At 43.7% G+C, this 72,089-nt stretch overlaps 2 protein-coding genes and 3 long non-coding RNA genes across 5 annotated transcripts; 2 read left to right on the top strand and 3 right to left on the bottom strand.

Moving 5' to 3' along the window:
* Positions 1–2,113: 2,113 nt before the first annotated feature.
* LOC120930610 (extracellular calcium-sensing receptor-like) lies at positions 2,114–14,920 on the bottom strand. Its single transcript, XM_040341785.1, has 5 exons — positions 14,907–14,920; positions 12,640–12,852; positions 10,115–10,406; positions 7,446–8,267; positions 2,114–2,368 (listed from the first exon to the last, which is right to left on the bottom strand). The coding sequence occupies exons 1-5, from the start codon at positions 14,918–14,920 to the stop codon at positions 2,114–2,116; spliced, it is 1,596 nt and encodes a 531-aa protein (XP_040197719.1).
* Positions 14,921–30,889: 15,969 nt separating this feature from the next.
* LOC120933555 lies at positions 30,890–31,640 on the bottom strand. Its single transcript, XR_005748110.1, has 3 exons — positions 31,367–31,640; positions 31,069–31,267; positions 30,890–30,930 (listed from the first exon to the last, which is right to left on the bottom strand). It is a non-coding gene; the product is annotated as an uncharacterized LOC120933555 (long non-coding RNA).
* Positions 31,641–36,875: 5,235 nt separating this feature from the next.
* LOC120933556 lies at positions 36,876–37,575 on the bottom strand. Its single transcript, XR_005748111.1, has 3 exons — positions 37,353–37,575; positions 37,055–37,253; positions 36,876–36,916 (listed from the first exon to the last, which is right to left on the bottom strand). It is a non-coding gene; the product is annotated as an uncharacterized LOC120933556 (long non-coding RNA).
* Positions 37,576–42,125: 4,550 nt separating this feature from the next.
* Positions 42,126–42,873, top strand: LOC120933557. The gene is made up of 3 exons (XR_005748112.1): positions 42,126–42,396; positions 42,496–42,694; positions 42,833–42,873. It is a non-coding gene; the product is annotated as an uncharacterized LOC120933557 (long non-coding RNA).
* A 2,995-nt stretch (positions 42,874–45,868) lies between these two features.
* On the top strand, positions 45,869–70,766 carry LOC120930609 (extracellular calcium-sensing receptor-like). The gene is made up of 7 exons (XM_040341784.1): positions 45,869–45,879; positions 46,246–46,479; positions 56,361–56,652; positions 60,999–61,829; positions 65,802–66,029; positions 66,852–66,921; positions 69,671–70,766. Exons 1-7 carry the CDS (start codon positions 45,869–45,871, stop codon positions 70,573–70,575), a joined length of 2,571 nt encoding a protein of 856 aa, XP_040197718.1. The 3' UTR covers positions 70,576–70,766.
* The last annotated feature ends 1,323 nt before the right edge of the window (positions 70,767–72,089 follow it).

The following is a 72,089-nucleotide window of genomic DNA, read 5'->3' as shown; positions in this document are numbered from 1 at the left end:
ATTTTCTGCCTTCCATTTCCTTCCACATAAAGGACATCGTGTTTGTACTACCACAGTTTGGGTTCCTTTGTTTGTGTGCTGCTGCTTCATATTTTTGTGTTTGGCTACTGAGGCTTGGAAGTTTATCCTTCACCATGTTGGAAATGCAAGTTTGCATATAGTTTGCTATCTATTCTAGTGCTGCCGTTCTTTTTATTTTTTTGTGATGACATTTGCCTGAATAAAAGGCCTTTTGCTTTCATTTGAAAACATGTCTATTGTTTGATATACTGTGGGGATTATTAGGCAGCAAACCTTTAATAAATATACAATGGGTAATTTACAAAGGACACACTCCTTGGGGGGGGGGGGGGACATTTGGTGTGCCAACATGGTTTAATATTCTCTAATGAAACACCAAAAAAAAAAAAAAATTTTCAAAAAACATGTAAAAAAAAAATAGTTTAAATGGTGACATAACTAGAAACAAAAAAAAAAATTAAAACAAAATGAACATTCCTTTACAAAAATGACTACTCTAAATTATGGAGGACCACCAACCAAAACACACGTCTGGCATAGAAAACATTATTAAAGGATTACATCACAAGCAAGAAATGTGACATTTCAGTATGGGACAACTCTATTGAAATTGCATCAGCAAGAGAACGGGGTTATTCTAGCAAGAGAAGAATTAATAAAACGAGGCTTTAAAATGTGGTTTAGTGCGCCTTTTTAAGACATTGTTCTCTTGCTAGAATAAAAGGTTTCTAATGACGAATGTGCCATATCCCAAAGAAACGCGAGTTTTACCTGAACGAGCGCTCCCGTCTCCTCATTTGGACTGAGCATGCGCGGGGTTTTTGTACGCTGCTTTTGTGTACAGACGACCGAACATGTCTGACGGACACGATTCCAGCAGACTGTTTTAAAGCAAGACCAGGAAACAGTTGTTCGTTGGAAAACGGTCTGGCCGACGATTGTTTGCTGGAATTCTGTACGTTACTGCCTACACACGAACGAACATGTCCGCTGAAACTGGTCCGCGGACCAGTTTCAGCAGACATGTTTGGTCGTGAGTACGAGGCCTAACTCTGACCCTTCCAAATCTACAGGACCTTTTCTAAACCATGATTCATGCCTCTTTGTGTAAGCAGTGTGAATCAACTTAAAATGTATGAAACATTAACCTTGAGCTTCTCTTATTTGCATCCTTTTGGTCTTGTTACATATGTTCGATAAAAAAACAAAAAAACAAACAATTAATGATTCTGCCAGAAATCTTGTGGGAGCTTCCTGTGCTCTCCGACCCTGCAGACTGTTATATGTAAGCACTGTTCTCGTTGCTCTCTGAACTAAGTAAAACTTGCTTCTTATGTTATGGAGATGAGGAGTGAGGAAAATATTATATACTCCTTATTCACTTGTAGGAAGGTGCAGTCTACTTTCTCTAATGCAGGTGTCATCTCCCGCAGTGGCACTGCAGTTGGAGAGGAAGTCAGGAGGAAAAGTGTTCCTCTATGGTTTGCTGGATCACTGGGGAAGCTATCCCATGGGATGCTACTGCCCCACGTCACTCTGGTGGCCATGTTGGGTCAGGCAGAGCTTTTTAAGGCACTGGCTCCCAGGTTTGACATGCATTTGCTAGTTGGTAGAGTAGAGACAGATACCCCACCTGGTTGGGACAGAACTAGCCTCAGGGAAAGGTTCATAATGAGAAGGGAAAGCTTAGGGATCGCAACTTCTCTGGACACTTGCCCACATGACGGCCAGGCCGCATTCTTCTCCTTTCTACAGGCAAAGTCAGTTCAGCTGCATCGGTTAGGCTGCCTTCCCCTGCCTTATTTGTGAATGGTCTCTGCTTTATTTTAATACAAGTCCTTTCACTTCACTGGAACTGAGTTTGTTATTCCCACTGCACAGCTCTACACCCCATCTGCACACTTCTCATTGAGTCCCAGTGCACTCAACAAAATGAGCCTTTTCAAATATTTTAACTTACTAAAAATTAAAAATGTATGCAGATATTTTGAAGAAGGATTCAATGCACCTGTATTCACTCCTACTGCTGCCTATGTGTATTAGACCTGTTTGAACACCATTGTAATTTGTGCCATTATAGTTACAAACATATTTAACAGCAGATGTTATATGAATTTACCTCCTGTCTGCCATTTGGCCACCACACAGAACTTGAATTTATGGAAAAACTTTTTCCAGATGAGGCCACACTGTCGTAGTTTCCAACCTTCACCTGGACCATGGAACCCTCTTGGTTCTTTTGCCAATTCACAACATCATACGCAGCTGGTGGATCCCCATTCTCATCAAAGAACACTTCTCTCTTGTCACTTAGTTCAACCCGTACTTTCTTCAAGTAGTGCATAAGCTGTACAGATAGCAACAACCCAGCAACAGATTTAGCTTAAATTGTAATCATTAAATAATGAAAAGAAAATGTGTGTATAGTGTAGCTTATAACAATTAATTAGCTTTAGGGAGCTTACAGTATTCAAACCAAAGGAAGACCAAGAAGAGTTAATTTGGGATTAATTGCTACCAAGGATGAACAAACATCCAGGTACTTGCAAAATACAAATGCATTATATTATGAATAAGCAAATGGTGGAAGTTCAAGTTTACTACAGCTTTTGATATTTGCCATACTGTTTGTTACCTCATAAAATAAAAACATTAATTTCTGTTGTAATCTGTAAACCAAAGGATCCCGTGGGTAATGTGGTCCCCTTTTTGGGAAATAGTGATTTTTTTATTTCTACTGAAAGATTGTGAAAGAAAATCTCTAAGGCCTCATACACACGACCGAGTTTCTCGGCAAAAACCAGCAAGAACCTTGCTGGGAGATATTTTTTGCCGAGGAAACCGGTCATGTGTACATTTTCGCCGAGGAAACTGTCGAGAACCTCGACGAGCCAAAAAGAGAGCAAGTTCTCTATTTTCTCGACGGAAGTCTGAATTTGGCTCATAGAGTTTCTGGTCGGGCTGGTTTTCAACGAGAAACTCGGACGTCTGTATGTTAAGAAACCCACGCTTGCTCAGATTAAAGTATGAGACGGGAGTAAAAGTAGCATTTGTAATGGAGATAACACATTTTTAAAGCTGTAACAGACTGAAAAGTGCAAATGTCTCTTACCAAACTTTTATTGAACACGCAAACACATGAAATTAGAAAAAGCAGCCCCAAGAGTTTAGCCAGTGGACTCGAACTTCCCATGCTGTTGTATGTGTTGTATGTCACCGCGTTTGAGAACTAGGAGATTTTGGCTTGACAGTGTGTACGCAAAGCAAGCTTGTCGAGTTCCTCGACAAGCCTAGCAAGGAACTCGACAAGGAACTCGATGTGTTTCGCCCGTCGAGTTTCTCGGTCGTGTGTATGAGGCCTAAGGTCGTGTACACACGATCGGTCCAAACCAATGAAAACGAACTGAAGTTCAGTTTCATCGGTCCAAACCGCCCATGTGTACCCCCCATCAGTCTGTTGTCCTTCGGTCCAAAAAAAGAGAACTTGCTTTAAAATCGAACCGATGGACGGCTGAACGATAGGTCAAAACCGATGGTTAGTACACAAAAGCATCGGTTCAAAACCTGTGCATGCTCAGAATCAAGTCGACACATGCTTGGAAGCATTGAACTTTGTTTTTTTCAGCACGTCGTGTGTTTTACGTCACCGCGTTCTGACCCGATCGGTTTTGAAAACGATGGTGTGTACGCACATCAGCCCATCAGTCTGCTTCAGTGGTGAACCAATGAAAACGGTCCATCGGACCATTCTCATCGGATGGACTGATCGTGTGTACGCGGCCTTATAATAATAATAATACAGTGGCCATCATTGACCTCCTTCTAAAACAGATAATTATCTGGTCATTATGGTGATCAGACTTTCTATGTCACTATATCACTACAAAATAGGGACATGAGAACTACTGTACATGTTCATATCATTGGCATAACACTAAGGTCAGCACTGGCAGCCTGTGTAATTTCCCTACAGTATTTGTAGAAATAAATATCCCTGAATGAATTAAAAAAGATTGAGTTTCAAAAAGTGAAATTAATGGTGTAAATGAAATGTGTCCCCATTCTGTAGAACCTGCCATAGGCTCTCCAAGGATTGGAGCTGGAGTTCATGCCTCAAGTTGTATACATTTGCAAATAGGGGTAGTGGTTTTGTTTTGCAGACTTAAAAATGCCACCACCAATCAGTTATTTGCTGGGTCACTGGTTTCCAAGATCTTGGTGCTCATAGATCATGACAGGCTTTAGGGCTTGTATGTATTGTGTTTGATATATTTATTTGCACCCTTAGGAGCTAGGTTAGTGTTAGGGATTTAATTAAGGGTTATATTAATGTCAAGGGATAAGGGTTAAAGTCTTCCCACTCATCAATCTGTAAATTCAAATTTGAAAGAAGTGAAAGATGCCCATCACTGGGATCCATCAGTTAACACTTTATTTGGGTAGTGACTTTTAATCCCAGCTGTCAATGGCAGCTCTGGTCCCCACTAATGACTGGAAACCAATCAGAGTGCTTCCTGATCATGTGATCACTATGTGTCAGGAATGGTGTCATTACTGGGCTCACCTGCTGGTGGCACTGTTGCATTCGGCACCAGTGGGTGTAGTTCTGGTGGCCACCAGCAGGTCTCCCCACCAATACTTTCAACCAGCCATCAAACACACCTGATCTGGGTCTGGTGGACTATATAAGCCTGCCCTTAACCAAGGCTCAATGCTCCAGAATTCCTTCTGTTAGGCCTCGTACACACGACCGTTTTCCTCGACAGAATCCATCAAGAAACTTGGTGGGAGAGCTTTTTTGCAGAGGAAAATGGTCGTGTGTATGTTTTTCATCAAGGAAACTGTCGAGGAACTCGACGAGAAAAAAAGAGAACAAGTTCTCTTTTTCCTTGACGGGAGTCTCAATTTCCTTGTCGTGTTCCTCGTCGGGCTGGTTTTCGACGAGAAACGCGTTCGTGTGTATGCTAAGAAACCCGCGCATGCTCAGAATAAAGTATGAGACGGGAGCGCACCTTCAGTAAAAGTAGCGTTTGTAATGGAGATAGCACATTTGTCACGCTGTAACAGTTTGAAAAGTGCAAATCGTCTCTTACCAAACTTTTACTTAACACGCAGTAACATGAGATTAGCAAAAGCAGCCCCAAGGGTTGTGCCAGTGGAATCAAACTTCCCCTGCCGTTGTATGTGTTGTACGTCACCGAGTTTGAGAACGAGGAGATTTGGTTTTGACAGTGTGTACGCAAAGAAAGCTTGTCAAGTTTCTCCACAAGCCTGACAAGGAACTCGTCGAGGAAAATGATGTGTCTTTTCCGACGAGTTCCTCGGTCGTGTGTACGAGGCCTAAGCCCTGTCCCTGCCTGAACCTGATCCGTTTGCCTAAACCTGATCCGTTTGCTTGAACCCAGATCCTGATCCATTTCCTGCCTTGTCCTGGACTCTTGTATCCTGTCCCTGAGACCTGTCCCTTGATACCTGCTTCCAGCTCCCCCTTGCTGACTGCTCCCTGTACCTGGCCTTCTGCTCCCCTTGCCTCTCGTCCCTGCCTTGTTTATGTATGTGTGCTCCCTTTACTTGTATATATTAGTTAGATTAGGTGTTTTGGGGTTTGTTGCGTTCTCTTTGTATGGTTTGCTGTTGTTTGATTACATGTGTGTCTTTATCTTCAATAAATACTGGTATATATATTTTCACTTACCATGTTCCTTATTCCTTAAAGCGGTTGTATAGTCCCATAATTTTTTAATTTTTTTTGTCACCTGTAAGGCAAAAGGCATAATGAGCTAGTATGCACTGCATACTAGCTCATTATGAAACACTTACCTTAAAGGTAACTTACCTGGTCCACGCCGAGGTAGCTGACATGTTGCCTCGGCATGTCTTCCGGGTATCGCGACTCTAGTGAGTGGCTGGAGTCACAATGTCGTCACTCCCACGTATTCGCGCGGGAGACCTCTTTCCGGCAAAGGTCCGGCGTTTGCCGGGCCTTCAGCCGAGAATCCCCTGTGCGCATGCACCGCTGCAGTCAGCGGCTCATTGCAAGGGGAGTATCTCCTAAACCGTAAAGGTTCAGGAGATGTTTTTTTACCTACAGGTAAGCCTTAGGTAAAAGGTAGGTAAAAGTTCCAAAAATGACTATACAACCGCTTTAAGTGCAGCCCAACGATCTGATTACCTATATTGGATGTCTGTGTATGGTTTCCCCCTGACACTATGTCAGCTATGACATAATGACTGATGACATGCAAGCTGGAGGTTTTATTGATAAGATAAATATTTAGCCTGCACTGCCCTTTAGTCTGAAGTTGTCAGTGTTCTTCTGTTTAATACTGTAATTGTTCGCAATTTGACCTGGGCATTTAGGTATCAATGACCTCTGATCAAAAAAGGGTTAATGTTAGGACTGTGGTGTATAAGGTATTTTAATGTTTAACTGAATATATCTGTAAGGGTTAGTTTAACGGTCAAGATTATGGTAAGCCTGGGGGTTAGTGTCAAAGGTTAGATAAAGGATTTTGCTATCCAAATTTTACTTATGTAACAAGCAAAAAAAAACTATACAAATAATGGCCCGGATTCACATACATCGGCACATATTTATGTGGGCGTAGCGTATCTAATATACGCTACACCGACGCAGCGCACAGAGGCAAGCACAGTATTCAGAAAGCCAGTGCTCCCACTCGCTCTCAAATCTATGCTGGGGTTCCTCGGCGTAAGCCAGCGCAGGTGGAAGTGGGCGTGAGCCATGCTAATGAGGCGTGACCCCATGCAAATGATGGGCCAAGCGCCATAAAAGTACTTAAAACTAACGGCGCATGCGCCGTTCTGTGGACGCATCCCAGTGTGCATGCTCAGAATCGCGTCGGAACTACTCCCTAAGATACGCCGGATCACTGCCTACGACGTGAACATAACCTATGCCCAGCCCTATTCACGTACTACGTAAACAACGTAAAATACGACGGCTGTGTTCCCTGGTCCATACCTTAGCATGAGTTGCGCCTCCTATATGGGGAATAACTTTACGTCGGACGTACGACTTACGCAAACTGTGTATATTATGCGCCGGGCACAAGTACGTTCGTGAATCGGCGTATCTCCCTCATTTGCATATGTGCATAGAAAATCATAGGGAGCGGCAATTGCGCCCAGCGGAAATAAGCGCCCACGATACGACGGTGTAGGCAAGTTACGTCGGTCGTAGGAAGCTTATTTTTAGGCGTATCTCAGATTGTGGGCACGGCGCACAGATACGACGGCGCATAGTTACACTTACGCGGCGTATCTCGAGATACGTTGGCGTAAGTGCTTTGTGAATTCGGGCCATAATGTTTAAATGCAGTATAACGACAATGAATACTTATCTTCTGAATTTTCATGGATGGCATATGTATTATCAAACTCATATTTGGACAGTGTTTTACCTGCCATGTTTTAAATTTTCCAATGTCTGCACATGTTCCCCTTGAAAAGGATCCTTCCTCATCATTGCAAAACATAAGGTCATCAAGAGCTTGAGCTATAACATAGACAGCAGTGTAAATATTGTAAGATGCTCTCAGGCTTGACACATCGTTATAAAGATTATGGATGCTATTAAGGTCTTCGTCTCCAGTACATACATTTAATGCATTCCTTGATCCATTAACCATCTTTTGGTCAGATAACGTGCACCCAAAAGCTTCTTCCCAGAAAATGTTGACCCAAGAAGCACCTGGAGTATTGTACGGGTCAATGTTGTTAAGATAGGTTTGGAAGCTTGGGATCTTTGAGCTGCGAAATGCAAAACCAATTGTTCCCAACAAGATGGAAGAATACTTCTCTATTGAGAGTACGTTTGAAATAGACCAAGCTTCGCTAGCTACAAAGACTTTCCCAGTTGTGTTAAGTATCAAAAGTTCAACAAGTAAAGGAATAAGATAGATGTCCGTAGAGAAAACCACCACAACATTAGCTGTTGAGGTCTTAATAACCTTGGCAATATTATGGATGTTTCTATAATATGTCTGTATATACTCTGTGAATGCCACACAAGCTCCAGATTTTGCTATTTCTTGCTTAAGTATCTTAATGCCCTCTTGGCCATAATCATTGTCAGCAGCAACAAGACCTATCCACGTCCATCCAAAATGTGTGACCATCCGTGCCAGTCCCTGAGACTGGAAAGAATCGCTTGGAACGGTCCTGAAGAAGGAAGGGAACTTTGCCCTGTTGCTTAGAAGAGAACTGGTTGAAAAATAGCTTATCTGTTGGGTGAAAATGTGCAAGCCAATTATCATAGTTAATAAAATATTTGATAGTGAGTTTTTATAATGTTGTTATCGAGGAAAAGGGTAAATGTGTGGTCAATGATGAGGATACAGGAGAGACCACTTATGGTATAGTAATTATATGTTCAATTTTTTTTCCAAAAGAATTATGATTGAGAAAAAAGTTGTGCTTAACTGGCAATCTGTCACTACTTTTTCAATATCGGGTGGCTCTTTAGGCCATGTGGGTTCTTTGACTTTCCTAGGTGCCCCAATTAAATGGTCATGATCTTGTACTGGTTTGTGTGTGCTAAAAAAAGGTCTACTATAAAGGGCACACATTACGCCGCCGTAGCGCAAACGCCGTACGCCACGCCGGCGTAGCGTGGAGAGGCAAGCATTGAATTCAGCAAGCCAGTGCTCCCAACGCTGCGCCAGCGGGGCGTGGGATTCAAAGGCATACGCCGGCGTAGGTGGAAGTAGGCGTGACCCATGCAAATGAGGCGTGACCCCATGCAACTTATGGTCCGAGCGCCAGACAGATACGTATCACGAACTGCGCATGCGCCGTGACATGGACGCATCCCCGTGTGCCTGCTTACAACCACGTCGGAACAACTGCCTAAACTATGCCGGATCGTGTACAGCGTGAACGTAACCTACGCCCAGCCAGACACACGTCCAATGTAAAATACACCGGCTTGTGTTCCCTGGTGCAGACCTTTGCATGTCTGCTGCTGGGTTGCGCCTCCTTTATAGGGAATAACTTTACGCCGGATGTACAACTTACGCGCACCTCGCGTAGCCTGCGCCGGGCGCACGCAGGTTCGTGAATCGCCGTATTTCCCTCATCAATGGGACCGGCACCATGCGCCCAGCCTAAATGTGCGCCCACCCTACGCCGGCGAAAGCAAGCTACGTCGGCGGGGTGTAGCCTGGTTTTAGGCGCATATCTGTTTGTGGGTCTGTCGCACAAATACGACGGCGCACATTTGCACTTACGTCGGCGTAACTAGTTATACGTCGGCGTAAGTGCTTTGTGAATCTGGGCCTATATCTGTACACAAAACCCCAAAATGATCTAAATTTGTAGCATTTAATATGGAAAACAAAATAAGCAAACTCTTTGTTAGGAGTACAATCAATGTGAAGAAAAGTAATTTCTTATTTTATAGTCATTTTAAAAAGCCATATTTGCCATCTTCTTCACTGCACTTTAAATTTAGAGTCTTCTCTCTTCTCTTCTGTCATTGGGTGCCACTGATGATGTACCTCTTGAGCACTTGCAATACCAACTGTATTGCACCAGCACCTGTCTACACTCTTGGCATCTGACAGATGGCAAATATGAACCCAGAGTATACATTGAACTATGCATGTGATGCTAAATAGGTGCAGTTATTACTCACTTCTGTAGGTGGTACTTGACTTGAGCGGCAATACAGAAGGGAAGGAAGTTGGGAGGAACTTGATTCTTCTATAACTTGGTCATTGGCAGAAAAGATGTGTGATTGGATGCTGGTGCCCTGCGTGACCCCAGCAAAAATGTTGGGTGAGGGCAGTACTTATTTAAGGCACGCCCCTCGGCTTTCCGCACATTCTGCAAGTGGTTAGGATAGGGACAGGTTCCCCATCTGTCAGGGACAGTATCTGGTGTTAGGGAGAGGTTCTGGAGGACAGGGACTGTGCAGGGACTATGTGACTATGTTAGTTTCCACTTAGGAAACCTACTAGCTTTATTGAAAATACATAGAGGCTCTGATTGGCCAAAGTTTGACTAATGGCAAAACCTGGATCCAGTCTGTACCTCAGATGCTTCACCTCTAATGGCTTATGTATCTTACCTGTGGGTATCTATACAACCCCAAAATGTGAGCCATGAGGATGGAGTATGTGGACATTGAATGGCCGATGACGGCAGCCAGTGGTGGACGGTCTTGACAGCAATAGTTGGGTATGACCCAATTGTAACCCGTCATCATCCACAGGGTGCTCTCTAGCTCCCTCTGCAGTACAGTGCAGGAATTGTAAGCATAGAAGCCCAAAGTGATATTGGGAAGAAGTTTGACGCTTTGGTTGATCTCATCAACAGCGAACCGCATAGCTTGCAACAGCTGATACTGTTCAAAGAGAAACCTGAAAATGAAGAATGAAACAAGGAAAGGACAGTTAGATAGCCAATGCTATTTTGCAGTGCTATGTAAGTCTCAAAACAGCTCTCATATTCAGTAGGTATTTCATCTGTGTATTTAGCTGATTGCATGGAGTTCAACTTTAACACTGGACACTGTTTAGCTTTTTGGTGTTATGTTTGCATTGGCTGGTAAGAGAACCTCTCCAGGTTCACTGGTTTGAAGGTGGCATACTGCATACTATGGCTTCTCTTCTGCTCCATAGTGAAGTGATATGTAGTTCTTTGGACCACCTTATTAGAAGTTCTGTATTACAGAAAGCAAAGTGAAAGATGCCAAACCAGCACCAGGGCCCCACATTGAGGGGCTTTGGGCTGGTGTCAATGGGTAAATGCATTTGACATCATTTTGAGATACTTCAGAGATCTTTCAGAGTTCAGTGCTAGATGCATCAACCAGTAACTGATCTCTTTCTGACCGGCACTTGATCTGCTTCTATATTGCATCAACCATCAGTTTACCTTATTCTGACCTGCACAGAACCTGCTTCTAAGTTGCATGAACTTGCATCTGACCTCCTTCTGACCTGAATGTGACCTGCTTCTAAGGCCTCGTACACACAACCGAGTTTCTCGGCAAAAAACAGCAAGAAACTTGCTGGTATTTTTTTTTGCCGAGGAAACCGGTCGTGTGTACACTTTTCGATGAGGAAACTGTCGAGGATCTCGTCGAACCAAAAAGAGAGCATGTCTTCTTTTTCCTCAACGGGAATGGAGAAATTTGGCTCGCCAAGATCCTCGACAGCCTAACAAGGAACTCGACGACCAAAGCGATGTGTTTCGCCCGTCGAGTTTCTCGGTCGTGTGTACGAGGCTTAAGTTGTACCAACCTGCAGTCGGCCACCTTCACTTAACCTTCTTCTAAATTTCATCAAACTTCAGCTGACTTCCTTTCGACCTGCACTTGACCTGCTTCACCTGCTTCTAAGTTGCAGTAGCCTGCAGTTGACCTCTTTCTCATTCTGCATTTAACCTGCTTCTAGGTTGCATCAACCTGCAGCTAACCTTCTTCTGATTTGCACTTAAAGTGATACTAAAGCTTTCATTTTTATTTTTTTTAAATAACAAACATGTCATACTTACCTCCACTGTGTTCGTTTATACAGAGTGGCCCCGATCGTCCTCTTCTGGGGTCCCACGTCAGCACTCGCAGCTCCTCTCCGCAAGAGCTAAACCCCTCTGGGAAGCTCTCTGCCAAGGGTGTTACCTTGTGGGCGTGCTCCCGTACTATACAATCGGCATCCATAGCCGATTGTATGACTCGGCCCTGCCCCCCGGCGGCCACATCATTGGATTTGATTGACAGCAGCGGGAGCCAATGGCTGCTCTGCTATCAATCTATCCAATGAAGAGTCGATCAGGCATGGGGAGAACGATGCGGCATTGCGCCCTCGGAAATTCGGGGCTCAGGTAAGTAAAACGGGGGGCAGTGACTGCAAGGTGTTTTTTCACCTTAATGCATAGGATGCATTAAGGTGAAAAAACATGAAGCTTTACAACCCCTTTAACCTGCTTCTAAGTTGCAACAACCTGCTGTTGACCTTTTCCTAATCGATGAGCTGCTTTCATATAACTGTTGACATGTATTGGGAGAAATTAAGTTCTGATTTGAACAAACACTCATCAATGCTAGTTCTTAGAGAGGACTTTCCATTATTTTTTCCCTTCAGAAAAGGAAAGGCAGCAAGAGGTGGGTCCATAACACAACTTGCACTGGGGCCCCACGTACCTTCTGCCAAAGCTGTAATTGTGTTTTTTTTGGGGGGAGCGAGTACCCTGTTTTTAGAGGCACCCAGCTCCCACTTCCTCCCCTGGCGCCGTGGCAAGGAAGATTACTTCTCCCACTCCATCCATGCAATCTTCTGGGACACGTCACAGGTCCCAAAAGATTGCCCGGCGATTTACAGTATGTGACCGGCGCCATGGAGAGGAGGGGGAGAGGAGGGGGAGAGGCGCGGGGCTTCGTACGCCCGCTTCGCTGTACCCTGGGACAGGCAAGTGTCTGATTATAAAAAGTCAGAAGCTACACCTTTTTGTAGCTCCTGACTTTTAAATAGGTGGAACTCCGCTTCAAGAGCTTTATTTTCATCCAATGGTAATAAATATTAATGGAACCACAGAATAGCATGAGATTCTTTGCCCAGCCTCACAACCATAAACAGAACTTCTATGTCTTACATTGTGCAAACATCTGCGGGGGGTTTCTCTTGAAAGGTGACTTCTCTGTAAATGGGGTTGATATGGAGGGGAATCACAGCCCCAATGAGAATATCTCCAGGTACCAATATCCCGCTGGGGGGCAAGCCTGTTGGGTTATCATTTGAGTATGAGATCGGGACATTGTACAGGACAACAAGGTGCCAGAGCGTTTGGTATAGATGGGGCATCAATCTGCAAAAGTAAAAAAACGTATTATTTTTCAAATATGTTATTTAGCAATTAGACGCCAGTCTGGTCTTTGGCCAACAAAATATATAATTATTTGTCCAAAACCTTCCCTGTATTTGCGCATGGATGTAAATCCACATGTGCAATGTGCCTATGGGCTCTGCCAAGGCCCAGTGGCTGGGCAGAGCTTGTGGGCACATCTGCACATGCGCCATATTGGAAGGGCCATCCTAATGAGTGGGCACACCTGGACACTGCCCAGGGGGCCCCAGCTGCATGGGGGGCCCTACAATTTCCCCAAAGAAGCTGCTGCTTGAGCCCACGCTGGCCGAAAATTTTATGACACTGACAGTGATAGATACACAGGCGAGGTAGGCTGGCAGCGGTGCACCATGCTGTACAGACCGATACCTATTATTTCACAGCCAGCAGGGAGGGGCGAGGCCGGAGTGCCAGTGATGCTCTGACCCCTCCCCATGCAGAATAAATGCTCGGAACTCGGAGGCCTCGGGTAGGCGCTGGAGTGGGAGCTGCTGAGTCGGCAGCACTGAGGAAGTGGCACTGTGGATAAGGTCGTGGTAAGCCCAGCTGTCCAGCACTATTTGCACTGTTTGCACCGAAGGGCTTGGAGTGCCTGGAGGGATGCTCCCTCCTCCGCCCCTCCTTCTGCCTGCATGACTTGATTAGTATAGGTTAGTCCTTGTCACAGTGCTGGATGTGGGCACATAGCCAAAAGTTCACATACACTGTATCTCCACTGGAAAAGGGGGTACTACATCGATGGAATAATGGTGCTGGGGGATATCAAGGATGTATGGGGGAAAACAATGCTGAGGGGGGGATCTGGGGTGTATAGGGGTAGCAATGCTTTGGGTATCTTGGGTGACTATAGTGCTAGAGGTATCAGGGACGTAGAGAGGCCACAGTGTAGAGGGGTATCAGGGATGTAGTGGGGTCACAATACAAGGGGTGTCTTATGGTATATGATAACAGTGCTGGGAGAACATATATAGTGTAGAGGGGTCAGATTGGCGGGGGATATCTGGGGTGAAAAGGGGTCAGAGTACTGGAGGGAGATCTTGGGTGTAGAGGGGTCAGAGTGCTGGGGGGGATATCTGAGATGTAGAGGGGTCAGAGTGCTGGGGGGATATCTAGGGTGTAGAGGGGTCAGAGTGCTGGGGGGATTTCTAGGGTGTAGAAGGGTTAGAGTGCTGGGGGGAATATATGGGATGTAGAGGTGTCAGAGTGCTGGGAGGATATATAGGGGTCAGAGTGCTGGGGGGATATCTGGGGTGTAGAGGGGTCAGAGTGCTGGGGGAATATCTAGGATGTAGAGGGGTCAGAGTGTTAGGGGCAAATCTAGGCTGTAGAGGGGTCAGAGTCCTGGGGGGATATCTGGGGTGTAAAGGGGTCAGAGTACTGGGGGGAAATCTAGGCTGTAGAGGGGTCAGAGTGCTGGGGGGATATCTGGGGTGTAGAGGGGCCATAGCGCTGGTGAGGATTCATTATAGCAGATATATTATATGCACAGGACAGCTTTGTTACTTTATGTATGTAGTATTTTCCCACCATGTCTTTGCTATACAGCATGATTGTTCATGTAGTTAAAGCAGAGCTCCACTCAAAAAGGGAAGCTTTGTTTGTCTGCCTCCTACATACTTGATGTCTGTTTATCTGTGCTGTCTCCATTGTAGGGGCCCCTGAGCATTACTTTGCCCAGGGGCCCATGATGCAAGTAAGACGGCCCTGCATATTGGTGGCGTCCTCGTGAGGGTGGAGCCGCATGGGAGGTGGACTGAAGTTCCACTTTAATTTTAATTATTTTCATATCTACAAGAGCCCATTTTACACTGCTTGTAACTTCCTTGGTGGTTCTTCAGTGTGCATCTTCCCAGTACATGTTCTGAGGAGTTAGGCATGGATAGCAGAACTGCCACCAAAAAAATCAGCAAACAGGCCTTCAATAAAGAATCTCCCAGATAAATGCATTAATATCTGCTTGTATATATTTTTTCCAACATGTTTGACTTTACTGAGAGGGGCTGGGCATGACCCACCTGTCTTGGTCCATGCTGGAACCAATGACAGAATGTATGGAAGATGGTGGCTCACCAAGAATTAATTTAAAGAACTAGGCTGCAAGTTGAGGGGAAGGACCTCCAAGGTGATATTCTCTGAAAAATTGCCAGTGCCATGTGCAACACAGGAAAGACAGGGGGAGCTTAGAAAACAAAATGCATGGCAAAAGACCTGGTGCAAGAGGGAAGGATTTGGGTTTCTAGAGCATTGAGCAGACTATTAATTGGGGTACAACCTATATGCTAAAGATGATTTGTACCTGAATGGAAGGGGATCTGCTGTGCTGGGGGGGAGAGGTTTATGGGAAGGCTGAAGTGGCATTTAAAATGATGATGGAGGGGAGGGTGAATTAGATTATAATAGGTCCGACAGTGGCCAATCCCTAATGGTGGGTGGAATGTGGAAAGATGGGGAAAGGTGATAAGAAGGTTCCCATGTTACAAACAACCATTGAAAATTGTACTATTTTTACTACAAAAAAAACCTGCAAAATACATGTGTAAAATGTGGCAATGAATTAAAGTGTTTGTTCACCAATACCAGAAGTCTGCCAAGCAAAATAGGAGAGATGGAGGCTTGGTATTGGTATTGCTGAATCTTGGCTTCATTCTTTACATGACTGGGCTATTAATATTCCTGGCTCTTCTCTTTTTTGTAGAGACAGAGGAAAACGGAGGGGTGGTGGTGATGGTCTCTATGTGAGAAGTGATCTTAAAGCAAGTGTGAAAGAAGAACTAGTTGATGGAGAGTGTGATGAGAGGCTGTAGCATTATGGGTGGTCAACTGTGTCAAAGGTTGCAAAAAGTAAATAACAACAATGGCCTCTTATAACATAACAAAAAGTCCCTCCTATTGGTATTAATCAATCAACTCTCACAGGTTGCATCTGCCCACACACCAGGAAACCCAGGGACGATGCCTAAAAATGTTTAGGACTTTATAATCACTTGCCAACCAGCCGCAGTCGTTATACTGCGGCAGGTTGGCTTGTTCCCACAAATCGCTGTGGGTGTACGTTGGCTACTTTTAAGAGGCATAGCAAGCACGCGCCCGCTGCACAGCAAGGGTCCTGATGAGCATGGCCGGCCGCCGTGATGTTTACCAGCCACCCATGATCATGGGAAAGAATAAGGATCTGTTTATGTAAACGGACAGAGCCGCGTTCTGACAAGGGGAGGAGAGAGATCTGCTGTTCCTAGAAATTAGGAACAGCAATCTCTCTCCTCTTTCATTCAGTCCCCTCCCCCCACAGTTAGAAACACCTCCCAGGGAACACATTTAACCCCTTGATCGCCCCCAGTAATCAGTGCATTCTTATAGCACTGATCACTGTATAAATGTCAACGGTCTCAAAAAAGTGTCAAAAGTGTCTGTCTGCCGCAATGTCTGCCGCAATGTCGCAGTCCTGCTAAGAATCACATATCGCGGTCATTACTATAAGTAAAACACATATCAAGCATATCTACTTTAATAAAGTTCTAAACATTTTTAGGCGTCGTCCCTAGGTGTCCTGGTGGGTGGGCAGACGCACCCTGTGGGAGTTGAAAGGTTGCAAAAAAGGTCTAATAGTAAGAGTATAGAGTAGTGGCCATTGATTTTAGCAGTTAAATCTTACTGAGTTTAGTAGTGCAGTTTCTGTGGAGGGTTACAAGCAAAATATTTACTGTAAGTGGTCAAGAAGGTTGTTTTCAGTGGGATAAGGAGGTTGTAGACTAAGTTTTCTAAACGTTTAGTGGTAAATGGGAGCAAGAAAATGGGTCTTAAAGGGTCACTAAAGGAAAAAAATTTTTTGCTGAAATTACTGTTTACAGGGTATAGAGACATAAAAGTTAACTGATTCATTTTAAAAATGATTAAAAATAGATTAAATTCAATCATATAATGTACCTGCAGTTTCACTTTCGTTGTTAAACTGGTTTCATGTTTCTGTGAAGTAAAGAGACCCACAGAACAAAAACAAACAAATCCAGGGCAGTGTTTTGTTTTTAAAATGAATCTGATTGGTTCTGAGGAGTTTTAGACACACAGCTTGGACCACAGTGAAAAGCTGCCATGAGATTTTTCATAAGGAGCCAGACAACCAGGAAGTGTGGAGATCACAGCAGAATTACAGCAACTTCAAAGCAAAAACGAACAATGAGGACATGAAACCAGTACTGCAGTAAGGTAAAGGAAGCTATTTAGCTAAAAAAAAAAATCCTTTAGTGATCCTTTAAGTTTTTCAGGCTGGTGGGGTACAGTGAAAGCTTTTTAAGTATGGGGGTGGTTTGTGCATGCTTTTAAATCAGGGGGAACGTGTCAGTAGGGAGGGAGAGTTTGAAGATGTGAGTGAGGGAACTAGGATAGAGGAAGAGGGTGACGGATGACCATACTAGTTGTGAGGGTCCAGATGGTTAGGTGGGCGTCTGAGAAATGTTTGGTAACTTCTTCTGTAGTGGCCGGGTCAAAAGAGGAAATTATTGAATGTGCTGTTAGACAGGGTATGTTAATCTGGGAAGATATCTGTACAATGGAGGTGTCCTTATGAAATGTATCTTGTTTTTGACGAGACTGGCAATCTATTGGGCAGTGGGTTGAGATGATGGGGGACAAAGTAGAAAGTTAAAGGTAGTGAAGAGTTGACAAAGACTAGATGACAGAGTATTATTAACCTCCCTGGTGGTATGATTATGTCAGATTTTTGATGCTGAAAGCAGTACATTGTTTTGCATGGAAATTTGTTGTTTTAAATTGTAGGTCTGTAATTCTTAGGAATAACTTAAATCTGTCCAAACAAGAGTCTAGTAGACATCCCGGATATGATAAAGTTTGAAACACAAAATCATAAATTATAATATAATAAATAACTATAAATAATTATAACAAATAATAATAATATAATAATAATACAACGTATTCAATAATGTAATCAAATAAAACAAAAATAAATTTGCTCATTTGCAGAATGATCGCTGTTGTTACTTTCAGTGTTTGATGATGAATTTCCCCCGCGAATCACTATCTCTCAATTCTGCAAGCGATTCTAAATTTACTTTTGGCTGTTTTTTGCTGGTCTAAACCCGCTTTTGACGTAAAGGGACACTTTTTGGTTGCCATGTACAATCTCAAGTTTCCAGGCAGAAAGAACAGTATATATAAAATAAAACTGCATGCAGGGCACTGGGCAAAGCATTGGGGGCAAAGGGGAGGTGAAATGATTTGATACAGTAATGTAATCTGTAAGATTACAGTGTACTGTATGTGTTATGCTTTTTGCACTTTTTGAATTTGGCGCCGGGCTCCTCCCAGGGAACAGAGCCCGGCACAGTGATAGATCGAGCTGAGAACACAGTCTGTGGACACTTCGGGGAGACATTGCAGGATCCTGGGGACAAAGTAAGTAACTTTGCCTGGATCCTGCGATGCAATCACGAGTGTGGCTCTGGGTTACCGCTTTTGGCAGTGCAGCAAAGACCACAGATTTTGCATCTGTATCGGTGCTGTAGGTGGACCGTCCTCTCACCCTCTACTTAACATTGCTGAATCTCTGGAGAGTTCACAGCCGCACCACAGGTATTGGTGAGAGGGCACTGCCCCTTGTTCACACTGCTAGCAGGAAATGAGTTACTGGAAACAGGATATTAAGTATACTGCATCTTTGCTGCATTTTTACTGCACCTTCTCTACAGTTTATTGCATGCTGATTTATGGAAATTGTTGCACTTCATGTACAGGTCATGAGTGTGGCTCCTTCTGAAGCCACACATATCCATTTAGGATCATATTGTGGTTGTTTGTACTTCCATTTTTAATTATGTATGTCTAAATCAAATAAATCATGTATTTTTCTACTTATCATATTTTTTCCTTTATTGACACCGTTTAAAGTCCCGGGGGTTTGTTACCCTTCCCTCCAACAATATTTTTTATGGAAATTGTTGTTAAGTGCACCAATGTTTCTTAAGGGACCCCAACGGTAGCCGGCAGAAGAACAGCATAAAGGACTGGTGCTCCCATAAAATCGTCTTGCAAGTCCCCATTGTTCCCTTCTTCCCTTTCCTTCTTTTCTATGGGCAGTGCATATCCAGTCGGTCTAGGCCAAGCATAGTTGCCATTATTGCACTTAAGCAGTATAGCTCCTGTGTTCAGTAGATCAAACTTTTTTACTGCTCACTGCTGCACTTTAGGTAACCTTGCTGCTGTTTATGCTGATCTGGATCCCAAGCCTCATCTTATCCCTAGTGATTATTACTAATCAGTATGTATGCTAAATTGTGCTAATATCATTGATATCCACTATATCAGGTAACAGTATATTCAATGTATATTCACTAAATGGTTCAGTGCCTGTTTTCTGTGTTAGTGGTGGGATTTACAAAAGTTGGAAGGGCAAAATCTGGTGGAGCTCGGCATAGAAACCAGGTTTTATTATCAAAGCTTATTTTAGCAAGCTGAAGGTAGAAACTAATTGGCTGCCATGCACAGCTGCACCATATTCTGAGTGCTCCAGTTTTAGTAAATCTCCCCCAGTGCTACTACTGGGTACTAAGTATTACTTTCAGTGATTTTCTGTGATATTGCATGCTTTATGCACTCAACCTAGTTTGTCAGAGGGTCTGAAGTTCTTAAAGCGGAGGTTCACCCAAAAAACAAGTATATAACATTACAAGTATACCTCAAACATGTACAGTATGCTGTTTTTTTTTTTGGGGGGTGTACATCCGGTATTATCGCTATTTTTAACCTGCCTTCCGGGTACTAGCTCCCGCGGGAGTAGGCGTTCCTATGCAGTGGCGCAATGTCCTCTGGGACTTCGCCCAGATGATTGACGTGCCTGACAAAAACTTCCCCTGGCGGATAAGGCTCGTCACGAGTTTCCGTAACTAGCCGAACTGCGAGTCGGCTCTATACGGCGCCTGCGCAGTCAGCTCTACACGGCTCCTAGTCGGTGCGCAGGTGCCGTATAGCACCGTATAGAGCTGACTCGCAGTTCGGCTAGTTTCGGAAGCTTGTGACGCGCCTTATCCGCCGGGGGGGAAGTTTTTGTCAGGCACGTCAATCATCTGGGCGAAGTCCCAGAGGACATTGCGCCACTGCATAGGAACGCCTACTCCCGTGGGAGCTAGTACCCGGAAGCCAGGTGAAAAATAGCGATAATACCGTATGTACACCCCCCCCCCCCCAAAAAAAAAACAGCATACTGTACATGTTTGAGGTATACAGAATGTAATGTTATATAGGTACTTGTTTTTTGGGTGAACCTCCGCTTTAAAGAGGTTGAGGCAAAGAACAAAGGACCCATCCTAACCAAATTAAATTCTTACGTACTACACCTGAAAATATAGATTTTATAAACATCATTAAAATTGCGACTGCCATCTTTTTATTTTACAGAGCTTCTGCTTTCAGAAATATATTCTGTGGGTTTTCAATGATTTTCTAACCAAAATGAAAATGTTAACATATGTGCAATAAAAAAAAAAAAATTGTTCTAAAAGGGAAGTATTTAAAGGACAGCTGAGGCTTGTAGTTGTACAAAAAGTTAAAGAAGATGGAGTTTAAAGATGTCAATATTAGGGTAATTAAGTAATTGTGAACAAGAGCATTGAATATTTTGTCATAATTTAAAAATACAATGCTTATTATTATTGCACATTTTATTGAAACTTTTATCCTAAGTACTGGTCCCTACTATTATTATTATTATTATTATACAGGATTTATATAGCACCAGCAGTTTGTGCAGCACTTTACAACACAAGGGCAGACAGTACAGTTACAATACAATTCAATACAGGAGGAATAAGAGGGCCCTGCTCGTTAGAGCTTACAATCCAAGACGGAGGGTCAAGTGATACAAAAGGTAATAACTGTGGTGGGTAAGCTGATAGAGAAAATAAAAGTGCACTTGTTACGGTGGGGAAAGAATAGACTTCTCTGAAGAGGAGGGTTTTCAGGGATCATCTAAAAGCAAAGAGAGTAGGAGATGTCAGACAGATTGGGGTAGAGCGTTCAATAGGATAGGAAAGGCTTGGGGAAGACCTGGAGGAGAGCATGGGAGGAGGTGCCAAGGGCGCTAGAGAGCAGGAGGTCTTGGGAGAAACGAAGATAACGATTTGGTTGGTATTTTGAGACTAGGTTAGTAATGTAGCTTAGGGCTGAGTTGTGGATGGTTTTGTAAGTTGTTAGTATTTTGAATTTAATTTGTTGGGTAGTGGAAGCCAATGGAGGGATTGACAGAGAAGGGTGGAGGACACTGAATGGTTGGTAAGGTTAATGAACCTGGCAGCAGCATTCATGATGGACTGACTAGTCTGACTATGCAGACAGATCTCCCTGTCCATGATTTACACATGCTTTAGGTTAAGATCAATACACCTAAAGTTGATATAGCCAGCTGCTATAGATGGTTAGCACGGAAAACTCCAACAAAATGTTGCTATAGGGCTCCATGGTTCGTAAGTATCTCCCTGCTGGCAACGGAGCTGACCTACTAAGGGCAAACAGGCTGTTCAATTTGCAAGGTAAATTACACTTTGCAAGGGAATTTGCTCAAGAGCTTGGCAAAGAACACTCAATCACATACAAGGAAAGGAAAAAAACAAACAAAAAAAAACAGCATTTCTGCTTGAACATGGCTGGATGATGGAAGTCAGAAGAGCTTCACTAATCACTAAGCTCTGGGGGAACTTCCCTTGGAAAGCGAATAGTATTTTTTCCTTTAGTAAATCAACCTCAATGAGACTTTGCAAAAGACCTACAATCACCTACAACACGTTCTTATTCTCCTTTGCACCTACCTCATTCTGTCTCCCTGTACCACATACACTGCCTGCCCTTTATATAAGATTCATACAGGCAAACAATATCACCCCCTCCCTCTCCTAATTACAGTCCATAGTGGTTACCTTGGTTTGTAAGATAATTAACAACAAGGCCCATGTGCATTTCGCAGCAGTGGGACACGTAAGGACTCAACATCCTATAATAGATAATGCAGATATAATCTTTTGAATGATAAAGCCTAAATATCCATATAACAATCGAGAATACAATCACATTATAAATGTGACTATGGTTAAAGGAAAATGTAACTGGATTTGATTCGTTATTTTACTTTTTTTTTTTAAGCGGAACTACATTTTCTCAATCAATTCAATATGAACTATTTTTAATCCTTATGCTCCTAGCCTTTGTAAAAAGATAAGAAGGTATACTGTATTACATGTACTTATTTTACTATTTTTTTTTACATTTCTTCAGTTGCGTCCTGGTTTCTGGCCTGGGCCAAAATTATGTCATACATCACAGGAGTCCTCGTGGGCATTTTTCTTTCTTTCATCTGAAGTGGGGGAGGAGGAGCAGACTTCCCATCTTTCTGATCTGCCGCTGTCACTGAAGCAGTCGAAGTGGACTTGCTGGGTTCCCTGCCAGATCTTAGTCAGGGGGATCTCCTCCTTCCACATGCCCCTAGAGAGCCAGAATTGCCTTCTGTGAAAAAAATGGCATTTGGGAACCTGCCACTGAGGTACCGCACATTCCACAAACTCACGGAAGGGGGCAGAGTCTACCAATTGAAAAGGCAGCAGTTGAAGTGCTAGCAATTTAGCCAAGCTAGCATTCAACCACTGGGCATGTGGATGGCTGGGAGCGAACTTCTTTTGGCGCTGCAGCAGCTGGGGCAGGGAAATTTGCCTGGTACAATCTGACGTTGGTGTACCGATAGCAGATTGCACTGCAAGTACTTGGTTGTGACACACCTAATTATACACCTTCATTCCTCTCAGTGCAGGTTTCAGAGAGGACTGAAGGTATAGTGGGGTTGGAGATCCCAGCTGATGAGGAGCAAGGAGAGGTCCGCTTTGTTCTTTGGTGTGGGTCTTCTAGGTACGTTTGCCAACTGCATGGCAGGTTGACATATGTCTGGTCAAGCATGTGGTGCCCAAGCGAGTAATGTTTTGGCCACACGAGATACACGCGAGACATATGTTGCAAATAGCAGCGGTGCGATCTGATGCACTCGTCTCAAAAAAGGCCCACATCAAAGATCTTTTGGAATAACGCGGAGAGACAGCAGCGCCCTGCACATGCGTAGCTCTGCGGTGTGATGCAGTCGGTGTGCTGCTCTTAAGCTGGCCCCTGGAGGGCATCCTGCCTCGTTGGAGATGTGCCTCCTCCTCCTCTTTCCTATCAGGCACCCACGTAGAGTCAGTGACCTCATCATCCCCCCTCCTCATCACTGGAGCAAACCTGGCAGTATGCTGCAGCTGGGGGAACATGACTGCCAGATTGCTGTCCTTCTTGGGCACCTCCTCTCTCTGGGCTCATGTTACTGCCTTCCTCTAGCTGGATACCATTATCGGAGCCTTCAAAACGCTGCACATCCTCCTGCAGCATGTACCCAACGCTGTGGTCAAACAGTTCGGGGGACTCATCAGGAGGACATGGTGGGGCTAGGGAAGGAATGACTGATGCCATTGAGCCGAGGGAAGAGGCTGCATTGGCAGCTGCTTTGCCAGACAAAGTACCCTAAGCCTGGGTGAGAGAGGATGAGGAGGATGAGGACGGCTTGGTCATCCACTCTACCAAGGCTTCGGCTCAACACGACCAGCTGCCGAAAAAAAAGGACAAGGGTGTCCCACGGCCACGTGCTGATTAGGATGCACCTTGTCCATGGCCAGCACTGTTGCCTCTAGATACAGAGCCTGCTTGCCCTCTTTTATTGGCTTGTGACTGTCTGCCTCTCCTTGTTGTCCTTCCAGACATACTAATGGCCTGCAGGGAGATGTAGCTGCACAAAGCTGGGATGTATATATATCAGTGGCGGTGCGTCCATAGAGGGTACCGCCCCCTCTCGCTCCTGCACTGCCATTGAAAAACAATACATAGATTCATGCATTGCATGAATCTATGTATTGTCGCCGCTGCCACCCACTACTCAGATGGCCGTCCCTCTGGTGAGCGCCGGCCATCTGAATAACGGCAGCTGGTTGGCTGTGGAAGTGTCTTATCAGAGCCAATGGCTCTGATAGGCTTTCTGATTACAGCCTGAGGGCTGTAATCGGCTTACAAATAGTTAACCAGGGGACACACGGGGGGTGCATTCCTTGGTTAACACTGACACGCATCTCAGCCAATCAGGTTCACTGGATCTAGTTACCTGATTGGCTGAAGCGACATCAAGGGCGGGACTACATTGAGGGATCATGGAGGAGGATCCGAGGATGGCTGACGAGAAAGGTAAGTGCCAGGCGGGAGGGGGGGGGGATCTGGCGACATTTTAGGTGCAAACTGCCAGCAAATGATGGGCACAGTGGCGACAATGGCATGGCACAGTGGCTGCGTTTGGCATGGCACAGTGGCGACAATTGATGGGAACAGAGGCGACAATGGTATGGCACAGTGGCTGCGTTTGGCATGGCACAGTGGCGACAATTGATGGGCACAGTGGCAACAATGGCATGGTACAGTGGCTGCGTTTGGCATGGCACTGTGGCGAGAATTGATGGCACAGTGGCTGCATTTGGCATGGAGCAGTGGCGACAATTGATGGGCACAGTGGTGACAATGGCATGGCACAGTGGCGACAATTGATGGCACAGTGGCTGAGTTTGGCATGGCACAGTGGTGATAATTGATGGGCACAGTGGTGACAATTGATGGGCACAGTGGTGACAATTGATGGCACAGCGGCTGCATTTTCTGACATGGCACAGTTGCGACAATTGATGGGCACAGTGGCTGCGTTTGATGGGCACAGTGGCTGCGTTAGATGGGCACAGTGGCTGCTTTTGATGGGCACAATGGCGGCAATTGATGGGCACAGTGGCGGCAATTGATGGGCACAAAGGTATGAAAATCAAGTGATGAGCGCAAACTGAATTATGAAAGAAAACAATGTGGCAATGATGCAGTGATCACAATCTATATTAAGAGGTTATAATGATAGATCACAAATAACCAACAGTGAACAATAGTCCTTTCAAAATTTTCCAAAAGAAAGTATTTAAGGAAAAAAGTCCATAAATAAGATGAGTGCCCAAATGAGTGCGACAACTATTTCAGAAATTCCTGCCAATAGAAGATGCTGCAACAATCTAGAATGGTCTTCACAGGTATTGAGCTCACAGAGCGCTTACCTCCAAACAAAAGAAAATGCGCATCAACGAATTCCTCAGGCCACTGGAATGGGATGTGGAACATCCTCTGTGTATGGAAGCAGTCCTGGTCCTCAAAACGATAAGATCAGCCCAGCACGACAACCACGAGTCAATCATAGATGGAGTGAAGAAATAAAACTCTCATCGTGAAAAATGTAAAACTCAAAGTGGTTTAATGAAGCTAAGAGTTTTATTTCTTCACTCCATCTATGATTGACTCGTGGTTGTCGTGCTGAGCTGATCTTATCATTTTGAGGACCGGGACTGCTTCAATACACACAGGACGTTCCACATCCCATTCCAGTGGTCTGAGGAATTCGTTGATGCGCATTTTCTTTTGTTTGGAGGTAAGCGCTCTGTGAGCTCAATACCTGTGAAGACCATTCTAGATTGTTGCAGCATCTTCTATTGGCAAGAAATTTCTGAAATAGTTGTCGCACTCATTTGGGCACTCATCTTATTTATGGACTTTTTTCCTTAAATATCTTCTATTGTTTACTGTTGGTTATTTGTGATTTATCATTATAACCTCTTAATATAGATTGTGATCACTGCATCATTGCCACATTGTTTTCTTTCATAATTCAGTTTGCGCTCATCACTTGATTTTCATACCTTTGTTTTTGATATTAGCACATATTAGATTTGAGCAGCATTTTGTTTGTGCACCTGTTATCCTCATTATTCACTATTGGCTAGCGCTGTAGTTTTCCTCATTAATTGATGGGCACAGTGAGGCTGCAATTGATGTTTTTTTTCCTGTTTGTTTGCGCCCCCCCAAAAAATTTGGAGCACCAGCCGCCACTGATATATATATCGGAAATAGAGTGCAACACCTGGCCTAGTGGCACAACTCAGCGCCTTGGTGCGAGGCAATTTCTGATATGTTGATTAATTAATCAATCAATCAATTAAATTGATCATATGAGACAACAGGAATTAACTCAGTAAATCAATTTTAAACAATTAGAACCATGAATGAGCTACCGAATTCTAACCAAAGAATAAAGTAGATGAATGTGTGAAAGCAGCTATTTAAAACGCACTGTCAATAGACGCATGCAGCAAAACATTTAAAGAAATCAAAAAGAGAACAAAATAGTCCAAAATGATAAATAGCGCTTGTATATTGGTTATAGGAAAGTGGTAGTGTCTTCCGCCCTCTGTAGAAGTTGATTGGACAACGAAACCGGTCAGGGCGGGACTACAGCGGCGACCCGGAAGTGACGTGTGCGTTCCATGTGTGCGCTCCACTGGCGTTTCATCCAGTAAGGAGTCCAGCGTTCTGTGCTGACTATCATCCTCTGGGGAATTGGACACCAGTAGTGTTGAGCAGAATATGCCATATTCGATTTCGCGATATATCTCGAATATATATTCGAATATTCGAGATATATTCGCTAAATTCGAATATTCGTGATATTTTATCGAAAGTAAATGATTGCGATTTTTCGCTATTGCGAATGCGAAAATAATTGCGATTTTTTAATAACTGCGGTAGGAGCACTCTGATTGGCTCAGAATATTCGTGATATTCTATCGAAATATCGCAACATGCGAATGCGATATTTATTGCGCAATTTCGAGAAATGCTGGAGGAGCGCTCTGATTGGCTCAGAATATTCGTGATATTCTATCGAAATATCGCAACATGCGAATGCGATATTTATTGCGCAATTTCGACAAATGCTGTAGGAGCACTCTGATTGGCTCAGAATATTCGTGATATTTTACAATACAAAATAATTGCGAATATTCGGCAAATGCGGAAGGAGCACTCTGATTGGCTCAGAATATTCTTGATATTTTACAATACAAAATAATTGCGAATATTCGGCAAATGCAGAAGGAGCACTCTGATTGGCTCAGAATATTCTTGATATTTTACAATACAAAATAATTGCGAATATTCGGCAAATGCGGAAGGAGCACTCTGATTGGCTCAGAATATTCGTGATATTTTACAATAGAAAATAAAAAGTGTTTTGCATTGGTGGTGATTCTTTACTCTATCCATCTGTCACAGCCGTTTGTCAATCAAACACCTTGAAGATTGAACACGTTCATGCTGCATGCTTTGGACTTTTTTTCACTTCACATATCAAAGACATTTTTATGAAAGATTATTTTTCTATTATTGGGACTATATTTCTTTATATATTTGTTTCACTGTGTATTTCACAAGTTATTTGCGCTTGCTTATTTTATAATTTGCCCACATGTCTTGTCACTAGACATATTTTTTATTCTTGTAGAGCGACTCCATTTTCTGTCTTGTATTAATTTATGTTGTATAACATTTTTGAGTTGCTGCTGTATTCTCCCCTTTTTTAAGGTATGCGCAATTTTTCCCTTCTTACAAAAAATAATAATATCAAACATACAAATATTCATAACATACACATACACAAAGCCCCCCCCTTTTGCATCAGAGACAATCAGAGTTCTCCTAACACAGTTATCGAAAATTCGCAATCATTTTCGCATTCGCAATAGCGAAAAATCGCAATTTTTTTTTTTTCAATTTGGCAACATAAAAGGATCGCCTCAGCTTAGCTACTCGGCCCAGGGTCTCTAATCATACCAGCAATGCTTTTAGACGTCGATAGGATGTGATCTGTTTTAAAAATCAAATTGAAAAAATGCGAATATTCGGAATTGCGAATATTCACCGCGAAATTCGAAATATAGCGCGATTTCTCGAATATGCTATATTCGAGTCGAATATTCGCAATGCGAATATTCGTGAGCAACACTAGACACCAGTCGGAAGACACTACCACTTTCCTATACCATGCTTGTTTACATCTACTAACGGTACGTGCATTCGGAGCGGGGGTCTTGTATTGTGAAGGGATTGTTTCTTTTAAAATAATAAACGGGATTACACTATGTCTGGTACCCTTTTGTGTTTTTATGTGGAGCTCTGCCCTCATTGACCCCAGCTAGAGAACGGAGGATCCAGTGAAAAAGATACCTTTTACTGACTATATTATCTAGCCTTCTGGTGAGTGAGTACCCCGAAGGGGAGTGTGCCCCACATGTGGTGTCTTCTCTGGGAAAAGGTGTAGGATACGCTATAGACTGTCTTCACTTATATGATTTCTAAATCCGTCACCAGATGAATGCCCCATATGAAATTGGACATTATTAACCAATAACCAAGCGCTGTTTATCATTTTGGACTATTTTGTTCTCTTTTTGATTTCTTTAAATGATTAACTGATATATATATACTGATTATACTGCAGCTAGCAGAATCAACTGCATGCCTGTAGTATTATTAGTATGAGAACACCAGCAATTGTCTTCAGTTAGCTTTAGTTGCACACTGTGCAGAGGGCACAGTACACTAACTGAAAATACTGCAGCTCACTGCCTGTGGTATTAGTATGAGAACACCAGCAATTGTATTCAGGTAAGCTTTAGGTGCACACTGTGTAAAGGACACTAAATCAAAATACTGCAGGTCCCTGCCTGTATTTGTATGAGAACACCAGCAATTGTATTCAGGTAAGCTTTATGCCCTGTACACACGATCGGTCCATCCGATGAAAATGGACTGATGGATTTTTTCATCAGTTATCCGATGAAGCTGACTAATGAATAGTCGTGCCTACACACCATCGGTAAAAAAACGATCATGTCAGAATGCGGTCACGTAAACCACATACGACGGCACTATAAAGGGGAAGTTCAAATCCAATGGCTCCACCCTTGGGGCTGCTTCAGCTGATTTCATGTTAGTAAAAGACGATTTGCGCTTTTCTGTCTGTTACAGCATGATGAATGTGCTATCTCCATAACAAATGCTAGTTTTACCAGAATGAGCGCTCCCGTCCCCTAATTTAGTCTGAGCATGCGTGGATTTTTAACCGATGGACGTGCCTACAGACGATCGTTTTTTTCCAATCGGTTAGTTAACCATCAGATAATTTTAAAACAAGTTCCTAGTTTTTTTAACCGATGGATAAAAAAACGATGGGGCCCACACACGATCAGTTAGTCTGATGAAAATGGTTCATCAGACCGTTTTCATCAGACAAACCGATCGTGTGTACGCGGCATTAGGTGCACACTGTGCAAAGGACACAGTACACTAAGTGAAAATACTGCAGCTAGCACAATCACCTGCCTGCCTGCCAGTATATTAGGAAGAGAATACAGGAACGAATCTAGCTAAACTGAATACAGTGTATAAATATATATACAACACCTGGGATGTATATATATCCTCTACACACTGTAACTGCAGCTAACTGACTCGCCTGCCTGCTCTATCTAACTCAAATTAAATGACACTGTCTCTCTCTCTCTCTGTCTGTCTTTAACCACCGCCGCAACACACTACACAAGGCCGTTACGCAGACGGCCTTATATAGTGTGGGGCGTGTACTATACCCCCTGAGACATAATTGGCCAAAGCCACCCTGGCTTTGGCCAATTACGGCTCTCTGTACAAACGGCGCTGTGATTGGCCAAGAATGCGTGTCAAAGTGCATGCTTGGCCAATCATCAGCCAGCAATGCACTGCGATGCCGCAGTGAATTATGGCCTGTGACGCGCCACTCAAATTTGGCGCGAACGGCCCATAAAGTTCGTAATTCGACGAACAGCCGATGTTCGAGTCGAATTTATGTTCGACTCGAACTCGAAACTCATCCCTAATGAATGCTACTGCCAGTCTCAACCACCTTACCAACCGCTCAGTATCTGATACTGCTCTGTGTCAATCCCTCCACTGAAAAAGTCCATTGGACGGAACACGTCAGGTGACCCATCAGCGTCATACGTCGGCGTCACTTCCGGGAAACGAGCACAGCGAGGTGTGGAACGCAAGCTGATACACCTCACGCTCGCCATTGCTTCAGTAGCTATACCCAGGTTCTGACTGCCTGACTTTCAGTAATCAGCTTTTGTTTTACAGCTGACATCTGTTGTTTTTATCTTGCCTGCTAGCAAGTTTATTATTTTTCGTTTTTATTTCCATTTTTGGATACTGCTATACATTTTTTAATAAATTGTCCAGAGTTTTTTGGTAATACTCTATGTGGAATTTTTCTTTCCTTTTTTAAACAGCACCACACATGGTTCCCGTACCCTGCTGAGGATACCATCACAGCTGGTAAGCTAACAGGAGACTGTTTCCGACCCCACAAAGCTCAACACCCCCTTGGGGGGACGTCTATCTGGTGAGTGGGGACACAGCAGGGGGGAGTACGGATGACATATTGGAGACCAAGACAGAGAAATTTATTCTTTTCGTCCTTGCTTATCAAATATTCCACATTCACATGTTGTACTGGATTCTGATTGTTGATTGCACTGCTTTTTCTTCATTAGTGGACAGTCTGGAGAGTCTTTTGCCTACCTTATTTGTGTGGACCAGTGATATGGCGGCTTTTAGACCATAAACACAGTTTTTCTTATATTAATTCAAAAACTTTTTTGATTTAGAGTTGGTGCACCGGGATTGGACTTAAGTATCCCAGGCCAAATACTCATATATACGAAAGGATTTGGCTCATGTATGGAGGCATGAGGTTGCCAACATCTCTGTATCAATTGAAAAAGATGAATACCTCTAAGTGAGGTGAGATTTTTCGGGCAACCAAAAAAAATATAGTGACAACTAGGTCATAAAAATATATAAATTTTAATACATTAATTTACAGCATAAACATTTCATAATGACAACATTAATTAAAAAAAGGGGGGGGGGAAGGAAAAAATTATTACTGCTAGAGGATCACCACACACCCCAGGACTAGGCTAAGGGTATAGGTGATCATTAATCCGACGCGTTTCAGATGTCTCAGTAATACATCTTTCTTCAGGGAATAGAAAGCAGCAAGAGTTTTTCCTAAAACAAAAGAAAAGTATATAATAACATACAGAGTATATACCTGTAACCAAAGATTTGTTCTTTGACATTTGCAACATGTAGAGAAAAGGGGGGAGAGATGGAAAGCTCAATATGTAAGAGGAAAAAGGAACTCACCCCTTTCCAGACACAGAGCGCCTAGATCATCCCCATGGAGCTTGTGTGTGAGCCGCAATCAGGGCAACCAAACCAGATGGTGTACTTAATGTCCATAACGATCCCCCAATCCAGAGGACTCCATAACCATGGGGGGGTGGAGTGACATAAGTCTCCACAAAGGAGTCAGCAGTCATAGGACAAATAAAAAGTGTAATGGCTGGGGAGAGATTTAGGTAAATAAGTACAGGGAGGGTATTAGATTCTTCACTAAAAGGTGAGACCAAAAATAGAAACAAACTCCCTAAAATGTACTTACCACTCCCAATGCATCAGCTCAAAGGTGAACAGCCATTCCAGTCAAAGAAAGGAAAGCAAACTTGACCAGAAGACAAAATAACCTCCAGCTCCAACAGGTGAGGGGAGGAAAGTGAATGCTGACAGGGAAACCCCCCCTGACTACCCTTTATACTTACTTTGAGGATGATGGACCTCAGGTGTGGATGATCCATTCACTCCGGCGGTGTAACAGCTGTTCCTTGAATGGGATAATTGGTTGTAGGTGGAGCAGTAAATGGACATTTGGGGATCAACTGAAGTGATTCCCATCCTCCAAATCCCCCATGTTTGGCGTGCAAACAGCGCGCCCACTACTGACGTCAGCGTCAGGTGGCCGAGCTCTGATCAATCAGGGCACGACACCGTGGACATGCCGCTGGTGACGCGCCTCCTGCGCGTCACACAGCACATGACTCACGGCGTCTAGCGTGATCCCAGAATACCAAAGGGTCATGTGACGACTGCGCACCCAATCAGGTGCATGAGACGTCAGACGACCGAACGCGAACGCAACACACACAGTGGTGCCACCCACTGTACGCGTCACAGCGACGCGAACGAAGTGCGCCCAACGACCAGACAGGGAAAGACAAGGAAGTGTCCGCACAGAAGGGGCGGAAATCACCACCCGTTCCAGAGAGCCTAACAGTCCATAGATTTAGACAGCAGCAATAAAATTGCAGTTTCGGGGCATCATTAAACAGGGGACCCGGGGAAACAAGAGAATCCAAAAACAAATACAGGGCAAAAATGGAACCATTGGAGGAACGCTTGATGGAGTGAGGGCAAATTCCTGAGGATGGGGCAAAGATATTCACTGTGCCTAGATGTCTCAGAACTGACAGATAAGAAAGTCTGACAGTTAGAAGGGAGATAAAGTCACCACTGCCGGGTAGGGGAGAGCCTCTAGGGCATAGAATGCCCCTGGGGCGGGCACCAAGGTGCTACTCTCCCCCGGCAGTGGATGGAGGAGCCCTCTTGTGATTGGTTAAGATAAGACCATAACGGACATCAACAACATCCAGAAAGGGCCGGTGAAAAAGCGGTACTTGACACATAAAGCTCCTGGTTGGAAAGCCACAGGGTGCACTGTCAACAAATCATCAATGGTTGATCACAGGTTTACAGTCAAAAATTTCATGTATAAATCCAAGAAGAAAACTTTTAGCTCATACATTTACAAAATCATAATCATACAATAATTTACAAATATAAATCCTACTTATTACAGATCTCAACCTAAGACCCCAGTATACCACAGGGTACAATTAAGGTTAGAATAGGGAGGGGGGGAGAGAGAAAGGGGGTGGGGGAACAATTTTAACAGTTAGTCGGTTCAGGAGAAGGGGAAGGGACAGGAGGATGATTTCCCAGTGGCATATGGGGGCTAGTCCGTTTTCCCCGAACTGAACCCCTCTAGGAAGGGCCTAAAGCTCTCCATCTCGTTGAGTCCTGGAAAGGTTGTAGCTTTAAGGCATCTGATCCAGCGCATCTCGCGCTGGAGGAGTACCTTGTTCCAGTCCCCCCCACGTAGAGGGATATGTATTCTGTCAAGAACGGAAAAGTTGACTTTGGGCATATGGTACCCATGTGCTTTGGCCACGTGTCTCCCAAGGGGTAAATATAAATTGCCAATTCTCATGGAATGCATGTGTTTTTCCACTCTTTTATAAAGAGGTTGTTTGGTCTTGCCAACGTAGAAGGAACCACACTGGCACTGCATGAGGTAGACTACTCCCCGTGTGGTACAGTTGGCAAAATGTTTTAGCGAGAGAGTCTCCCCATTGGGCAATGCCAGTGTGGTCCTCCTGCCAATGACCTCACATTGCGCGCAGTGTCCACATGGGAAGGTCCCATGGGTCTTGCAGGGGTCCTTGGCAGAGTTGCCTTTGTATTCACTCCGGACCAAGATGGTCCCCAGTGAATCCGCACGTTTAAACGTGAGCTGAGGTCTATCCAAGAGTAGATTTTGGAGGATGGGGTCCTCAGTGAGTATAGGCCAGAATTTCGTTATTATTCTTCTAATTCTTGCATGCTCATTTGAGAACCCCAAGATTATCCTTGAGTTGTTTTCTTCAGATCTAACATTTTGTGATTTGGTTTTAAAAATCAACTTGCGTCTGTCTAAGGCTTTAACTCTGTTAAACGCTTTCCGGAGACAAGTTTTGGTGTATCCCCTGGCGGATAGCCGGAGGGAGAGTGCATTGCATTGTTCGTGGAAGTCATCTTCCATCGAACAGTTTCTCCTAATTCTAAGAAACTGGCTATAGGGTATAGACCTCTTGAGGGGTTCGGGATGAAAGCTACCCGCATGTAATATGGTATTCCCAGCGGTCTCTTTCCTAAAAAGGGTGGAGTAAATTTTACCATTGGGATCTTTTTTAATTTTAATGTCCAAAAAACTGATTTCTGATTGATCGTGAGACATGGTGAAGAACAAATTAAATTTGTTGATATTCATAAGTCTCAGAAGTTCATCGAGGCCACTTTGCGGTCCATCCCAAATAATAAAAATATCGTCGATGTAACGCTGCCAAATTAAGATGTGGGCAGCGCACATCGACGCATTCTCTCCCAGGAGGAAATCCCGCTCCCACTCCCCCAGGTACAGGTTGGCGTAGGAAGGTGCACAGCACGTTCCCATAGCCACACCCTGTACCTGGAGGTAGTGGGAGCCCTGGAAGAGAAAGGTGTTATGATACAAAATAAATTCTAACATAGTAAGGATGAAGGCGTTGAACTTGAAATCAGTGGTTGGCTGCTGCTTGAGAGCCTGTTCAACAGCCCTCAACCCAGATGAATGGGGAATGCTGTTGTACAGGGTCTCAACGTCGACGGAGACCAAAAAGGCGTCCGTCGGTATCGTCATATCTTCCAGCATCTGTAGCAGATGTATAGTATCTTTAGTGTAAGATGGTAGGTTGAGAACGTGTGGTCTCAAATATTGGTCAATGACCTCACTGACACCTTCAGAGATTGAGCCATTACCCGATATTATCGGTCTCCCTGGAGGGTCCACAAGGTTTTTGTGGACCTTAGGGAGAGCATAGAAGGTGGGTTGTCTGGGATGTTGGACCCTTATAAAGTCCCATAAATCTTTAATTATGACTCCTCGATGAAAGAAGTCATCGACGAGATCATAAAATTGTTTATTGAAGCCATCAACCTGAGCTGGCGTAATTTTAAGATAGCATTCCTTATTCTTTAAAATTTTGAGACACATTCGCTCATAATTATTGTTGTTCATCAAGACCACATTTCCCCCTTTGTCAGAGGCTTTGATAGTAATGTCTGGAAGATTTCTAAGAGTTTTCAAAGCTAGTTGTTGTTCGGAACTTAGATTTGAATGGACACTGTCCTTTTTCATGGCTTCAAGCTCTTTGGCAGTTTCTCTGACGAAGTGGGAAATGGCTGGATTTTGATTAAGTAAAGGAAATTTATTTGATCTTCGTTTAAATCTGGACATTGGATCCTTATTTACGGTGTTATCCTCATTATCCAATTCCTCCAAGTCCTCATCATCCCAAGCTCCATCCAAAGTCTCATTTTCTTGAAGCAGGAGATTTAAATCCCTAAGGGCTTTGAAATCTGCTGCCTTAAGATTGGGGGCCAGTTCTCTAAGTGGATCAATGTGTTTTGCATATAGGCTTTTGTAGAATAGCCTACGGGCAAACAAATGAATGTCTTTGACAGCATCAAATATGTTCGTACCCGTATTAGGACAAAAGGAAAGTCCCAATGACAAAACCTCATGCTCGACAGCTGTGAGGCTGTGGGAGGAAAGATTGATGATGTTCAAACCTCCTCCTGATTTAGATTCGGTAGTGTAGGGGGTATGTCCATTATTGTTAAGTTGGGGGATGCTGCTGGCATCCCCCTTTTGTCCAAAAAATTATCCAATGCAGTACGTTGTGTTTTGGGAATAGTCCCACTGTCTTTTTTGGGGAAAAGTCTGCTTCTACCGGATGATTGATCCTTAGTGTCCCCATCAACTACTTCACTCGATGGAGTGGTTTTTTTTCTAGGATTATTAGTAACCTGAGATAGTTGTGGTACTATTGCGGCCTTTTTATTGGCCTGCTTGACTTCCCCCTCGAGGTTTTGTTTGAAGGAGGCCCCTTTCCTTTTTGATGCTACACGCCCCGTATTGGAGGACATGGAGGAGGAGGAGTTTGATGGAGTATCAGAGGAGTAGTCTTTATGTATGCCATCTAGTTTGCTATTTTTCTTGGGGTTTTGGCTTCTAAATCTTTTAATATTGTCCCATTTATATGCTCTCCCTTCACGGAATGCGTTTTTGTCTCTCCAGTACTTTTTTTCTTTTTTAATCAAAATTGATTTACTAAAGGTTTCCAAATGCTCCTTGAGTTTTTGTTCAAGATTAGCATATTCCTCTAAGGATTTTAGGGGAGTCAGGTTAGCGTAGAGGGCTTCAATTTCATTGTCCAGCACTTGAAGTTGCTGACGATATTCGTTTTGTAGCAGTTGCATTAGATTTTTGGAACATTCATCTAGTCTGGCCTCCCAATTACTTTTGAGCTCCTTGCTGATTGTATTCAGGATCGGAAAGATCTGAATACGTAATCCAATTGGATTAATATGTTCACTAATGTATCTTTCCATGGACTGTATATGCCAATGCAAGGCAGCTTTTTTCTCAAGAACCTTAGTCAGGTTAAAGAAAAGGGATGCCAGATCAGATGTGAGTTGTTCCTTACCTTGGTAGTTCTTTTCAATTTGGGTCATAAGTTCTTCCCATTGACCACCCTTAAGATCCCCCATGATGTAATGACACCGTCCTAATCGCCCCTCCTAACCAACAAAAAAACGAGAAACAAAACCAAAAAAGACCAAACAAACAAAGCAAACAAGGGGGGGGGGGGAAAGGGGGGGAAAAAAAGGGAAGAGGGGAAGGGTTTTTTTGGCGAGAAATGTTTTTAGACAAAAATAGTCATAATTTCTAGTCCTCCAAGGAGGAAACCCAAAAACATATATGAAGATGGGTAATTTAAACAGGCTCTGGACCCTGCTCTCATGGAATTATCCAATAGAGTACAGGGAAATATAAACCAGAGTCTGAAAAAAGGAAAATTGTTACTTTTAGAAAAAAGTAGGATCCATGCCAAGATACATGAGCCTAGCGAGGTATGTGGGTGTATTATCCACCCTATAATTTATGAAAGGATTTGGCTCATGTATGGAGGCATGAGGTTGCCAACATCTCTGTATCAATTGAAAAAGATGAATACCTCTAAGTGAGGTGAGATTTTTCGGGCAACCAAAAAAAATATAGTGACAACTAGGTCATAAAAATATATAAATTTTAATACATTAATTTACAGCATAAACATTTCATAATGACAACATTAATTAAAAAAAGGGGGGGGGGAAGGAAAAAATTATTACTGCTAGAGGATCACCACACACCCCAGGACTAGGCTAAGGGTATAGGTGATCATTAATCCGACGCGTTTCAGATGTCTCAGTAATACATCTTTCTTCAGGGAATAGAAAGCAGCAAGAGTTTTTCCTAAAACAAAAGAAAAGTATATAATAACATACAGAGTATATACCTGTAACCAAAGATTTGTTCTTTGACATTTGCAACATGTAGAGAAAAGGGGGGAGAGATGGAAAGCTCAATATGTAAGAGGAAAAAGGAACTCACCCCTTTCCAGACACAGAGCGCCTAGATCATCCCCATGGAGCTTGTGTGTGAGCCGCAATCAGGGCAACCAAACCAGATGGTGTACTTAATGTCCATAACGATCCCCCAATCCAGAGGACTCCATAACCATGGGGGGGTGGAGTGACATAAGTCTCCACAAAGGAGTCAGCAGTCATAGGACAAATAAAAAGTGTAATGGCTGGGGAGAGATTTAGGTAAATAAGTACAGGGAGGGTATTAGATTCTTCACTAAAAGGTGAGACCAAAAATAGAAACAAACTCCCTAAAATGTACTTACCACTCCCAATGCATCAGCTCAAAGGTGAACAGCCATTCCAGTCAAAGAAAGGAAAGCAAACTTGACCAGAAGACAAAATAACCTCCAGCTCCAACAGGTGAGGGGAGGAAAGTGAATGCTGACAGGGAAACCCCCCCTGACTACCCTTTATACTTACTTTGAGGATGATGGACCTCAGGTGTGGATGATCCATTCACTCCGGCGGTGTAACAGCTGTTCCTTGAATGGGATATATGTTCCTTGAATGGGATCTTAAGGGTGGTCAATGGGAAGAACTTATGACCCAAATTGAAAAGAACTACCAAGGTAAGGAACAACTCACATCTGATCTGGCATCCCTTTTCTTTAACCTGACTAAGGTTCTTGAGAAAAAAGCTGCCTTGCATTGGCATATACAGTCCATGGAAAGATACATTAGTGAACATATTAATCCAATTGGATTACGTATTCAGATCTTTCCGATCCTGAATACAATCAGCAAGGAGCTCAAAAGTAATTGGGAGGCCAGACTAGATGAATGTTCCAAAAATCTAATGCAACTGCTACAAAACGAATATCGTCAGCAACTTCAAGTGCTGGACAATGAAATTGAAGCCCTCTACGCTAACCTGACTCCCCTAAAATCCTTAGAGGAATATGCTAATCTTGAACAAAAACTCAAGGAGCATTTGGAAACCTTTAGTAAATCAATTTTGATTAAAAAAGAAAAAAAGTACTGGAGAGACAAAAACGCATTCCGTGAAGGGAGAGCATATAAATGGGACAATATTAAAAGATTTAGAAGCCAAAACCCCAAGAAAAATAGCAAACTAGATGGCATACATAAAGACTACTCCTCTGATACTCCATCAAACTCCTCCTCCTCCATGTCCTCCAATACGGGGCGTGTAGCATCAAAAAGGAAAGGGGCCTCCTTCAAACAAAACCTCGAGGGGGAAGTCAAGCAGGCCAATAAAAAGGCCGCAATAGTACCACAACTATCTCAGGTTACTAATAATCCTAGAAAAAAAACCACTCCATCGAGTGAAGTAGTTGATGGGGACACTAAGGATCAATCATCCGGTAGAAGCAGACTTTTCCCCAAAAAAGACAGTGGGACTATTCCCAAAACACAACGTACTGCATTGGATAATTTTTTGGACAAAAGGGGGATGCCAGCAGCATCCCCCAACTTAACAATAATGGACATACCCCCTACACTACCGAATCTAAATCAGGAGGAGGTTTGAACATCATCAATCTTTCCTCCCACAGCCTCACAGCTGTCGAGCATGAGGTTTTGTCATTGGGACTTTCCTTTTGTCCTAATACGGGTACGAACATATTTGATGCTGTCAAAGACATTCATTTGTTTGCCCGTAGGCTATTCTACAAAAGCCTATATGCAAAACACATTGATCCACTTAGAGAACTGGCCCCCAATCTTAAGGCAGCAGATTTCAAAGCCCTTAGGGATTTAAATCTCCTGCTTCAAGAAAATGAGACTTTGGATGGAGCTTGGGATGATGAGGACTTGGAGGAATTGGATAATGAGGATAACACCGTAAATAAGGATCCAATGTCCAGATTTAAACGAAGATCAAATAAATTTCCTTTACTTAATCAAAATCCAGCCATTTCCCACTTCGTCAGAGAAACTGCCAAAGAGCTTGAAGCCATGAAAAAGGACAGTGTCCATTCAAATCTAAGTTCCGAACAACAACTAGCTTTGAAAACTCTTAGAAATCTTCCAGACATTACTATCAAAGCCTCTGACAAAGGGGGAAATGTGGTCTTGATGAACAACAATAATTATGAGCGAATGTGTCTCAAAATTTTAAAGAATAAGGAATGCTATCTTAAAATTACGCCAGCTCAGGTTGATGGCTTCAATAAACAATTTTATGATCTCGTCGATGACTTCTTTCATCGAGGAGTCATAATTAAAGATTTATGGGACTTTATAAGGGTCCAACATCCCAGACAACCCACCTTCTATGCTCTCCCTAAGGTCCACAAAAACCTTGTGGACCCTCCAGGGAGACCGATAATATCGGGTAATGGCTCAATCTCTGAAGGTGTCAGTGAGGTCATTGACCAATATTTGAGACCACACGTTCTCAACCTACCATCTTACACTAAAGATACTATACATCTGCTACAGATGCTGGAAGATATGACGATACCGACGGACGCCTTTTTGGTCTCCGTCGACGTTGAGACCCTGTACAACAGCATTCCCCATTCATCTGGGTTGAGGGCTGTTGAACAGGCTCTCAAGCAGCAGCCAACCACTGATTTCAAGTTCAACGCCTTCATCCTTACTATGTTAGAATTTATTTTGTATCATAACACCTTTCTCTTCCAGGGCTCCCACTACCTCCAGGTACAGGGTGTGGCTATGGGAACGTGCTGTGCACCTTCCTACGCCAACCTGTACCTGGGGGAGTGGGAGCGGGATTTCCTCCTGGGAGAGAATGCGTCGATGTGCGCTGCCCACATCTTAATTTGGCAGCGTTACATCGACGATATTTTTATTATTTGGGATGGACCGCAAAGTGGCCTCGATGAACTTCTGAGACTTATGAATATCAACAAATTTAATTTGTTCTTCACCATGTCTCACGATCAATCAGAAATCAGTTTTTTGGACATTAAAATTAAAAAAGATCCCAATGGTAAAATTTACTCCACCCTTTTTAGGAAAGAGACCGCTGGGAATACCATATTACATGCGGGTAGCTTTCATCCCGAACCCCTCAAGAGGTCTATACCCTATAGCCAGTTTCTTAGAATTAGGAGAAACTGTTCGATGGAAGATGACTTCCACGAACAATGCAATGCACTCTCCCTCCGGCTATCCGCCAGGGGATACACCAAAACTTGTCTCCGGAAAGCGTTTAACAGAGTTAAAGCCTTAGACAGACGCAAGTTGATTTTTAAAACCAAATCACAAAATGTTAGATCTGAAGAAAACAACTCAAGGATAATCTTGGGGTTCTCAAATGAGCATGCAAGAATTAGAAGAATAATAACGAAATTCTGGCCTATACTCACTGAGGACCCCATCCTCCAAAATCTACTCTTGGATAGACCTCAGCTCACGTTTAAACGTGCGGATTCACTGGGGACCATCTTGGTCCGGAGTGAATACAAAGGCAACTCTGCCAAGGACCCCTGCAAGACCCATGGGACCTTCCCATGTGGACACTGCGCGCAATGTGAGGTCATTGGCAGGAGGACCACACTGGCATTGCCCAATGGGGAGACTCTCTCGCTAAAACATTTTGCCAACTGTACCACACGGGGAGTAGTCTACCTCATGCAGTGCCAGTGTGGTTCCTTCTACGTTGGCAAGACCAAACAACCTCTTTATAAAAGAGTGGAAAAACACATGCATTCCATGAGAATTGGCAATTTATATTTACCCCTTGGGAGACACGTGGCCAAAGCACATGGGTACCATATGCCCAAAGTCAACTTTTCCGTTCTTGACAGAATACATATCCCTCTACGTGGGGGGGACTGGAACAAGGTACTCCTCCAGCGCGAGATGCGCTGGATCAGATGCCTTAAAGCTACAACCTTTCCAGGACTCAACGAGATGGAGAGCTTTAGGCCCTTCCTAGAGGGGTTCAGTTCGGGGAAAACGGACTAGCCCCCATATGCCACTGGGAAATCATCCTCCTGTCCCTTCCCCTTCTCCTGAACCGACTAACTGTTAAAATTGTTCCCCCACCCCCTTTCTCTCTCCCCCCCTCCCTATTCTAACCTTAATTGTACCCTGTGGTATACTGGGGTCTTAGGTTGAGATCTGTAATAAGTAGGATTTATATTTGTAAATTATTGTATGATTATGATTTTGTAAATGTATGAGCTAAAAGTTTTCTTCTTGGATTTATACATGAAATTTTTGACTGTAAACCTGTGATCAACCATTGATGATTTGTTGACAGTGCACCCTGTGGCTTTCCAACCAGGAGCTTTATGTGTCAAGTACCGCTTTTTCACCGGCCCTTTCTGGATGTTGTTGATGTCCGTTATGGTCTTATCTTAACCAATCACAAGAGGGCTCCTCCATCCACTTCCGGGGGAGAGTAGCACCTTGGTGCCCGCCCCAGGGGCATTCTATGCCCTAGAGGCTCTCCCCTACCCGGCAGTGGTGACTTTATCTCCCTTCTAACTGTCAGACTTTCTTATCTGTCAGTTCTGAGACATCTAGGCACAGTGAATATCTTTGCCCCATCCTCAGGAATTTGCCCTCACTCCATCAAGCGTTCCTCCAATGGTTCCATTTTTGCCCTGTATTTGTTTTTGGATTCTCTTGTTTCCCCGGGTCCCCTGTTTAATGATGCCCCGAAACTGCAATTTTATTGCTGCTGTCTAAATCTATGGACTGTTAGGCTCTCTGGAACGGGTGGTGATTTCCGCCCCTTCTGTGCGGACACTTCCTTGTCTTTCCCTGTCTGGTCGTTGGGCGCACTTCGTTCGCGTCGCTGTGACGCGTACAGTGGGTGGCACCACTGTGTGTGTTGCGTTCGCGTTCGGTCGTCTGACGTCTCATGCACCTGATTGGGTGCGCAGTCGTCACATGACCCTTTGGTATTCTGGGATCACGCTAGACGCCGTGAGTCATGTGCTGTGTGACGCGCAGGAGGCGCGTCACCAGCGGCATGTCCACGGTGTCGTGCCCTGATTGATCAGAGCTCGGCCACCTGACGCTGACGTCAGTAGTGGGCGCGCTGTTTGCACGCCAAACATGGGGGATTTGGAGGATGGGAATCACTTCAGTTGATCCCCAAATGTCCATTTACTGCTCCACCTACAACCAATTATCCCATTCAAGGAACAGCTGTTACACCGCCGGAGTGAATGGATCATCCACACCTGAGGTCCATCATCCTCAAAGTAAGTATAAAGGGTAGTCAGGGGGGGTTTCCCTGTCAGCATTCACTTTCCTCCCCTCACCTGTTGGAGCTGGAGGTTATTTTGTCTTCTGGTCAAGTTTGCTTTCCTTTCTTTGACTGGAATGGCTGTTCACCTTTGAGCTGATGCATTGGGAGTGGTAAGTACATTTTAGGGAGTTTGTTTCTATTTTTGGTCTCACCTTTTAGTGAAGAATCTAATACCCTCCCTGTACTTATTTACCTAAATCTCTCCCCAGCCATTACACTTTTTATTTGTCCTATGACTGCTGACTCCTTTGTGGAGACTTATGTCACTCCACCCCCCCATGGTTATGGAGTCCTCTGGATTGGGGGATCGTTATGGACATTAAGTACACCATCTGGTTTGGTTGCCCTGATTGCGGCTCACACACAAGCTCCATGGGGATGATCTAGGCGCTCTGTGTCTGGAAAGGGGTGAGTTCCTTTTTCCTCTTACATATTGAGCTTTCCATCTCTCCCCCCTTTTCTCTACATGTTGCAAATGTCAAAGAACAAATCTTTGGTTACAGGTATATACTCTGTATGTTATTATATACTTTTCTTTTGTTTTAGGAAAAACTCTTGCTGCTTTCTATTCCCTGAAGAAAGATGTATTACTGAGACATCTGAAACGCGTCGGATTAATGATCACCTATACCCTTAGCCTAGTCCTGGGGTGTGTGGTGATCCTCTAGCAGTAATAATTTTTTCCTTCCCCCCCCCCCTTTTTTTAATTAATGTTGTCATTATGAAATGTTTATGCTGTAAATTAATGTATTAAAATTTATATATTTTTATGACCTAGTTGTCACTATATTTTTTTTGGTTGCCCGAAAAATCTCACCTCACTTAGAGGTATTCATCTTTTTCAATTAATACTCATATATACTGTCCCACTTATATATAGTTTCATCTATTCACATTTTTTGTGCACTCACCATTATATATATTCTTCTTTTTTGTCTTATATATATCCTTTCCAGTGGCTTTGGGATTACCATTACCATTGGTTGTAGAAGGCTGACATTTATAAATATTTTACTTACTCACTATACACCGTTTCAGAACCCATCTAGGGAGACTGAAATTAATCATTAGGGTTACCTACCGCAACCTACCGGGGGCCCCTGCTATGAGCTCACCGCACAGAGGTGCCCGACACTAATTGTTTACACATATTTTAACTTTTATGGAGGTCCAGCCACTATCAACACCGGTGATATAATTTTACATTAATCACTCTCAGGCTGCGCCACCACCCCTATACCTATTATTTCTAACCTAATCCTTCTCTTTGTTCCTCTCAAGACCTCCTGCTCTCTAGCTCCCTCATCACCTCCTCCCATGCTCGCCTCCAGGACTTTTCTAAAGCCTCTCCAATCTTTGGAACTCCTTACCCCTTTTCTGTCACATTATATCCTACTCTATTAGCTTTTAGACCAGTGGTTCTCAACCTGTCTAGTGCCGTGACCCCTTGATAAAAATTTCCCAAGTTGTGGGGACCCCTAACGGTAAAATTATTTTCCTATCGTGGGTTGTCGGCACCCAAGGTAAGACAAGTAATTTGCGCCCCTAACCCACGGACATTTAGCGTTTCCTGAGTCCCTTCCACTCGTACAATATTAAAACCCCTTATAGTACATTTTAGGATGTACCACTCTTTCTCTTTGTTCTCCTTTCTTTCCCTTTCCCATGTATTCTATTTTGTATTCCTTCTCTTACTCCCTGGTGGGGAGTATGGAATCAGTGTCAGTGCTGGTGGGGAGTTGGGATTCAGTGTCAGTGCTGGTGGGGAGTTGGGATTCAGTGGCAGTGCTGGTGGGGAGTTGGGATTCAGTGGCAGGGCTGGCGGGGAGTTGGGATTCAGTGGCAGTGCTGGCGGGGAGTTGGGATTCAGTGGCAGTGCTGGCGGGGAGTTGGGATTCAGTGGCAGTGCTGGCGGGGAGTTGGGATCAGTGGCAGTGCTGGCAGGGAGTTGGGATCAGTGGCAGTGCTGGTGGGGAGTTCTGATCAGCCAACTTAGGTGCTCTTGATCAAGGTCATCTGCTGATCTGAGAACTGTAGTGGGGACTTTTAAAGGCAACTCTAATCACAGGTAGTGTTACTCACTGTGTCTCCAACTTTGTGGTTTTTCGTAGCAGTGACACCTATGCTGAAATCAGCAGATAGGGTCTCCTCCAGCCCCTCCCACTTCACATTTCTCACCAGTCAGCTGACCTCTAGTCCCTGCCTCCCAGCTATGCCGTGAACTGAATGGGCGGCTGTGAAGAGGCAGAGTGGGCGGCCGCATACTTCAGGAACAGCCCAGGTTTTGGGGACCCCTGGCAAATCCTCATTTGACCCCCAAGGGGGTCCCGACCCCCAGGTTGAGAACCACTGTTTTAGACGATACCTGAAAACCCTTCTCTTCAGAGAAGCCTATCCTACCCACACCTAACAACTGTATGTTCATTTTCTCCATCAGCTCAACCACCACAGTTATTACCTTTTGTTTCACTTGACCCTTCCTTCTAGATTGTAAGCTCTAACGAGCAGGGCCCTCTGATTCCTCCTATATCTAATTGTATTGTAACTGTACTGTCTGCCCTCATGCTGTAAAGCACTGTGCAAACTATTGGCACTATATATATCCTGTATAATAATAATTAAGATGCGGGGGAGCAATTGAAAGGCAAGTACAGGCATACCCCACTTTTGAGTACACAATGGGACCAGAGCATGTATGTATAACGAAAATGTACTTAAAGTGAAACAATGCCTTTTTTTACTTCTGGGGTTTCAGGGGCTGCAGTGGGGGTGTCTGGGGCTGTAAAGAGGGTCGGGGCTGTAGAGGGGGGTCAGAGACTGTGCTCAGCATGACAATGACCCAAAACATATCGCCAAGGCAACAAAGAAAATGCTCAAGAAGAAGCACATTAACCTTAATGGAGTGGCCTAGCCAGTCACCAGACCTAAATCTATAGAAAATTTATGAAGGGAGCTGAAACTTGGAGTTGCCAAGCGACAACCAAGAAACCTTAAGAATTTAAGAGAAGATCTGTAAAGAATAGTTGACCAAAATCCCTCCTGAGATATGTGCAAACCTAGTCACTAACTCCAACAAATGTCTTACCTCCGTGCTTGAGAACAAGGGTTTCACTACCAAGAACTAAGTCATGTTTTGCTTGGGGATCAAATAATTATTTTGCTCACTGAACTGCATCTCAATTTATAACATTTGTATCGTGTTTTTTTCTGGATTTCTGGTTGATATTCTGTCTCTATCATTTAAAATACACCTATGATAAAATGTATAGACCTTTCATTTCTTTGTAAGTGGGCAAACATACCAAACCTGCAGGGGATCAAATAATTATTATCCCCACTGTATAAGAAAAAAATATATTTTTCGATAGTCGTCCTTTAATGCTTATGCAATTTTAAAGGACTGAGTTTTGTTGAGTATATCCTTCTAGGAATGCCTCCAGAAAAATATTGCATAAAATTGTTATCATAAATTGCAATCAAAAACACAAACTTGTAAAACACAAGCACAATCAGCACTCAAACCACAGTGGCAAAAAACAATGAGTCCATAATGTTCATGGCAAAATTGGATTGACAACTAGGATGGTGGAAGTGTAAAGGCAGACACTTTCTCCGGCTTCTCCTCCTCAAGGATATGGGAGATCCCTCATGAACATGCAAAGGAATAGAGCAGGGTGATAGATCATTCAGTATGTAAAAAAAAGAAACACTTTATTACAAGGTATACTTACATCTGAAACTCCTGTTGTCAGGGAAGTCGTCTGTGGTACAGCTGCCGCTCTCAGGCGCACACCTGTGCGCAGGCGCAAGGGGCGCATCAGTGAATTCGCATTCACCAGAACTGGCACCAGGCGGCCTATTTAAACGTGGCTTCAGCACTGGCTAATTGCTGCTTGGTCTACAGCATTTCCCTGAAATCCTGATACCTGTGTTGACTGTCTTTCTGTTGTGCATTCCAGCCTGTCATCTGCCAAGTCTGCCAGTCTGTCTGCCACCTCACCCGCCTGCTACCAGTCAAGTCCGTGTGAGGTGGCAAACTTCCTGCCTGTGAGTTCCTGGCTACTACCTGCACAGACATCGGGACTGATCCTAGACACTCTTTCCCCACTGTGCTCCAGTGCCAGCTGTCTCACCATCAGCGGCCCTCGAGCTATATGGAAGGCCTTCCTCTACACGTCAGGCTCACCCACCAGGTATGTGACACCTGTATACCGTTCCATTGTCTGGTACAGACATGCAAGGATAGCTCTCATGGATGAGAATGGACAAGATGATAGCTGCAGGGCACAAGCAAAGACCCTCTGTGATGTAAATAGCGGCGGCATCTCACGATGTGCCACTGAGAGGACACCATGATGGGAAAGAAGGGGGTGGGCCGAAACGCATTTCTGAGACTCTGCCTCCTTTTCAAAGCTAGCCCTCCCCAGGGAAGAGAAAGGGAATTTTGAACTGTCAGCCCGGCCAGCTAGAGTCAATTCCATGGAAGTGGGCAGGGCCAGCTACGCGATACTTGGAGGCATCCAAGTATCCAGGTACATGTGTGAGAACAGACTCGTGTGTAGGATCCTAGTGCTTGTGTGTTGCTACTTTTTTTTTGCATTAGTACCAGTCTCCAATTGGAGACGTTTTCTATGGTGTTTCAGTGTGGCTCTGTTCCTTATTGGTTGTGGTAGGGACTCTTCTAGAAGCTTTGAATAAGTGAGAAGTGCTCTTGTGTTTCTGTATTGTGCTACTGCAGTATCCCACAGCAAAATAAAGCATCAAAAGGATACCCCTAGACTAATGATTGAGCCAAAAGAAGTGATTGAGACTGTGTGCCTAGCTGCTAGGGATGAGCCGAAAACCCCCCCGTTCGGTTCACACCAGAACCTACAAACGGACCGAACGTTCGCGCGAACATTTAGAACCCCATTGACGTCTATGGGACTCGAACGTTTGAATTCAAAAGTGCTAATTTTAAAGCCTAATATGCAAGTTATTGTCGTAAAACCTTTTTTTAAAAACCCAAGTCTTGCCCCAGGGAACATGTATCAATGGAAAAAAAGTTTTAAAAACGGTTGTTTTTTCAGGAGCAGTGATTTTAATGATGCTTAAATTAAAAAAAAAAAAAATGAAAAATCCAGGACTCCTGAAAAAACGACAATTTTTAAAACTTTTTTTCCATTGATACATGTTCCCTCGGGCAAGACCCGGGTTCTCAAAGACGTTTTCATAGGCATACTATAGACACCCAGCAGGTACAATATTTAAAGGAATTTTTCATTTTTTTTTTTTATTTAAGCATCATTAAAATCACTGCTCCTGAATCTTTAGGTGCAAACTACAGAGCACACGGCCAGTACACACCAAGTAGCTTTAGGTGCAAACTACAGAGGACACATGCAATAAACCACGTAAGAATACTGCAGCTAGCACAATCACATGCCTGCCAGTAAATTAGGAAGAACTGATCTAGCTAAACTATACAGTGTATAAATATATGTACAACACCTGGGATGTATATATATCCTCTACACACTGTAACATTAAAGCGGAGGTTCATCCATGGAGAACACATTTTCCCCATAGCTGGATGCTCGTTTTGTCTAGGGGAATCGGCTATTTGTTTTAAAATATGATCCGTACTTACCCGTTTACGAGATGCATCTTCTCCGTCGCTTCCGGGTATGGGCTGCGGGACTGGGCGTTCCTTCTTGATTGACAGTCTTCCGAGAGGCTTCCGATGGTCGCATCCATCGCGTCACGATTTTCCGAAAGAAGCCGAACGTCGGTGCGCAGGCGCAGTATAGAGCCGCACCGACGTTCGGCTTCTTTCGGCTAATAGTGACACGATGGATGCGACCGTTGGAAGCCTCTCGGAAGACTGTCAATCAAGAAGGAACGCCCGCTCCCAAAGACCCATACCCGGAAGCGACGGAGAAGATGCATCTCGATTCCCCTATACAAAACGAGCATCCAGCTATGGGGAAAACAGGAAAAAAAACACAAATGGGTGAACTCCCGCTTTAACTGACTAGCCTGCCTGCTCTATCTACCTGCAAAAAAATGACACTCTCTCTGTCCTCTCTTAACCACCGCAACACACTACACAAGGCCGACCTGCAGGCGGCCTTTTATATTGTGGGGCGTGTACTAAACCCCCTGAGCCATAATTGGCCAAAGCCACCCTGGCTTTGGCCAATTATGGCTCTCCGTTTTTTGCAAGCTGTGATTGGTCAAGTATGCGGGTCATAGTGCATGCTTGGCCAATCATCAGCCAGCGATGCCGCAGTGAATTATGGTCTGTGAAACGTAACTCGAATTTGGCGCGAACGACCCGTTTTGTTCGTATCTCGACGAACGATCGAACATACGATGTTCGAGTCGAACATGAGTTCGACTCGAATACGAAGCTCATCCCTACTAGCTGCATATATAATCTAGCTTGGGAGAAGAACCTGGGGAAAAATAGTGGGCCCTTTCAAGGGTGAGTGTTACACTTCCATCTTTATTAACTGATAATAGCCAATAAAGGGAACTCCAAATCTTCCTTATTGAGCAATGGCCTACAAGTGCAACACTGTTAACCACAGAGTTAACTACAAAACAAACAAATTAAAATATGCAACAGTATTTCCTGGACTACAATGATTATAGGAAAATCTGAAAGCTGAGTCCCTTTTATGGGAATTCTCGGTCTCCCCCGGGCAAACTCATCTCATTATTAGCAAGCTATAAAATCCTTTCTGCTCTTGCTTGTCATAGAGCCAGTTTGCCATATCACCCGGCACGTATTTATGTACTACAATTTATGTACTTCCAGGCGGTCAACACTTACCAGTCTTCTTCTGATAGTGAAGGGAGTCCAATTTTAGTATAGAAAAAGTGGACTGCATTAAACGTGTGGATCGCAGTAGGGAGCTCTTCTGGAAATCTGGAGATGAGGTAATGACACATATACAGCGAGGGAAAAAAAGTATTTGGTCTCCTGCTGATTTTGTACTGTATGTTTGCCCACTGACAAAGAAATGATCAGTCTATAATTTTTATGGTAGGTTTATTTTATTAGTGAGAGACAGAATACCAACAAACAAATCCAGAAAAACGCATTTCAAAAAATGTATAAATTGATTTGCATTTTAATGAGTGAAATATGTTTTTGACCCCTTCCCAAAACATGACTTAGTACTTGGTATCAAAAACCTTGTCACATCCCAAAGGTCAGACATTTCTTGTAGTTGGCATTCACGTTTGCAAACATCTCATGAGGGTTTTTGTCCCGCTCCTCTTTGCAGATCCTCTCCAAGTCATTAAGGTTTTGAGGCCGATGTTTGGTAACTCGAACATTCAACTCCCTCCACATATTTTCTTTGGGGTTAAAGTCTGGAGACTGGCTAGGCCACTCCAGGCCCTTTTCGTGATTCTTCTTTAACCACTTCTTTGTTGCCTTGGTCATGTGGTTTGGGTCTTTGTCATTCTGGAAGACCCATACATGACCCATTTTCAATGCACTGGCTGAGGGAAGGAGGTTCTCACCCAAGATTTGATGGTACATGGCCCTTCCATAGTCCCTTTGATGCAGTGAAGTTGTCCTGTCCACTTAGCAGAAATACTCCCCCAAAGCATAATGTTTCCACCTCCATGTTTGATGATGGGGATGGTTTTCATGGGGTCATAGACAGCATTCCTCTTCCTCCAAACAAGGCAAGTTGAGTTGATGCCAAAGAGCTCGATTTAGGCCTCATCTGACCACAACACTTTCACCCAGTTCTGCTCTGAATCATTCAGATGTTCATTAGACAGGGAAGTACATGGGCTTTCTTGAGCAGGGGGACCTTATGGGCGCTGCAGGATTTCAGTCCTTCACGGCGTAGTGTGTTACCAATTGTTTTCCCAGCTGCCTTGAGATCATTGACAAGATTCTCCCGTGTAGTTCTGGGCTGATTCCTCACCGTTCTCATGATCATTGAAACTCCACGAGGTGAGATCTTACATTGAGCCCCAGACCGAGGGAGAGTGACAGTTATTTTGTGTTTCTTCCATTTGCGAATAATTGCACCAACTATTGTCACCCTCTCACCAAGCTGATTGGCGATGGTCTTGTAGCCCATGCCAGCCTTGTGTAGGTCTCCAATCTTGTCCCTGACATCCTTGGACAGCTCTTTGGTCTTTACCATGGTGGAGAGATTGGAATCGGATTGATTGATAGCTTCTGTGGACAGGTGTCTTATATACAGGTAACAAGCTGAGATTAGAAGCACTCCCTTTAAGAGAGTGCTCCTAATCTCAGCTAGTTACATGTATAGAAGACACCTGGGAGCCAGAAATCTTGCTGGTTGATAGGGGATCAAATATTTATTTCACTCATTAAAATGCAAATCAATTTATAACTTTTTCAAAATGCGTTTTTCTGGATATTTTTTTTTTTATTCTGTCTCTCACTGTTAAAATAAACCGACCATTAACATGATAGACTGATCATTTCTTTATCAGTGGGCAAACATTCAAAATCAGCAGGGGATCAAATACTTTTTTCTCTCACTGTATTTCACAGTATATCCAATGTGTCTAGTGGCGGTTATTAAAGGTTACACCTTTAACCACTTCATTACTGGGCACATAAACCCCCTTCGTGCCCAGACCAATTTTCAGCTTTCAGCGCTGACGCATTTTGAATGACAATTGCGTGGTCATACAACTCTGTACCCAAATTATATTTTTATCATTTTTTTCCACAAATAGAGCTTTCTTTTGGTGGTATTTGATCATCTCTGCAATTTAAATTTTTTGCGCTATAAACAAAAAGACAGAAAAAAAAAAATACAATATCTTTTACTTTTTGTTATAATAATGTCCCAATTTAAAAAAAAAAAAATGTCCCTCGGTTTAGGCCGATATGTATTCTTCTACATATTTTTGTTAAAAAAAATCGCAATAAGCGTATATTGATTGGTTTGCGCAAAAAATATAGGGCTAGATTCACAGCGGAGATACGACGGAGTATCTCAGATACTCCGTCGTATCTCTCAGAGTATCTATGCGACTGATTCATAGAATCAGTTACGCATAGATAGCCCTAAGATCCGACAGGTGTAATTGTTTTACACTGTCAGATCTTAGGATGCTGTACCGCGGCCGCCGCTGGGGGGAGTTTGCGTCGTAAACCAGCGTTGGGTATGCAAATTAGGAGTTACGGTGATCCACGATGGTTTTTCGCGTTCGCTATGTCGCTGCTAGTCTAGTTTCCCGTCGCAAATTTAGTCGTCGTTTTGGGTGCCCTAACTTTACACAGCACACGTATGTGCTGTATAAAGTATGGCCGTCGTTCCCGTGTCGAAATTTAAAAATTCACGTAGTTTGCGTAAGACGTCCGGGAATACGGAAGTACGCTACGCACGTCGCCGTTCGAAAAAATTACGTCACTTCGCGCAAAGCACGGCGGGAATTTCGAAACGGAGCATGCGCAGTAGGTCCCGCGCGGGAGTGCGCCTAATTTAAATGGCACACGCCCATTTAAATTACGCGGGCTTACGCCGGAGGCCGCCAGCGTAGGTTTTCATTGCAAGTGCTTTGTGAATCAGGCACTTGCGATGAAAACTTGCGGCGGTGTAACTTATCTACCATACGTTACGCCGCCGCTAGTCTACGTGAATCTGGCCCTTGGGCCTACAAAATAGGGGATAGATTTATGATTTTTTTTTTTTTTACTAGTAATGGCGGCGATCTGCGATTTTTTTTGTCAGGCCTGCGATATTGCGGCGGACGTATCGGACACTTTTGACACAATTTTGGGACCATTCACATTTATACAGCGAAATATGCATTGATTACTGTGTAAATGTGACTGGCAGGGAAGGGGTTACCACTAGGGGGCGTTGAAGGGGTTAATATGTTCCCTAAGGTGTGTTCTAACTGTAGGGGGAGGGGACTCTCAAGGGGAGGAGACCGATGTGTGTTCCTCTGTACTGGGAACACACATTGGTCTCCTCACCGCTGACAGGAGGTGGATCTGTGTGTTTACACACACAGATCCACACTCCTGCCATGATTACCGGCAATCGCCCTAGATCGCCAGGAACACAGGTCGTCATATGATCGGCGAGGGGTTCCTGCCGCCATCTTTTCCCTATGGCGCGGTATGGAAGTGGTTAACCACTTCAATACCGGGCTTTTTTACCCTCCTCAATACCGGGCCTATTCTGGCACTTCTATCCTACATGTACAAATCATCATTCTTTTGCTAGAAAATTACGCAGAACCCCCAAACATTATATATGTTTTTTTAGCAGACACCCTAGGGAATAAAACAACGGTTATTGCAACATTTTAGCTTGCACGGTATTTGCGCAATCATTTTTCAAACGCCTTTTCTTTGGAAAAAAAATGGTTTCATGAATTAAAAAATAACAAAACAGTAAAGGTAGCCCAATTTTTTGTTACACCGAGTAAATAGATACCTAACATGTCACACTTTAAAATTGCGCACACTCATGGAATGGCGCCAAACTTCGGTACTTAAAAATCTCCATAGGCGACGCTTTGAAATTTTTTACAGGTTACCAGTTTAGATTTACAGAGGAGGTCTAGTGTGGTAATTGTTGCTGGCACTCTAACGCACGCGGCGATACCTCACATATGTGGTTTGAACGGCGTTTACATATGTGGGCGGAACTTACGTGTGCGTTCGCTTCTGCGCGCAAGCTACCGAGGACAGGGGCGTTTTAATTTTTTTTACTTATTTTTTTACATTTTTTTTTTTTATCACTTTTATTTCTATTACAAGGAATGTAAACATCCCTTGTAATAGGAAATGTAAGTGACAATTCCTCTTCATGGAGAGATGCGGGGTCAATAAGACCCCGCATCTCTCCTCCAGGCTGTAAAGCATGAGATTGTGAAAAAAAATTCACAGATCTTATGCTTAGTATTGCTTACTAGCCGCAATCGCGGCTTTGTTTACTTCCGGGTACCCAGGCGTGACGTCATCACATCGCGCCCGGGTCTCCGACGGTAATAGAGATGACTGGTGACCATCTGGTCACCAGTCATCTCTATGCTTCCTAGCCTGCGCTGCACGATTCTTTCTCCGGGCCCCTGATGGCACGGGAGAGCCCAGAAAAGCACCGGATGGCAGCGGGAGGGGGGTTTTCCCCTCCCACCGCCTATAAGAACGACAAAGCGGCGGAACTGCCGCTATTATCGTTCTTATGGTGCACAGAATCGTCGGCACTAAAGAATGATATCTGAATGATGCCTCTAGCTGCAGGTATCATTCAGATATCACTGCACAAAGCCCAGGACGTCATATGACATCCACCAAGGATGGGCGATCCCATCTGTGGACGTTAAATGACTATGGGCCAGTAGTGATGTGGTTAAACAAGTGTGCAGAGGATCCATCCAGAATTGGTAGTGTTAATATGTGGTCACAGCCCTTTAGCATCTGATTGTTTAAATACATGTAAGCTATTGGGATTTGAGCACAGGTATATCTTTTCTCTGTGTAATATGTATCACATGTGCTTTACATACACAACTCCTTGTGTATCCCCCACCCAGATTGATCTTTCAAGTGTACTGGTCTCTGTGGCATATCATTCTGACCTATGTCGTGCCAACTTCTCATTTGGACCAGATGGTGAGCAGACTGAGTGGCTTGAGCCTTGTTGGAGCCACAAGGAGCGGAAATGTGCTAATCGGAGCAATACTTCCCATCCATTTTGACAAAGAGTTCCCGAACATGGATTTCACAAGCAGGCCACTACAAGGAGCTTGTAATACGTAAGATGGAAAAAGATAATTCACTATATCACATTGTTTTTTTTTATCAGAGATAATGTATGTATAGAATTTTAGGGCTGTACTAAAAAGTATTGCAAAAGTGGGTAAAACTATTTTATTAACTTACATAAGTTTTTAAAATTTCACATTGGTAGAGTAACTCTTCCTCTATAGTAATTCTTCATCTCTTTCATTGTAGGTAAATGATGGATTCCAAGCAGAAGCAACAAGCCATCATTTAGTTCTTGATGAAGGAGGGAATCTTTGTGGAGATGACCTGCTAACAAGAGTTAACAATTCAAAGATGTTGTGCTTGTCAATGGTATCAAAGAACTCAATAGCATGTTGCTTCTGCTTGGAATCCATTGTTTACCTTCAACGAAAAAGAAGAGTTACTATAGAGAAAGTCTTATTCTACCAAAATGTGAAATTTAAATGACCCATGTCATTTAAAAAAAAAGTTATGCCCACTTTTCCATTACTTTTGGTAAAGCCCTGAACCAGGGCCGATCCTAGGCAGGGTGCACAGGGTGCATTGCACCCAGGCACCTGCAGAGGTGGGGGCGCCGAAGTGCCATAGTTCTCCCCTCCCTCCTTCTCTCCTTGTTTGTGTCCGTCCAGAACTAGTGTTCTGAGCAAAGGTATGTGTCCGTCCAGAACTGATGTGTGAGCATAGGGCAGCCCGTCCAGCCTGGCAGTGCTCGGGGGAGGGGCCGCTCCTCTTCCTGACATGAGAGTTCTAGTTTTCAGTGGCTGCTGAGTGCTGATGTGCAGGAATGAATTCCTAACACTGGGAGTCTTGGATCCTGCACTGTCTCCACCAACTCCAGTTGGAATGCCTCCCACTCCCATCTCTATCTCAGGCTGCACAGAGAGAGAATCGAGGTGAGTCACAGTGTTCAGTGTGCTCGGGGATGGCATCCCCAGCATCCCTTTACATGTGCTCTGGGCTGCCCATGCTCTAGATGTTTTATGGCATGATAGATTGCATAGGATACACAGCCCCTGCCCATTCCTGCGCCTAGTCCATCAACAGATGTCATGTATAATGAGATATAAAGGGGAGGAGTTAGTAAAATGACAACGCCCATGTGGGGGGCGCCAGAAATATTTAGGCGCCTATGACCCTAGGATCGGCCCTGCCCTGAACTATCTGTCAGTTGTACACCTAACATATTTGACACCCAGGCAGGGTTCTTTTTAACACTTCCCACACACATGCTCCATTATACTGTACATAACAATTATTTTCAGTAGTAATCATGAAATTAAATAAAAGCTAATAATGGAGAGAACAAATGACACACATACTGTAACACATTTTTTGACATGCTACTTGTGAAGAAAATAGACTTTATTCAGTATTTTCTCATAGGTTCGTTTTTTTTAAGAACCCCTGGACCGGGTCCTCTGATAGCCCCTATCTGGGTGAAATTTGAATATGTTGATCCCCCAGATAGGGGCTATCAGAGGATATGTAATTGTAGGGATACCTTGTGTGGAAAGGGGTGTTCCAACTTTTGGGAAAATTGTGTGCTCTCTGCCTGGAGATAATTGGTTTATTCCTTAACTGATCTCAATAACTCCCAGGCAGAGAGAGGGAGGGTGTACTATAAAAGCTTGCTGTAGTAATGTCGTCTGCTACAGGGATGTAAATGAACCTTAGGATGGCTCCTAAAGACCTTTAATTGTGTTATGCTAATGGACACTGTATTGTGTGAATTTCTATTGACGATAAATGTGGATTGTGAGGTAGCACAGTCTAAAGGTCAGATGTCTGACTTTTAGCTCATGTAGATTATCTTGGAGACAGTATGTCTGTCGACTAAAAGATGTGTATTGGGGGGGGGCTCGTTAGTAAACCATTGTATGCTGTTGTGGGTGGAGTGTGTCATTGCCCATTTGATTACTGCAAGTATTCTTTTTGGTGTATATAAGAGCCTGCCTTCTCAATTAAGATTGTCTATGCCTGGTGCACCCTTCATGAAGTTTTGGCTCATGTTTGGAGGAATATTCTAACCATTGGGAAGAATCATCCTGGAAACTGCATTCATCTCTACTATCCCTCTACCTCCTATGGTAGCGATAATCACTTACTGTATGCTCGGGGATTGAGGGATGGAAAGAAGGCAGCAGTACCATAACCACTGCAGGTATTAACACTACTATATTAGCATGTTTAGAAAGTGCTTCAAAGTTTTTTTGATGGTGAGGTTTGTTTAACACAACTTGTGAATTTTCTGCCTGTATTTAGCATGTTTCTAAATTACTTAGGCTATTGAAATTTGAAATGTCTCTTTTCTGTCTGTCACAGGTTTAGCTTTGAGGTTTTACAGCAGTTCCAAGCCTTGAGGTTTGCTGTGGAAGAGATAAATAGAAGCTTGGACCTACTGCCCAACACCTCCCTGGGATTCCAGGTCTATGACTCTTGTGCAGGATTACATGAGGAGATTGATGGGACCCAAAAGCTGTTGACAGGAAGCGAAAGCGGGATCCCCAATTATTCCTGCCAGGAGCGTTCACCAGTGGTTGCCATCATTGGGCATTCTGTCTCCTCTTACTCCATACAGATGGCCCATGTTCTTGGACTTTACAAATATCCACAGGTATAGAGCCAAGGGTGATGATCAATAGGAAGTTTGTAAACAGTTACATTTTGTTTGCCCTGTTTAGGTTATTTTCACATAAGGGCCTTTTCCCACGTACGGATCCCGTGAGGATCTGTACTGTTAACACCCGCTTGCTCAGCGGGGATCGCCCTGTTGATCCCCGCTGAGCCGGCAGATGACAGGGCGGTCCCTGCACGCTGTGCAGGGACCGCCCTGTCAGATCTATGCTCTCCCCTATGGGGGGATCGGATGAACACGGACCGTATGTTCATCCGCTGACACCCGCTATCCTATAGGGATTAATGTATGTCCGTATTTCATCCAAAAACGGATGGATGAAATACGGACATGGGTAAAGTAGTTATTCCTGTGCTACAGTGGAAACTATGGCCCGGATTCAGAAAGGTCTCCAGATACGCCGCCGTAAGTCCAAATGTGCGCCGTCGTATCTATACGCGTATTCTGGAAATCAGATACGCCTGAATTTTGCCAAGATACGACCGACGTAAGTCTCCTATGCCGTCGTATCTTGGGTGCATATTTACGCTGGCCTCAAGGGGCGCTTCCGTAGATTTACGCATTGAATATGCAAATGACCTAGATACGCCGATTCACGAACGTACTTGCGCCTGTCGCATTAAGCTACGCCATTTACGTAAGGCGTAAGTCCGGCGTAAAGTTACCCCTGCTATATGAGGCGCAGGTAATGCAAAGGTATGGACGTCGGAAACGTCTAAACAGCCGTCGTATTTTACGTTGTTTGCGTAAGTTGTACGTGAATGGGGCTGGGCGTATGTTACGTTCACGTCGTATGAATTGAGCCGGCGTATCTTAGGGAGTAAATTCGATATGATTCTGCGCCGTTCGTTCGGCCATGCATTTACATGGGGTCACGCTTCATTATAATACAACATGCCCACTGCCTTGCTACTTTGAATTATGCGGGCTTACGCCAGCCCATTTACGTTACGCCGGCGTACATATGGGAGCAAGTGCTTTGTGAATACTGTACTTGCCTCTCAATGTTACGACGGCGTAGCGCATATGAGATGCGCTACGCCTAACTAAAGATGCGCCGATCTCTCTGAATCTGGCCCTTTGTGTGCAGAGGGTAAAGGTGCGGCAACTACCGTATGGACGAACCACTACCCACAGTGAGACATGGAAAAAATCAAGAGATGGTGTTGCGCTCCAATAGCATAGAATGGTGTAATTGATAAAATGTATAAATAACCAAAATAGTATAATTGATAAATGAATGTGCAAATATGCAAAAAGACTGACTGAAAGATAAAAATCACTGTAAATGCTAAGATAAGGTGCATCCAAAGCTGTACTGAATGAATGTGCAAACAGTGCAGTTAAGGTGACTCAGGTGCATAAATAAAATCACAACGTAAAGATAATAATATATGCAGTCGCAGAGGAAATCGCAGGATGGTGTTATGCTCCAATCAAAATGAATGACAGGACATAACTGGTATACAACAATGATGGATGAATAAAACAGTGAACTGAATAAGAGGGCAAATACATACAAATAGGTGACTGTATAATGTAAAATCACATCATATGCATGGTGGATGGAACCGCAAGATTGTCCAATTGTTACAAAGTGTAAATGGTGCAACTGCGACTCAGTCCAAGAGGTGAAGAAATTGCAAGGTGCAAGTAGAGTGCTGGGTGCAGAAATAGAATCGCAACATAAAGATAGTGGGCCGGATTCAGATACCTGAGCGTATCTGTCCGGCCGGTATAACGTATCTCTGATACGTTACGCCGCTGTAACTTTGGGCGCTTAGTTCTGTATTCAGAAAGAACTTGCGCCCAAATTTACGGCGGCGTAACGTATGTGTTGCGGCGTAAGACAGCGTAATTCAAATGGGGATGTTGGGGGCGTGTAGTATTTAAATTTGTGTTGACCCCGCGCTTTTTATGTTTTTTTTTAATGGCGCATGAGCCGTCCGTAAAATATTCCAGTGTGCATTGCTCTAAATGACGTCGCAAGGACGTCATTGGTTTCGACGTGTACGTAAATTACATCCAGCCGTATTCGCGAACGACTGACGCAAACAACATAACATTTTCAAAATTTGACGCGGGAACGACGGCCATACTTAACATAGGATACGCCGCACATACCCCTCATATAGCAGGGGTAACTTTACGACGGAAAAAGTCGAACGCAAACGACGTAAAAAAAAAGCGCAGGGCGGTCGTTCGTTTCTGAATCGGCGTAAATCCTAATTTGCATATTCCTTGCGTAAAACATACGGAAGCGCCACCTAGCGGCCAGCGTAAATATGCAGCCCAAGATCCGACAGTGTAAGACGCTTACACCTGTCGGATCTTAGGGATATCTATGCGTAACTGATTCTATGAATCAGTCGCATACAGTAGATGCGACCGAGCGCAATCAGAGATACGACGGCGTATCAGGAGATACGCCGTTGTATCTCTTTCTGAATCTGGCCCAATATATGCAGTCGCAGAGGAAATCGCAGGATGGTGTTATGCTCCCATCAACATGAATGACTGAACATAACTGATGGAGCATAACACCATCCTGCGATTTCCTCTACGACTGCATATATTATTATCTTTACGTTGTGATTTTATTTGCACATTAATTTTTTTGATGACCTAAACTAACCTCTCCCTCCCCTTTTCCCAAAACATATTAACAGTAAGTTGTGGCCCCTGCTGTTTGTACACATTCTTAATGCAAAACAGCTGTGTGATGCCTGTGCTTCCGTAGTAGATCCCTATAGACGCCTATGAGACCTTTACCTAAGCATCTCTGGTCTTAGAAGAAAATCCACACAGAAGTCTTGTTGCTCGTTGTAGTATTGTGCGTCACCACGTTCTTGACGCTTGGAATTTGGTGTGACCGTGTGTATGCAACACAAGTTGAGCCAAGATTCCGTCGGAAAAAAATCCATGGTTTTCTTGTCGGATTTTCCTATCGTGTGTACGCGGCATAACAGTTAAAAAACAGGGGTTTAGTTAGCACACATTTGCAAATACATGAGTAAGCTGCAGAGCTGCGCCAAGACTGCCTGTTGAGTTGAGCTAGAAATTTTCTTTGGTTATGTTTTACATTCGCTGCCCTTTCATGTGCTTCTTGCTGTGAAGGCCAGTTATAAGTGAGGGCAGTGGGCAGTTGTTTGTTAATGAGGGAGCTTTCATATTTCCCAACATTTCAGCAGGAAATATTTAGTCAATAGTCAAGGTGAAATTAAGGTGTTTTTTAAGGGTGCATTGGGCTTTAATGGCCCTGAGTATTACCAAAGCTTCCTTTAAAGCGGATGTGCCAGTAAAAAAAATATTAAAAGCCAGCAGCTACAAATACTGCAGCTGCTGACTTTTAATATTATGACACTTACCTGTCCTGGAGTCCAGCGCCGTCCGCAGCAGAGGACGAGCGATCGCTCGTTTCTCTGCTGCTCCCCCTGCCATCCTCAGTGAGGGAACCAGGAAGTGAAGCGCTCCGGCTTCACTACCCGGTTTCCTACGGCGCATGCGTGAGTTGCGCTGCACCGATGATTGGCTCCCGCTGTGAAAAATGTCCGACAGAATTTTTTCATCGGATATTCCAACTGTATGTGGGCCCCGTCAGATTTTTTCCCATTGGAGTTTAGGAATAGAACATGTTTTATTTTTTCCGATGGAAAAAAATCCTATCGGAAATTCTGATTGTCTGTGTGGAACTCCGACAGAGAAAAAAACATGCATGCTCAGAATCAAGTGAACGCATGCTCGGAAGCATTGAACTTAATTTTTCTCTGCTCATCCTAGTGCTTTATGTCACCGTGTTTTGGACGGTCGGAATTTGGTCTGACAGTGTGTATGTAAGACAGCTTGAACGGAATTCAGACAGAAAATTCCATTGGATTTTATCCAATCGGAAATTCCGATCGCGTGTACAGGGCATTACTCAGCTCAGGAGCTCAAGGAGTGGAATTGGAAGTTTCCAATATTATTTTACTCAGATAAGCTTACTGACCCCTATATATATATATATATATATATATATATATATATATATATATATATATATATATATATATATATATATATAATGAAAATATTAGGGCCTTCCAGGAGATTTTCTGCGCCTTTTTGTTTCCTGCAAATTCCTATTGTCACTGGCCTGTGAGGCAGCCGATCATAGTGATAGATAAAAAGGAATGGACTGTGCAAGCTAGGCAGTGTTAGAAACTTTCCTGTTAGAACAGTCTGAAATGTTTTAAAATAAATATTCATTTAAGATGGACTTCCCCTTTGCAGCATCTTGTGCCTTGTAAGAGTAACATTAAAATTAGCCTTATTTTATGCCTTAGATCAGTCATTATTCAACCAGCTCAATCCTGAGTGACCGGGTGGAGTTTCCTTCTTTCTTCAGAACAGTTCCAAATGACCAATTCCAATCTGAGGGTCTGGCTCAGTTGGTGTTGCATTTTGGTTGGACTTGGGTTGGATTAGTGGCTTTGAATGAAGACTATGGCCAACAGGGAATCCAGGTCATTCGTCAAGAGCTTCTTAAAGCTGGTGCATGTGTGGAATTTGTGGAATACTTGATGATTGATCGTCAGGATAAAAATGCCCCTCACATTATCAAGGTCATTAAAGAATCCACAGCCAAGGTTGTCCTAATCTTTTCCACTGACCCTGAAATGGTCCCTCTTCTAGATGAGATGTTGGTACAGAATGTTACTGGAAAGATCTTTGTGGCCAGTGAAGCTTGGTCTACCTCAAATATGTTATCACATAGAAAATACTCTTCGTTACTTTGTGGATCCATTGGGTTTTCTTTTCATAGCTCTGTCATCCCAAATTTTAAACACTTTCTTAACAGTATTCAGCCTTTTTCTGGTCCAGGGAAAGAATGGGCCAAAATCTTGTGGGAGAGTACCTTTGACTGTCAAATATATGATCGTGAAATGAGTGGAGAATCTCTGAGAAATGTTACCAAAGTTTGCACAGGAGAGGAAGATCTAGATAGCATACAGAACAGGTACAATGATGTGTCCAGTTTAAGAGGGGCTTATAATCTTTATCAAGCAATTTATGTTATAGCCAAAGCCTTACATGACTTGCACGTGTGTAAAGATGGAGAAGGACCTTTCTATAATGGGGGCTGTTCTACTCTTCAGTTGTTGAAGCCTTGGCAGGTAGGAATCTTATAAAATAACAAAATCCAAGAAAGTCAAAGGCAATACATAAGACTTGGAAGTATGTACAAAATATTAACTTTATTTGGCATCTATATCATTTTTCATACCAGAATAAAGATTAATATTTTTAACTGGTAAAATATTCATTTAATTATTGTGTAAACTGAAAAGAAGGAATGTATGTTGGATTTTGGTCACTTTTATTTAAAGTGTTTTCAAACGTTTACAGATTCAGTAATACATTTATTTTTTTCATTGAATGCATACAAATTTATATTAAAATAAAAATGTAATACTGAGTGCATCTATAGATGCAGGGCATGCTGACTTTTTTTTAAAGAAAGATGAGCATTGCTTGCATTGTTGTTGTACGCTATTTATATATTTTATTACTTTTAAAAGTGTAAGTGTTCTATATAGAGGTGTAGCGTGGTGCGGCAGCAGTAATGACACAGATTCTGGTTGTAGATAAAACTTGTATTGCAAAGTATGCTCAACTACAAACTATAAACAACCCCAGTGGGGGGATGTCACAGGGGGATGTGGCATCGGGTAAGACTCTTAATTCTGTTCAATGCAGAGATACGGCGGGTAAGGATGCACCGACAGCGTCTGTCTTCAGTGGGTGGAATGTGGCCTGACCAGTCCAGCCCTGAAGGGGAGGCTTCCATAGCAGGATTGCATGTTCCTAGCCTGTCCCTACTCATTAGGAACCTTTAGCCGCTAATACGTTTCCTCACAGATGGGTGCTCTTTCTCTATTCTCACCACTACGCAAAAGTGTGCCAAAACCTAATAGCAGGGATTTATAAAGTCTCTGCTGACCCAAAATGGCCATCAGAGGTCACCTGGATGCAGAATAGCCAATTGGAATGCTGTCTTCAGGGAACAGGAAAACTTTGAAAACCCAGGTTTCTCTTGACTTTCTCTCCAGGCCTGTACTGTCTCTTGGCCTAGGCCGACGAGGCCCAGGCCTAGGTTGGCACTTTGCAGGGGCGGCAAAAAAGCCACCCTCCCACACGAAAAAAGCCCACCCAACCCGTTCTCCTGCACATACATTCCCCGGCTTAGCGGAACTTGTTATGGGCAGAATGCGTGTATGGAGCGTAATTGGCCAATTAGGGGGGGACAACTAGTGCCCCCATAGAGCAACCGGTGACTTGCTATGCAACTGGATGGAGGCAGAGCTTAATTGTCCACCTACCCTCCACTGGCATCCTTTCACATTTCAAGCTCCTTCCAGGGGCCGGGTCCATCTGTGTCCAGAGGAGGAGAGTGAGGAGGATGTGGGGAACCCCTGGCAGTGGCAGTGCTTTGGGGGGGGGGGCAGAACGCTCCCGGTGAAACCCTCCAGGAAGCAGCTGTAATAGCAGAGTCTGTCAAAACGGATCGACCCTGTGTGAAAGGAGCCTTACAGTGTCGTCTCATGAGATAATTTACGAGAGGATGTTTAGGGGCAGGGTAGGGGTTGGGTGGGGCAATGTAACAGCACTGGTGAACGGGAGTGCACCACAAGTGCGGGAAGCAGGGATTGCAATGCACACCTCTATGTTATGTGAGAATTCAGTATTGGACCCCAGGTGTCACTCCAATCAGAACACAGGAGTTTGGGGGTTCTCTACATCATCTCTCTCTCTCACATAAAGGTATGCGTTGAGCTTCTAGGGGTGGACGTATTACAACATGCGCTTAGCTTTTTTCAAAAGGTTACGATACACGAGAAAATTCCAATGCACTTCTATATGCAAGTGATTATCAGTATTGGACCCCAGGCATCACTCCAATTATAATACAGGAGTTTGGGGGTTCTCTACATCATATCACTTTAACATAGGGAAGTGCATTCGGCCACTAAGTGAACAGGTATAAAATACCTCAACCCTTAGCATAGAAAAGATAAGGAGAACATGTTCAGCAACTTAGGGAATGGCCCCATAGACAAGTAAGAACTTATGTCAAGCACGTAGTAAATAGAATTTGTAATAGCAACTAATAGTTGTCTAAGAGAGGCATATATAGCTCACCTTGAATTGAAAGTACATTTTCCTTTAAGGCCTCGTACACAGGACCGAACATGTCTGCTGAAACTGGTCCGCTGACCAGTTTCAGCAGACATGTTCGGTCATCTGTACGGCCGACCGGACAAATGTCCGGCGGATCGGACAGGTTTCCAGCGGACAAATGTTTCTTAGCATGCTAAGAAGCATGTCCGCTGGAACCATGTTCGTCGGACATGTTCGGTCGTCTGTACAGACTCACCGGACATGTCCGATCGGCCGCCATCCCTCACATGCGTCGAAGTGATTCGACGCATGCGTGGAAGCATTGACCTTCCAGGGTCGCGCACGTCGCGGCCACGTCGTGACACGTCACCGCGTTAGTTTTCCGTGGGGATTTTGGTCTGATGGTGTGTACAGCCATCAGACCAAAATCCGGCAGCGGACATGTCCGATGAAAACGGTCTGCGGACCGTTTTCATCGGACAGATCCGCTGGTGTGTACGGGGGCCTAAGATGTTCCACAGCAAACAGACAGTAATACAACAGTCAATCCCAAGCAGTATTTTAGTATCTAGCAAGCCAGAGTTATGTGCAACGGAAGTTTTAGAAGCATTGTATGTAGTAGGTCTTTCTTAGGCACTACAGATGGAACAAATGCTACTTATCCATTTTGCAGGGCTTGAAGTTAACAGCAGAGGATTCCGTAATGTAGTGGGTCAGCAGGGAAGATCTTTCAGGGTGTCCCCAGCACTGGTAACCTGGATGTAGTAAAGCAGTAGCCAGATGTCCATAGAGATTCAGGCTGGCTTCTTGTCCAGTGTGGGAGCAATGGTACCAGGATAGTAGCTTGGCCGATACGGCTGACAGCATGCATCCAGCGAGTTTAGAAGTGGGGTGAGGGGCCGAAAATGACTTCTCACCAGGCGGGGCCTCTAATAATTTGGGGGGCCCTCAGCAGCTTTGCAGGGCCCTAAGCGGCTTGCATAGTGAGCCTATAGGGCGGATCGGCCCTGGATGTGAGCTTTTGGTTGGATATTCCGACGTGCGTAGGCTTCATCGAACATTTGCTGTCAGAATTTCCGACAACAAATGTTTGAGAGCTGGTTCTCAATTTTTTCGAGAACAAAAGTTCTTGTCTGAAATTCCGATCGTCTGTAGCCAATTCAGATGCACAAAAATCCTACGCATGCTCAGAATCAATTCAACGCATGTTTGGAATTATTGAACTTAATTTTTCTCGGCTCGTAGTCGTGTTGTACGTGCTTCTTGATGTTCGGAATTTCCGACAACATTTGTGTGACCGTGTATACAACACAATTTTGAGCCAACATCCGTCCGTGTGTACGCGGCACAAGGCATAGAAATCCAGATAGACTAATGGCCCCAATGCTGGAAGTCCAGGATCTCTAAAGGTGTCTCTGAGGGATCTCACGGGTATCAGCCAAACTGGAAGCAGGAGTGACCAAATTGGACAGCCAAAAACTCACATCAAAGCAGAGTATGTGGGGGGGGGGGGAAGGCTCCAATGGTGCAGGTCAAAAAAGTAGGTTTATTATAAAAACCAACATACATGAATAAAAGGAAATGTGGTGAGCGATGAACTTTTCCCTACGTGTTTCGTACTACCAGGACATCTGCAGGGGAATGAGTATTAGAATATCTATTCCCTTTGTGCACTTTATTGTTCAACAGGTTTCAGCGCTACATTCTACCCACCTTCACACTTGAATATTCGTCACATTCTTATGTAGCAGCTTTATATTATTGTATCACTTTAAATAGTTAGCACAGTATTTTTGCAGATTTTTATTCAAATAATTACATTATAAAAAAAAGAGGCAAAACTTAAAAATTCCAAATGAGAGGACACATATACTGCACCAGATTTTTTTTGTGTGTATTTTTATTTATTTTTTGCTGCATTTTGTATCTGTTTTATGAAATATTCTTGCACAAATGTTTCCCTGCAGCTCTCTCACTATATTCAGAAGGTCCATGTCCGGCTGAGCAATGGTGGCGAAATGTTCTTTGATGAGAATGGAGACCCACCTGCAAGCTACGACATTGTCAACTGGAAGATAAATGGCTATGATATTATTGAGCAAGTGAAGGTTGGGAGCTATGACACAACCCAAACCAAAGAAGAAACTTTCAACACTAACACTAGTGCTGTGATATGGCCATCCGGGAATGAACTAGTAAGAGATTGTCTCAAACCACACATTGTAGTACTGTGCAAAGGTATTAGGAAGGTGTGAAGAAATGCAGTAAAGTAACAATGCTTTAAAAATATATATTTTAATTGTTTATTTTTTAACAATTGCAAAATGCAAACTGAGTGAACAGAAAAAAAATCAAATCAATATTTGGTGTGACTACGCTTTGGCTTCAAACTAGCATCAGTTTTTCTAGGTACACTTCCCTGCATGCTCCAGAGTTGCCTGCAAAACGCTCATTATTATACCAATCTCCAGTCTTTCACCAACAAACTGCTTCCTGCTACAGTCAAATACACTATATTACCAAAAGTATTGGGACACCTGCCTTTACACGCACATGAGTTTTAATGGCACCCCAGTCTTAGTCCATAGGGTTCAATATTGAGTTGGCCCACCCTTTGCAGCTATAACAGCTTCAACTCTTCTAGGAAGGCTGTCCACAATGTTTAGGAGTGTGTATATGGGAATGTTTGACCATTCTTCCAGAAGCACATTTGTGAGGTCAGGCACTGATGTGGACAAGGAGGCCTGGCTCGCAGTCTCCGCTCTAATTCATCCCAGCGATGTTCTATCGGGTTGAGGTCAGAACTCTGTGCAGGCTAGTTAAGTTCATCCACCCCAAACTCGCTCATCCATGTCTTTATGGACCTTGCTTTGTGCACTGGTCCAAATAATTTGGTGGAGGATGGATTATGGTGGGGGGTTGTTTTTTAGGGGTTGAGCTGGGCCCATTAGTTCCAGTGAAGGGAACTCTTAAGTCGTCAGCATACCAATTTCATGCTCCTAACTTTGTGTGAACAGTTTGAGATGGGCATTCCTGTTTTAACATGCCTGTGCACCAGTCTTCAAAGAAAGGCCCATAAAGACATGGGTGAGTGAATTTGAGGTGGAGGAACTTCACTGGCCTGCACAGAGCCCTGACCTCAAGATAGAACACCTTTGGGATGAATTAGATCAGAGACTGTGAGCCAGACCTTCTTGTCCACATCAGTGCCTGACCTCACAAATGCTCTTCTGAAAAAATGGTCAAACATTCCCATGGACACACTCCTAAACCTTGTGGACAGCCTTCTCAAAAGAGTTGAAGCTGTTTAAGCTGAAAATTTTGAACCCTACGTACTACGACTGCGATGCCTTTTAAGTTTATGTGTGTGTAAAGATGGGTGTCCCAATACTTTTGGTAATATAGTGTATTTCACATTTTGACCCATCAGTCCAAAATTCTGATGGCTGGGAAACCTCCCGCTGTCAGAATACAATAGGGCAGCAGGAAGGTTGGAAACATTAAAGTAAAGCCTAAACATTTCTTACCTTAATGCAGTCCTTGCATTAAGGTAAAACATTTTTATGCCTCAGCATCCCCCGTCACCCCCTTTTATTACCTGAGCCCTTATTCGATCCAGTGCTGTGCATGTCTGCAGCTCTTCTCTCCTCTCACTTCCGGGTCTCACTGGCTTTGCTGGGGCACCGGGAGCCATTGGCTCCTACCGCTGTCAATCAAAGCCAGTGACAAGAGAGTGGGCGGCAGGGCCGAGTCCCACTGTCTGTGTCAATGGATGCAGCAAAGGTTTATCTATACGTACAAGTATATATTTTTTTGTTGAAAAATACAGTGTAATTCCATATTTCATTTGTGGTTGCCCAGGTCCCTCATTCGGTGTGTAGCAGCAGCTGTCTTCCAGGTTTCAGACAATTAGTGAAAAGAGGACGACCCGTGTGTTGCTTCCAATGCATTCCCTGCCCCCAAGGAGAGATTTCCAATACAACAGGTAAAAATAGTTTTATAAAGGTACAAAAAAAATAAAAATCTAAAGCTGTACTCCAATTTAACCACTTGCCTACTGGGCACCCCCTTCTTGCCCAATCCAATTTCCAGCTTTTAATGCTGTAACACTTTGAATGACAATTGCCTGAACATGCAACGTTGTACCCAAAATACATTTTTATAATTTTTTTTAATCACTTTTTTTTTGAGACAGATAAAGCTTTCTTTTGGTAGTATTTATTTACCACTGGGATTTTTATTGTTGCAAAAAAAAAAAGAAAAAGACCAAAAATTTGAAAAAAAAAAAAGTTTTTTCTTAATTTCTGTTATAAAAGATTCCCCCACTGACAGCTGAAATGTAAAAAAATAAAATAAAGCAGCAATTATTCGTTTTTAACAACCAATGACTCATTCAGCTGTCAGTGGAGTTCCCCTGTAAACTAAGGCCTCGTACACACAGTAGGTTAACCAGAGGACAACGGCCTGATGGACCGTTTTCATTGGTCAAAACCGATTATTAACCATCGGTTAAAAAATGCCAACTTGTTTTAAATTTAACCGATGGATTCCTAACCGATAGGACAAAATCGATCGTTAGTAGGCACAACCATTGGTTAAAAATCCACGCATGCTCATAATCAAGTCGACGCATGCTTGGAAGCATTGAACTTATATTTTTTCAGCACGTCGTTGTGTTTTACGTCACCGCGTTCTGACACAATCGGTTTTTTAACCGATGGTGTGTAGGCGCGACGGACCATCAGTCAGCTTCATCGGTTAACCGACGACAACGGCCCATCAGACCGTTCTCATCGGATGGACTGATCGTGTGTACGAGGCTTAAGTCCCAGCAATTGGAGCTGTCAAAAAACAGCAGCCGGGCAATGTTTATCCACAATATTGCTCAGCCGCTGAAACAGAAAGATTAAAATAATTCTTTCTTTTTGGAATCTTTCTGTTTATTTATCTACAGATCCAAGGGATGAACTTCGATCTGCAGATGAAGTCAGTTTAACCGCCTCCCGCCCACTGTATAGTAAAATGGCAGAACGGGGTCGGCTCTCTTGTATCAGCGCATCCCTAGTATTTACAGCTTTTTAAAAATATGTTATTATATATATATATATATATATATATATATATATATATATATATATGCCTATAGTCTTGCCACAGTTCCACTTCTGGCCAGTATAGACAGATGTTGCAGTTCAGTCCAGTCTATTTCTGCACCAAGAAGTAAATCACTGATATAGTGATCTATTGCTGGCTGAGTACAGCTAGTAAACGATCACTGTTACAAGTGATCTGTCACTGAAGGGCAGCATGGGGGGCCTCAATCAACTATACAGGGTGTGCCATTTATATGGATACACCAAAAACAAAAGTTGGATTAAAAATGGCCGACTTCAAAATGGCCGCCATGGTCACCACCCATCTTGAAAAGTTTCCCCCCTTACATATACTAATGTGCCACAAACAGGAAGTTAATATCACCAACCATTCCCATTGTATTAAGGTGTATCCATATAAATGGCCCACCCGGGTGGATCCATATAAATGGCCCACCCTATACTCTGTTCACCATCAAGGAAAACAAGGAAATTAAAATGCATTCATCCAAAGTTGCAACCAAGTGAACTCCCTATAGGGTACATTACAAATGCAAAAAGGTATAAGGTGTGTGAAGCTGAGATACGTCATTAATAAAAAATAAATAAAAAAACGCATTGGGATTTAAGTAGATTTAGGGAGAAAAAGTCTCAGGCGCTCCATGTGGTCAAACTTTTTTAGATACAATCATGAGATTAGCATTTCTTTTCAGGTTTTGTTTGGTCTCTTTTTTTATTTGCAGATTCTCATGAGTGTATAAAGTGTCCATGGGATCAGTGGCCCAATCTCCAGAAGGACAAGTGTCTGGATAAAGAAGTAGAATTTCTTTCCTACGAGGAACCATTGGGAGCCGCTCTGACTGCCAGCAGTGTTTTCTCCTCCAGCATCCCATCTTATATATTAGGACTCTTCTTTCATCACAGAAAAACTCCCATAGTACGGGCCAATAATTTTTCTCTGAGCATTCTTCTTCTGGTATCTCTTTGCCTTTGCTTCCTTTCTTCTTTAGCTTTCATTGGATACCCCCAACCTGAGAAATGTCTTCTTCGCCAGGTTGCTTTTGGAATGTCCTTTGCCTTCTGTGTCTCTTGTATCTTGGCAAAGACTGCCATGGTGGTTTTTGCCTTCATGGCAACAAAACCAGGCAGTAAGCTTAAGAAACTAACCAGCCCAAGGGTGTCTTTCATGATAATTACCATGTGTACATTATTTCAGTTTGCCTTATGTGTCCTCTGGGTGAAGTTTGCCCCTCCGTTCCCAGAGAAGAATGTTCAAACTCGACCTGGGATTATCATTGTTGAATGTAATGAGGGCTCCCCTACAGCCTTTTGGTGTATGCTGGGATACCTTGGCCTCCTGGCCACTGTAAGTTTTGTAGTTGCCTTCTTGGCCAGGAGGTTGCCTGACAGCTTCAACGAGGCCAAATTCATCACATTCAGTATGTTGGCTTTCCTCAGCGTCTGGATATCCTTCATCCCAGCATACCTGAGTGCCAGTGGAAAGTACACTGTTGCCATGGAGATCTTTGCCATCCAATCATCCACTTGGGCTTTGGTGATCTGCATGTTTGTCCCTAAAAGCTTTATATTATTATTCCATCCAAGCATGAACTCTAAAGACTATCTGATGGGAAAGAACATAGGCTGAACTATAATGTAATCTTTGCTAGTAACATTATCATGATGTGACAGTTTCATTTTATTAAAGTTGCTTTTTCAAGTTGAATTAAAATTAACAAATATCTGCATATGTAACTGGATAGCAAATACTCTCCAGTGCTAGTAATAATATTTGGATTGTTCCTTCATTGCCCCTACTTTCTACTGGAGCACATCCAACAATCTCTGTGGAAGTGCAAACTACAGAGGACACGTACAGTACACACCAAGTAGCTTTAGGTGCAAACTACCGAAGACACGTGCAGTACACACCAAGGAGCTTTAGGTGCAAACTACAGAGGACACGTGCAGTACACACCAAGTAACTTTAGGTGCAAACTACAGAGGACACGTGCAGTACACACCAAGTAGCTTTAGGTGCAAACTACAGAGGACACGGGCAGTACACACCAAGTAGCTTTAGGTGAAAACTACAGAGGACACAGGCAGTACACACCAAGTAGCTTTAGGCTGCATTCACACCTCCGCGACAAGTAACGCCGCGTATGCGGCGTATTTTGCCGCGAATAGTGTAACTTTTTTTTTTATTTACAAATCCTTCCCATTGCTTTGTATGGCCGAACGCCAATGCCGCCTGAAAAAAAGGGTCCGGGACTTTTTTTTAGGCGGCAGGCGTACGGCGTCTATGAGATGTGAACCATCTCATAGACAGCAATGGGAATTCTCCCCTCCAGCGGCACGAGCGTCCGGCGTCGGGCGTTTTGTCGCGGAGGTGTGAATGGGGCCTAAGGTGCAAACTACAGAGGACATGTGCAGTACACACCAAGTAGCTTTAGGTTCAAACTACAGAGGACACGTGCAGTACACACCAAGTAGCTTTAGGTGCAAACTACAGAGGACACGTGCAGTACACACCAAGTAGCTTTAGGTGCAAATTACAGAGGACACATGCAGTACACACAAATAGTTTTAGGTGCAAACTACAGAAGACACATGCAGTACACACCAAATAGCTTTAGGTGCAAACTACAGAGGACACGTGCAGTACACACCAAGTAGCTTTAGGTGCAAACTACAGAGGACACGTGCAGTACATACCAAGTAGCTTTAGGTGCAAACTACAGAGGACACGGCCAGTACACCACGTGAGAATACTGCAGCTAGCACAATCAACTGCCTGCCAGTAAATTAGGAAGAACTGATCTAGCTAAACTATACAGTGTATAAATATATGTACAACACCTGGGATGTATATATATCCTCTAAACACTGTAACTTTAACTGACTAGCCTGCCTGCTCTATCTACCTAGAAAAAAGACACTCTCTCTCTCTCTCTCTTAGACAGATCTCTAACCACCGGCGCAACACACTACACAAGGCCGACCTGCAGGGCGGCCTTTTATAGTGTGGAGCGTGAACTAAACCCCCTAAACCATAATTGGCCAAAGCCACCCTGGCTTTGGCCAATTATGGCTCTCCGTTTTTTGTGCGCTGTCGATTGGCCAAGCATGCGGGTCATAGTGCATGCTTGGCCAATCATC

This window comes from Rana temporaria, chromosome 3, assembly GCF_905171775.1.
Source record: "Rana temporaria chromosome 3, aRanTem1.1, whole genome shotgun sequence".
NCBI classification, from domain to species: Eukaryota; Metazoa; Chordata; class Amphibia; order Anura; family Ranidae; genus Rana; species Rana temporaria.
Note: the sequence above shows the minus strand (reverse complement) of the source record. Positions and strands in the feature narration are given on the sequence as shown.

What these genes read in the sequence shown, in the direction of transcription:
- LOC120930609 (XM_040341784.1), top strand. An exon ending in ACGTCAGGCTCACCCACCAG is followed by an intron (nt 46,480 to 56,360) that starts GTATGTGACACC and finishes TGTCTGTCACAG; the next exon opens with GTTTAGCTTTGAGGTTTTAC. An exon ending in AGTTGTTGAAGCCTTGGCAG is followed by an intron (nt 61,830 to 65,801) that starts GTAGGAATCTTA and finishes GTTTCCCTGCAG; the next exon opens with CTCTCTCACTATATTCAGAA.
- LOC120930610 (XM_040341785.1), bottom strand. An exon ending in GGTTGTATAGATACCCACAG is followed by an intron (nt 8,268 to 10,114) that starts GTAAGATACATA and finishes TTCACCCAACAG; the next exon opens with ATAAGCTATTTTTCAACCAG. An exon ending in GAAAATTTAAAACATGGCAG is followed by an intron (nt 2,369 to 7,445) that starts GTAAAACACTGT and finishes CTATCTGTACAG; the next exon opens with CTTATGCACTACTTGAAGAA.